At 42.0% G+C, this 68186-nt stretch overlaps 4 protein-coding genes across 11 annotated transcripts in view; 3 read left to right on the forward strand and 1 right to left on the reverse strand.

Annotated features, from left to right (window-relative positions):
• Positions 1-904, reverse strand: part of zgc:158659 (uncharacterized protein LOC791141 homolog) — an 11650-nt gene extending 10746 nt beyond the window's left edge. For 2 of the 5 annotated variants that reach the window (XM_051879207.1, XM_051879202.1), the window contains exon 1: positions 1-2. This exon is cut by the window's left edge and continues 278 nt beyond it. Coding sequence is in view for 1 of the 5 variants with exons in the window: in XM_051879201.1 (XP_051735161.1) it covers positions 613-671 (59 nt within the window). In the remaining 4 variants the exon portion in view is untranslated. Of the gene's footprint in view, positions 3-256; positions 282-612 lie in introns of those variants that run through there. The other 3 variants (XM_051879204.1, XM_051879201.1, XM_051879203.1) reach the window with 3 other exon arrangements.
• A 4333-nt stretch (positions 905-5237) lies between these two features.
• mepceb (methylphosphate capping enzyme b) lies at positions 5238-9429 on the forward strand. Its single transcript, XM_051879237.1, has 5 exons — positions 5238-5737; positions 5960-7424; positions 7660-7878; positions 8007-8130; positions 9010-9429. The coding sequence occupies exons 2-5, from the start codon at positions 5985-5987 to the stop codon at positions 9063-9065; spliced, it is 1839 nt and encodes a 612-aa protein (XP_051735197.1). The 5' UTR covers positions 5238-5737; positions 5960-5984; the 3' UTR covers positions 9066-9429.
• A 2902-nt stretch (positions 9430-12331) lies between these two features.
• dlg4b (discs, large homolog 4b (Drosophila)) lies at positions 12332-39339 on the forward strand. 4 transcript variants are annotated; one of them, XM_051879217.1, is made up of 22 exons: positions 12332-12365; positions 12500-12619; positions 13318-13388; positions 19941-20102; positions 20480-20530; positions 29154-29204; positions 29309-29433; positions 29514-29683; positions 29757-29893; positions 30120-30264; positions 30371-30485; positions 30865-31021; positions 31095-31197; positions 31287-31398; positions 31548-31724; positions 32202-32257; positions 32365-32412; positions 33133-33234; positions 33670-33842; positions 33947-34059; positions 34589-34680; positions 38166-39339. In XM_051879217.1, exons 1-22 carry the CDS (start codon positions 12347-12349, stop codon positions 38270-38272), a joined length of 2406 nt encoding a protein of 801 aa, XP_051735177.1. In that variant the 5' UTR covers positions 12332-12346; the 3' UTR covers positions 38273-39339. The 4 variants fall into 4 exon arrangements, with proteins under 4 accessions (XP_051735177.1, XP_051735178.1, XP_051735179.1 ...); XM_051879218.1 differs by lacking the exons at positions 12332-12365; positions 12500-12619; positions 13318-13388 and adding an exon at positions 14236-14439; XM_051879219.1 differs by lacking the exons at positions 12332-12365; positions 12500-12619; positions 13318-13388; positions 19941-20102; positions 20480-20530 and adding an exon at positions 21376-21438.
• A 3958-nt stretch (positions 39340-43297) lies between these two features.
• Positions 43298-60518, forward strand: ephb4b (eph receptor B4b). Its single transcript, XM_051879213.1, has 17 exons — positions 43298-43911; positions 48617-48687; positions 48786-49073; positions 50235-50622; positions 53239-53394; positions 53487-53816; positions 53911-54035; positions 54649-54808; positions 54891-54990; positions 55880-55941; positions 56553-56666; positions 56832-57079; positions 57156-57371; positions 58234-58383; positions 59189-59382; positions 59655-59813; positions 59957-60518. The coding sequence occupies exons 1-17, from the start codon at positions 43836-43838 to the stop codon at positions 60054-60056; spliced, it is 2937 nt and encodes a 978-aa protein (XP_051735173.1). The 5' UTR covers positions 43298-43835; the 3' UTR covers positions 60057-60518.
• Positions 60519-68186: the final 7668 nt, after the last annotated feature.

The raw sequence follows: 68186 nt of genomic DNA on the forward strand, positions 1-68186 counted from the left end.
TATGAACTGTCGGGCCACATTTTTTTTAAAAAAATGTAATAACTTTCATCTAAATGTACAATTCAAATTAATATATATATATATATATATATATATATATATATATATATATATATGGTGAATTCAGGTTGACTGGGACACTTTTTGTCATTGAGAAGTGTATATATATATATATATATATATATATGAAGTGTGTATATACATATAACTTATATTATATTATATATATATTTGTTATATAATAACAAAAACTAACCTTGCGGTATTATACTCCAGTTGTCCTGCAAAAAAAGTTTTATTTAACTGAATTTGACAGCTTATCAAATGTGTGTGTGTGTGTGTGTGTGTGTGTGTGTGTGTGTGTGTGTGTGTGTGTGTGTCTGTGAGGTGGTCGTTGTGTTGTTGTTGTTGTTTGTCCGTTGTTCAGCAGATGTGATCTAAGAGATTACTGTTTTTCTCTCCATCTATATGAAGATTAAAATCTGTTGACCTCTTTTCCTCTAATCTCTTTCTCTCATTGTCTCCTTCACTAACGGGCTGTTGTGTAATTAACTGAACGCCTCATTAAAGACTCCATGTGTCCATCAGCTGTAGAATAAGTGTGTTACTCACCGGCTGTCTGTGCAGATCATCATCTTCATCATCGTCACACGTCTGTCCGTCAGGATCATGTGAGCTTCACACTCACTCCGACTCCTCTGGATTTTCTCAGGATCTGTGTTTCCCTCCTCGTTCTCTCTCTGCTTGAACAATGCTGACTTCCTCTCGCGCACACACACACCCGTTCACACACTCACACACACCTCAATCTGACAGTAAATGTGCTGAATGTGTGACTGCACCATTTATACAAACTTAAATCCATGTGAAAACTTCACACAAGCACAGATACTTAGTAATATGCTGTCACACACACACACACACACACACACATACACACACACTCACACACTCTCACAGACACACACACTTACACTCTATCATACACAGACACACAGACACACACACACACACACACACTCTCACAGACACACACACTTACACTCTATCATACACACACACACACACACTCTCACAGACACACACACTTACACTCTATCATACACACACACACACACACACACACAGGTTTGGCTTTGTCGGTCTATTGTTCATATTTCCTGTTTTCTAACCCACATATCTGTGAAAATGGGTGTGTGTTTATTTTTATTATTGTGTGTGTCCTGTACTCTCCCTCTCTCTGTCCTAGTGCAACAACAGGAAGCAGCTCTGCTCAGTCACACACACACACACACACACACACACACACACACACACGTCATCTGCATCACTTCATTAAATCAAAACTCTCAGCGCTCACATCAAACACTGTGACTGATGAATGTGTGTGTGTTTCTGATGTTGTGTAATATTCCTTGTGTGTGTGTTTTAGGGTTAGGGTCCTATAAAGAGCACCTGTTCTGCTGTTCTCCATCTTCATCTGTCTTTAGTGTGTAATGTTGCTGTTTAATCATGAAAAAGGCGGGAGTTCTTCTCTATATCAGTGTCAGTGTTTCTGAACTCCTGAAACGCCTCCATCTTGAGTTTTCTTCACAATATTTAAATAATTCATGCGCAGATTAAAGGGGCGGGGCCTGGTTGAGTTAGTTAGTAGTGTGTTGAAACTGGCGGTTATGGTAAGGGGCGGAACATTTCCCAAACACCAATCACAACACACTGCTCCAGCCGACCAATCAGAGCACATTGTGCTTTTCAGAAGGAGGGGCTTCACAGAGACAGGAACTAAACAGAGCGTTACTGACAGACTGGGAAGAGAGGAGCTGCAACAATGGAGAATATGAGGAGAATAATCAACATTCAAGCAGGAGAAACTGTTCTAGTAGAGCCCAAAAACAACATCAAGACTTTGAGAAAGGTGTGTGTGTGTGTTTGCTGAACTCTTCATCTTTGTCTTCATGAACAGTGTTGATTCTCCTCTTCTTCATCTTCATCAGTGGTCTCTACAGGAGCTCATCTGGCCGTTTGCTCTGCTGTGTTGGTCAGAGGGTCAGAGGTCATGAGGTGAGACAACACAGAATGAAAAGGAAGGCAGGACGGCGTGTGTTTCAGGTGGCGTCACTAGAGGGAGTCAGCGCCGGTCTAGTGAGACGAGGTGATTGTTAGACTGTGTTCAGAATGACACTGCTGTGCTGCATACTGATAAAACACTGGATTCGGCCTGGGATCTCGTGTCGTGTATAAGGACCCAATTAATACTGTGAAAAAATAAGATTATAAATGTGTAAAATATTTAGTTTCTATTACATCATTGCATTTTTGTCTACTCACTGTAGTAAGTTAGATGCATTTTCATTTATTTATTTTATCAAATTATTTTTATCAAATGAATTAATTTATTATTTATTTAAATCCAATTTCATTTATTTATTTTAATATTTCTTATTTTAATAAATTTAGTTAGTTACTTAGTTTAACTTACTTTTATTTATTTTTACATCTTTACATCATTTCTCTTATTTTTAATTATTTGAATCAAGTTTTATTTATTTATTTCATTTTATCAAATTTATTTTATTTATTTAAATAATTTTTAAATGTATTTATTTTTAATCAACTGTTTTTATGTAGTTATTTATTTTTGTATTAAAAATTAATTTTATGTATTTATTTTTAACTTGATCAATAATTGAATTCATTATTTTAATTAAAACTTAGTGTTTTATAATCATTTAAAAAAAGTTGCATTTATTAATTTTAATCAGTTTATTTTAATCTAATGTATTAATTTAATATTTATTTTTTATAGAACATTTTTATTATTTATTTGAATCAAATGTATTTTCTCTAAACTGTTCCACGGACCCCAGGATTGGGCCACCATGAGCACTTCAACTCTCCCTCTAGTGGACAGAAGCTCGCCCTACACTACCCCTAACCCTACCCATCACAGGAAACTGTGCACATTTTTACTTTCTCAAAAAAAAAAAAAAAACCTCATTCTGTATGATTTATAAGCCTTTTGAAAAATGGGGACATGGAGTAATGTCCTCATAAGTCACCCTCTCCATGTCATACCCATGTCATTATACACATTTGTGTCCTGATATGTCACAAAAACACGCGCGCACACACACACACAGAGAGAGAGAGAGAGAGAGAGAGAGAGAGAGAGAGAGAGAGAGATCCCTTGTGTGGACTCCTTCACGAAGATCAACTTTATTTTGTAAATATAATGACAGCTGTGTGCCAGAAAGAGCAATGTGGACGGTGGTAAGTAGAATCTTATTATTAATATATGTATTTTACAAACATTTCTAACTGGCATAATGTATTCTTACACATTCAAAGTTTTCTTTAATGCTTTGATAAATCTTAATTATAACATTAAAAAGTAGAAATTATGCACACTAAGTCATAATTATGAGTTTTAAAAAAAAATCGAAATTATGAGATAAAAGTCGAAATTATGACTGTCATAATTCCGACTTTTAAGTCATAATTTCGACTTAATATGTCAGAATTTCGACTTTCATTTAGCACAACTGCTGAAAACAGCAATTAATTTCAGTTTGCTCAGGTCACCGGTATAAAACTATATTATTTAATAGTAAATTAAAAACTACAACACTGCTGAAATAACTCGAAGAGTTGCCACGGAACATTTTACTCGTGAAGTGATCGGGCGATAAATGAGGACTTCATTAAACTCCAACAGAAACCCAAAGAACTGATGTGACTTACTGTTTTTGCGCCCAGTCTAATCTTTAACATTCGTCCATTCGTTTAAACGAGGTTAAACAGGAGAAACGACGAATATTTCTGTTAAAATACTAATACACCAATCTGACGGGAGCGTCAGCGTCTGAGACCGTTAAGAGCTGTCAATCATCCATTCAAGCGCGCTCACGATGCGTCATTTAAAGTCCCCATGAAATCAAAATGAAAAGCTGTTTTGGCTTTTTAGTATGAATATGTTAGCTTTACTGTTATCTATAAGCTATAAATTCGCGTTTAGAAGATATTAGGCTTCAAAACTTACAGTCTCTCCGTCTCCAATATGAATCAGTGATTTTGATGACATCACAGATTTTCTGTCCAATCAAATGCTCTCTAGAATCTAAAGCATCCTGCCCTCTAGATTATAAATGTTCTAAATCCTGTTATTTTACTTGCAAAAAGAGTCCAATGCTGCTTGATATCGCAAACTATTTGTTATCACATTTTACCATATAATGAATAATGCAGATAATTTTATTTACTTGCACATTCTTTTTTTTTTTTCTTTATTAAATTGACTTTACAGTAGAGGAGGGTTAGTGTTAGGTTAGGGTTAGTTATTTTTCATCTTGCATTAAAAGTCAATCATACATCTAATAGGCCTACATCATTTATATTTTTCAACAACAGAGATGTATTTCTTTTTTTGAGATTAAAGAGTCATAAACGATTTTAAGTCAGTGGAAAACAATCTACCATTTGGTACACTTGACATGTATTTTGCTTTGTGAATATATATTTATTATATTGAATATATAGAATTAATATCTATATATACAGAATTTTAATTATATCTCCCATAAACCAGTATCACATTCCATAAACAAGACCATTGTGTCAGTTGGTTATTGTAACATCTTGCAATAAATAAATAAAACATGAATAATGGAACTTGGGTCAAAAATACATTTGTATAAGTAAAACTGAAAAAATCTTTTTCGTGTTTTGTGGGGGGAAAAGTTTTGCAACAGGTTCAGAGGACAGGACTACATTTCCCAGAGTTCACTTCCTCCTGCAGAGAGGGTGTCTTTAAAAACTCGCTGTCACATTAATGTATTACACTGCATAATGTCACTGTCACATAACGCGTGTTTCCACCTTTATTCAGTCATTAGTCGTTGTTGTACGCGCTATTTTCGTGCTGAGGAACTCAGTCAGGGGTTGTTTACACATGTGACGGGTGCCTGTGTCAGTCCTGACCGTTCGACGAAGCAACACGATGGGATTTCCACAAACATAAATTGTAGATAAATATACAAAGTCATTTTTGTCCTCGGCAAGTGATATTTGTTGATATTGATGATATTGATTAGTTTCTGTCGGGTCAGCACAGGCAGTCCGCCGGATACCTATTCAGCAAGGAGGGGCGGTGACCGAGAGCACATGCCTTCATTTTGAGCTACACTATTGGTCGTTTAGGGGGCCTTAGTGTATATCCTACGTTCTGATTGGCGGACGCGGCTGTCCGTCAGTCTTGGTCTGTGGTGGAATATATAAGCGCGTGGATCTGCTGTGCCACAGCGCGAGATGGAGCATCGCGAGCTCGCGCATTCATGAACATTCTCGAAATCAAAGTCTGTTTTTATAATAATCACTATTTTAGGGAGTACTTTTCACATTTACAGTAGCATCTCTAGTGCAGCTGCGTCTGTGCACGGCTCCAGTGAGGGCGGATCTGTCGCTCAACATAGTGTGCCTTTTGCGTTATTTTTATGTGATTTTCACGTTCGTATTTACGAAGGGAGGAGAAACGATCGCGCTTAGTAGTGTGTGTGTGTTAAAGTACGTGTGTGTTTGTGTTAGATAGGGGCGGGAGCTTTTGAGACTCAAGTTTCTGTGGCATTATTCATGAGCAGTGCGGTAGACCCTCCTGGAGGCGGAGTTATTCAAATTAGCAGGGCGTGTTAGTGTCACAAGCACATCAATGTACATCAAACTATACTGAAGGATCACTAGACAAGTAAGTATGCATAATATAATGTGTATATTGTAATGACAAATTCCTAGTAAGTAGAACTTGACTTGTTTCTGCCATGGCCTGTTGCAGCTTTATTCTCACAATCGTGAGTTTATTTCGCAATTGTGAGGTAAAAAGTTGCAATTATCTTCTTAAAGGTATTCATTCTGTGGTGGAAACCAGTTTCCATAGTAACGTGTATTGAACTGTTGTGTTTTTCTGCAGTCGTACCTGCCGTAGAGGCTAATGGATGTGTACCGCGATGTCCGTACAAAGTGAGCTTCCGGCTGCTGGCGGGGCAGGTTTGCACGCTCCGTCGCCGCTGCAGATGTCCGTCACCATCCAGGAGGAGGTGACCGCCAACATGGTGCTAACTGAACTCGCTGCCAATCATGTGACCCCTCAAGATGCCGTCAACAACGAGGGATCCTTCCAGATTAAAAACGGCTTGCAGTCGCGAGCCGAGACGACGACGCAGCCGCACAAACTGAACAAGCGGCGCTACAGCATGAACGTTGGGTTTAAACACCCAAGTCTTGGTAAACGCAGACGCCGCGCCAACTCCGAATGCGACCCAGTGCTGCCCACCAACTTCCAGCTGGGCGGGAACATCTTCGACCCGTTGAATCTCAACAGCCTGTTGGACGAGGAGGTCAGCAAGGCGCTCAACGCCGAGACGCCCAAATCGTCGCCGCTTCCCACCAAGAACCGAGAGCCGGTGGAGATTCTAATCCCCAAAGACATCACAGACCCGCTGAATCTGAGCTGCGGAGACGCAGCTGCGGGCGTGTTGGTGTCGCCCATGAAGAGCAGGCGCAGACACCGCAACCGACATCATCCGGGAGCGATCGTTGACGTTTCAGATAGCGAGAAGTCAAAGGTCATCGAGGGGTCGGCGTCAGGCTCGGTGCTTCCTCTCGCCGAGGCTGCAGACGCCGTCGTGCTCAAGCCTGTGGAGGAGTCGCCGCGTCCGTACGAGCTCAACACGTCAATCAACTGCCGTGACGAAGTGGTTCCGCCCATATTGCCGCGGCGGCGGTCCCATCCCTCCTCGACTAACTCCGGCCAGTCATCCAAACACAGGAAGCGTCGACGAACCACCAGCCATTCCGACCGCCTGTCCATCACGCCGACTCCTCCCATCAAGCGGCCAATCACGACCTTCCACACTCCAGTTGTGGGTGGAGTCAGCGGAGCTCCTCCTCCGGGGGCGGAGAAAACCCCGCAGCAGCGCAAGCCGCAGCGAAGGTTCCAGTACGGAAACTACAGTCGTTATTACGGTTACCGCACACCGTCGCTAACCGCCGACCCGCGCTTGGCCTTCTTTAAACCGGAGTGGTTCCGTGGCAAAACCGTCCTGGACGTGGGCTGTAACACGGGTCACATTACCCTTGCTATCGCCAGACACTGGAGCCCCGAGCGCATCCTGGGCCTGGACATCGACGGAGCGCTGGTGCACGCGGCCCGGCAGAACCTGCGCCACTTCCTGTCAGAGCTGCATGACAGGAAGCAGTCGAACGCAGGTGGGTCGGAGGTCGAAGCGTTGGCACCGCTGATGGGCCTGCAGCTGGACCGGGTTTCAGCGTTACCCAGGTTTCCCATCTCCTTCACGCGGTGCCGTGGACCCATCGCCACGCTTCCCATGATGCATGTCCCGGGCCTGTTCCCCTGCAACGTGTCCTTTCTGAAGGTAACGTGTGTGACTGTCACCTTTAATCTCTGAGTTTGATATTTTTTTCTAGTTTGGTTTTGCAGTGCAAACGTCTTCCTGTATTTTATGAGTGTGTGTGTGTGTGTCAGCCACACCTTGAGAGTCAGGCTCTGACATGCGTTTGTGTGTGTGTTAGAGGATTTAGTGTGTTGTGTGTGTCAGTTCATTCCCAGACTGATCTCACACAGCTGGTTTTTGCGTGTTGTTTGTTCAGGGCAACTATGTTCCGGACAGTGATGCGGCAGTGATGTCACAGCGCGCAGAGTACGACGTCATTCTGTGTCTGAGTTTGACCAAGTGGGTTCATCTGAACTTTGGTGACGCTGGAATCCAGAGACTGTTTCGTCGCATCTACAGACACCTGTTACCTGGAGGAGTGCTGATCCTCGAACCACAGCCCTGGAGCTCCTACAGTCGCCGCAAGAGACTGACGGTAACACACACACACACACGCAAACACACACACTCTCTCTCTCTTTCACACACACACACACACACACACACACACATCTGATGAAAGCTGTAGTGTACTGTGTGTGATCAGTTCTGTTGTGTTTTCAGGACGTGACCTACAGGAACTACAGCAGCATCAGACTGAAGCCTGATAAGTTCAGCTCCTTCCTCACCTCTGAGGTCGGCTTCAGCAGCTACGAGCTGATCGGGACGCCGCGCGCATGTGCTAAAGGTACCATCCATCCATCCATCTATCCACCCATCCATCCATACACATTAATAAACAGGTAAATAACAGTCAAACAGTTCTTCAGTTGGGAATCAGTAATTTCACTCACTTATAAAGCAGTTCAAAAGTTTAAAAAACTCTTAATATTCTATTTCAGTTCACAAGTTTGTGAATCGATTCAGTTCCGACCTCGATTCGATATTGTTTGTATATATATCAGGTTGAGTAAATGTCAGTGTTTCTCAAGGGGAAAAAAATCTCTCTGAACTGAAGCTGTAGACCAGGGGTGTCTAAACTCAGTCCTGGAGGGTCACTGTCCTGCAGAGTTTAGCTCCAACCCCAATTAAACACACCTGAACCAGCTAATCAAGGTCTAATTAGGCATACTAGAAACTTCCAGACAGGTGTGTTGAGGCAAGTTGGAGCTAAACTCTGCAGGACAGCGGCCCTCCAGGACTGAGTTTGGACACACCTGCTGTGGACTATATGTCAGTCACTACATTACTATAACATTACAGGTAAAATATTGTTCTCCAGCTGTTCTATTGACATCTTTCCGCGGTTGAAACACCGATTGATCGATTACATGAGACATGATTCATTTCAGTAAGTTCAGTTCAGTAAAGTTCAGGAAGTTCTGTATCTTTCAACATTGCTTCTGATGTTCATTCGTGTTTATTTGCTGCTGTAACTAGTAGAGGAAGAGATGATCGGTTCATGATCTGACAGCACACATTAAAGACACACAAACACATTTATTGACTGAAATTAGGGATTTAATGGATTGAATTGTTGAAACCAAACAAAATGAGTTTAGTTTGACAGATTCTGATCAGCTGATCGTTAATATGATGTTTTATTCTGCTTTGGTTTCCTTTTCAGGATTTCAGAGGTCAATTTACCTGTTCCATAAAGGCCCGGCCTCCAACAGGAAGTGATTTTTAAGAAGAGCGACAGAATCGTCTTTGGATCTTCTAAATGAAAACCAACACACACGTTTTGGTGTTTGGTAGCGTTGTGCTGAGGTTTGTGTCTTCCTGTGCCCTACAGAGGGAGCGCTGGACTACTTCCTGTTTGCTCTGTTTTGAACTGTTATACATGTCAGAATTGAGACTCTTTGACCTCTGGGTCACATGAGCGTGAGTGTGTCACGTTTGTTGTGTGAATCGATCCTCTGTGACGACACATGACTGCACAGACTCTTCTGAGTGGCGTTTCCTGTAACACGGACACACGCCTGTTCTTCATGGCTTCATATCTGAGCCGCTTCCACATGTGCAAATAAATCTGATGTGTTTCTGATCTCTCGTGTTTGATTGTGCTTGATTTCCTCCGACTGCAGGGTTCCTAACAAGTCTTACAGTTAGTTTGATCAAAATTAAGGTCATAACTCTTAAATGATGTAAGTAAAGTCATAATTATCATTTCAAGAGGTTTTAAATTTAGAGATGGAAAAACGCTATATTAAACTTAAAACAGCTGTGATTTAAAGAGGCCGTCTTGATGTTGTTTTTGGGCTCTTTCCTGCTTGAATGTTGATTATTTTCCTCATATTCTCCATTGTTCAGCTCCTCTCTTCCCAGTCTGTCAGTAACGCTCTGTTTAGTTCCTGTCTCTATGAAGCCCCTCCTTCTGAAAAGCACAATGTGCTCTGATTGGTCAGCTGGAGCAGTGTGTTGTGATTGGTCAAGTGCTTCGAGCGTGTTTGTGAAACGTCCCGCCCTTCTCCATAACTGTAAAACACAAAAGAAGATATTTTGGTAAATGTCTCAGTGTTGTTTTTTTGCCCATACAATGAAAGTCAATGGGGTCCAATGTTGTTTAGTTCCCAACATTCTTCAAAATATCTTCTTTTGTGTTTCACAGAAGATAAAAAGCTTAAATGCCAATAAAGAAGCTTTATTTTTAGGTGTATAATGCTTTATACAGCACAGATCGTTTCAAAGCAGCTTTACAGTAATAACAGAATCAATGATGAAGTCAATTTCAGCTGTAAAACGGCTCTAAAAAGACAATAGTGTCATTATTCAGATCAATTGAGTTCAATAACAAGACCACATCTTGAGATTAAACGCCCTGTTGTTAAAAATAGCTGCATGACGGTCCAAATGAGCCTTTTTATTTCCAAAGATAGAAACTCCAGGACGTCTAAACAACCTATTTGAAGACTTTATAGAGACTGATTACACATTTGATGACACATTTGTACCCAAAACCTGACAAAATCTCCATTTGGGGGCCTCCTCATTTGTAGAAATAGTATAAAATGAATTTTTTGTTGTTACATTCTGTTTTCTGTTGTGGTTAGTCTGTGGTTTAGGGTCAGGTTGAGTATTTATAACTAGCTGTAGGCTATATAAAAACAATTGAAGTCTATGCAATGTCCCCATTTAAACAGACAAGTAAACGTGTGTGTGTGTGTGTGTGTGTGTGTGTGTGTGTGTGTGTGTGTGTGTCACCAGTAGAGGGCAGTAGAGGCGTTTGTCTGTCAGGAAACAGTCTCTCCAGTCTTAAACATTCACATGAGTTATTTTTTGAGATAACATGAAATATCTTTTACTGCGAGTTGAAGAGTGTGTGTGTGTGTGTGTGTGTGGTGACTGTGATTCCTCCATCAGAGCTGATGTGATTGACAGTTTGTGTCACAGTCACAGGCCGTCACCTTCATCTGAACGAGGCCGTGTTTCTTCTGCATTTCTGTCACCTGATGGAGTTTGGGTTCCTTCAGCGTGATCAGTTTAAAACAGTGATATTATTGATTTGACCGCACTGACACTATCAGATGAGAACAAAACTTGAACTGAATTGAATCTAACTGAACTGAATTGAATTTGTTTCATAATTGATGAACTTTGCAACATTGATGCTGTTGTTGAACTGAATTGAATAGAATTTAACTGAATTTATTTCATAATTGAACTTTGCAACAGTGACATTTGAATTTAATTTATTTAGTAATTGATGAACTTTATAACGGTGACTGTTGTTGAACTGATTTGAATCGAATTGAACTGAACTTAATTAATTTCATAATTGATTAATTTTCAACATTGACTGTTTTTTAACTGAATTGAATTGAATTGAGTTTATTTTGTAATTAATTTTATAACAGTAACACTGTTGTTAAACTGAATTGAATTGAACTGAATTAAATTTATTTCATAATTGAACTTTGCAACAGTGACACTTGTTGAACTGAACTGAATTTAATTAATTTTATAATTTATTAATTTTTAACATTGACTGTTTTTGAACTGAATTGAATAGAATAGAATTGAACTGAATTTATTTTGTAATTGATGAACTTTATAACGGTGACTTGTTGAACTGAATTGAATCAAACTGAACTGAATTTAATTTCTTTCACAATTGATTAATTTTTCAGCATTGACACTTGTTGAACTGAATTTAATTGAATTGCACTTCATTTTAATTTATTTCATTATTGAACTTTGGAACAGTGACTGTTGTTGAGCTGAATTGAATAGAATTGAACTGAATTCAATTTATTTCATAATTGAACTTTGGAACAGTGACTGTTGTTGAACTGAATTGAATAGAATTGAACTGAATTTATTTCATAATTGAACTTTGCAAGTAACACTTGTTGAACTGAAATTAATCAAACTGAACTGAATTGAATTTGTTTCATAATTGACTAATTTTTCAACATTGACACTGTTGAACTGAATTGAATAGAAATGAACTGAATTTAATTTATTTCATAATTGATGAACTTTGTAACAGTAACACTGTTGTTGAACTGAACTGAATAGAATTGAACTGAATTTATTTAGTAATTGATGAAATTCACAACAGTGACACTGTTGAATTGAACTGAATTGATCTGAATAATGACTGTTGTCTTTTTAGAGTTGCTTTACAGCAGAAATTGACTTTGTCTCATATTTGATGAAGTTTGCATCACTGATACTGTGAAGCTGCTCTGAAACGATCTGTATTCTATAAAGCGCTGTAGAATTAACGCTGATCAGAGGACGGGTCGAATCGTGTCGTTTCAGCTCCATCATAACAGCGGTGAGTTTGTCTCACACTCGTATTGTCTTGATGAAGCGTGTGGTTGACTGACTCTGATGGCAGGTTGAACTCCATCTCCCAGCAGGCCGCGGGGCAGCGGCTCAAAGCCCTAAAGAGGTTTAAGTTCAGAGGATCAAACGACAGCTGGAGACAGACTCATCAGAGAGAGCCACACGCTGACATGCCTCTCAAACGGGAAGGTGAGACACTTTCAGCTCTGAATGATTCAGGTCTGCTCGTCATGTGTTTGTGTGTGCTGGTGGTGTGTTGTCATGTTCAGGGTCACTGTTACATGTGTGTGTTTAATCTGTGTGTGTGTGTGTGTGTGTGTTAGATACGGAGCGAGCGCTGCAGGCCATGGAAGCCTGTCAATCAGCAGGTGATGAAGGATTCAGGAGTCGCGCGGAAAGACTTTTGACCATCTTTCAGAGTGACCTGTTTCAGGCTCTGCTGGGTGAGTAAAACACACACACACACACACACACACACACACACACACACACACACAGAGCTAATCAGCCGTGAGTGGCAGTGTGAACTCTCTATATTTAGTGTGTAATCTGTCATTGAGAGATTTACATGCGTGACATCATCAGATTAGACAGATCTGGAGGCGTGTCCTGGCAGATGAGCTGCGTGTGATTGGTTCCTGAGGATGAATAGAGCTGTCAATCAGCGTCAGGATTCCCTGCTGGCAGACGAGACACTGTTGATTCACACACACTCCAACACTAACCAAAACAACATGCTGAAATGTGTTGAAACTTGAAAGGGAAGTTGTGCTGGTCTTTTCTCCTCTATTGTGCCGTATATCCGAGTGAAACTCGGAACTCTTGTTCTTCTGGAACAAGAACAAATGTAGGGCGGGGCTTGATTTTGTCTGTGGGGAATTGATTGGATGGTTGTGGTTTGCTATTGGTGGATCTCATGTGAGTGACAGGTTGCCCCGCCCTCGTCATCAGAGAAGAGAAGAGATGCTGCAAGAGGGAGGAGAAGATATTATGATTACCAGGAACATGAATTTAACACAATAATGATGTGCTCCGATAAATCATTTAGAATAAACACTGAAATATTCCATAAAAAAAACAAGAATTGTCCATTTTGTTTTCATGGTGAGTTTAATATCAAGTGTGTGTGTTTCTCCCACAGACATTCAGGAGTTTTATGAGCTGACGGTGTTTGAGAATCAATCCGAAGGTCGAGCGCTCACACCGGGACTGGTGAGTGTGTGTGTGTGTGTGTGTGTGTGTGTGTGTGTGTGAATCACAGCTGAAGATTTGTATTATTATAATGTCAGTAGTATGTAAATGAACTCTTTCTGTGTTGCCTACACTCAGATTTCCTTGATTATTGTGTCAGCAAAAGTCCAATAAATTACGTAAAATGCTTTTGTTAAAACTACTGATCAAACTTCTGCATTTTTGCACTCCCACCCATGGACAGAGGGGTGGAGCCAAAATCAGAAGTGCATTATGGGTGTTGAAGTTTTTGGCAAAAGGAAACACCTCGGCCCTTTCTGTGTTTTTCTAGTCATGTCACACTGATTTAAATTTTTTGTTTGCCTTTCTACTGCACAGACAGTCAAAATCTATAAAAGCCCATCAGTGAATCAGGCCCGTTCACACCAACCGTAACTGAAACAATAACATTAACTATGATGGAAATAATGTTAACTATAACCATAACTAAAATGATAATGTTAACTATAACCATAACTAAAATGATAACCCTAACCTCCATTTGTTCTTGTTCTAGATATACGTCACAATAGTTAAAAAAGACTAGAGCAACTTCCCTTTCATGACGACTTTAAACGTGAATGAAAGTAGAACAGAATGTAGTATTTTCTTGTCTCTGCAGTGTAATCTCACGCTCTGGTTGTTGGACTGCAGATGAAGATCCTTCCGTACTTCTAGTCTTTAGGGTTTCAACTTTGACCCCGCGTGTCAAACAGCCTCTCTCAGTCTCCATGGCAACTGCTCTACAGTTGCCAGAGCAACAACTGATCACTGCCATGGCAACAGTAGTCATCCACCGCCTCTCTCCGTGTTTCCGCTCATGTTTTCACACGCGCGTCGCTCTGTTGTTCGCGTCCCCCCACCCGTCTGTCTCTCCCGTGCGAGCCGTGAGACGGGCGAGAGAGAAAGAGAGAGAGAGTGAGGAGAGGAGGCTCGACAGGCGGAGGGAGAGACAGGGGAGGGTGGGGGGGATTCAGCGCGTCTGTCGCCCTTCAGTCCTGACATGGACTGCCTGTGTATAGTGACCACTAAGGTAAGACCGCTGCAGCCCGCGCGCGTGTGTGTGTGTGTGTGTGTGTGTGCGCGCGCGATGTGTCTAAATACTGCAGCGTTTGCACGCGCCCGTGATCAGCGCCGCTGTCGTCTTGAGCTCTCGTCTCATTTATACAGCTGTGTGTGTGTGTGTGTGTGTGTGTGTGTGTGTGCGGAGTGTCTCATCTCACTTTATATAACACACAGTGTGTGTGTGTGTGTGTGTGAGTTGTGCTGGTCTTCTCTCTGAAGATGTGTGAGCAGTTTAATGTGTGTGTTTAGTATTACTGGTGATTTCCACCTGTGTGTGTGTGTGTGTGTGTGTGTGTGTGTCAGTGTCAGTGTGTGTGTGTGTGTGAGTGTCAGTGTGTGTGAGTGTGTGAGTGAGTGTGTGTGTGTTTGGCCATGCTGCAGTGTTTTAGTATAATTAAGATACTTATTATAGTTTTTATTAATATTGTCTGTCAGTTTTTATTTTTATATTTCCTTTTTTATTTTTTTTAATAAAGTTTTTTATATATCTGTATAGTTTTTATTTTAGTTTGTTATTTTAGTACATTAAAATAAAGAGTATCAGAGTCCACATCACAACTATAAAAGATAACGACACAGACGAATGATATTGTTAGAATCACTTCAGAACAATTTTTTTCCAGCTGATATAAACATTGACAGCCAATCAAAATCCATCCTGCTTTAAAGATCTCGAGCATTTAAAGCATCAGACGACAAAACTGCAGCGCTTAAAATAACCAGAATGATATCCTCGTAGTTATCATAGTTATCGGTATAGTTATCATTATATACTGCAGCGCACTTCAAATAAACAGAACAATATCTTCTGCTGGTGTGGACGCTAATATAGTTATCGTTATAGTTATATTTATTGGTATAGTTATTGCTATAAACTGCAACACGCTTCAAATAAACAGAACAATATTGTCCGCTGGTGTGGACGCTAATATAGTTATTGTTGTAGTTATTATAGTTATCGGTATAGTTATCATAGTTTTCAATATAGTTATCATAGTTATAGTTATCTTTATATACTGCAGCGCACTTCAAATAAATAGAACAATATCTTCTGCTGGTGTGGACGCTAATATAGTTATCATTGTAGTTATCAGTATAGTTTTTGTTATAAACTGCAGCACGCTTCAAATAAACAACGATATTGCCCGCTGGTGTGGACGCTAATATAGTTATCGTTATATTTATTATAGTTATCGGTATAGTTATTGTTATATACTGCAGCACGCTTCAAATAAACAGAACTGGTGTGGACGCTGATATTAATTACTGTAGATCATTATTATTCGTAGAAATCTGCTTTTGCTGTTCTGTTTGGAACATTTTCCAAAACTGAGTCTCCACAAGGACACATGCAGCTTTAGCTTATGCTCATGATGACTTCACATTTGTCAGTGTGTTCTTTATAGAGTGCAGTTGTGTGTTTCATTGGTCTGTGCTGCATGCTTCCCGGTTTCCTGGTTTGATGGTAAATGATCCATCATGACGATCCAGCAGGTGGAGCAGCAGATCTCAGTGTGGTGTTGGGCATCATGTAGTTGGTTGTACAGTGTCTTCATGGGCAAACGCTCCTGAGATCTGGTGTCTGTCTCATCATGGGTCCGTGATCGTGTGGATCTGCTCCAGCAGCCTGACCAGATCTCACAGATACAGAAGCGCGCCGTGTTTGTTTGCCTCTAGTTCCCGGTTTATGCAAGAACTTCCACCAGCTCACCACATTTATTCATTGGCTCTTAGTCTGATAACTGTCCTGGTAGCTCTTTTTTATTAACAGTGATCACCATAAATTAGGCATCACTCAAAAGCTCCATACAATGGAAGTGAATGGGGTCCAATGTTGATTGGTTCGCAACACTCTTCAAAATATCTTCTTTGTGTTTCACAGAAGAAAGTCAGTCAGGTTTGGAAATTATAATTTTTTGGGTGGGCTGTCCCTTTAAGAGAGCTGGCTTTTATGTCGACTGCATCCGAAAGCTGAGAAAGGCTTCCTCTGTAGGCAGCATACAGAGGCCCGTCCGAATCCAATGAGATCCTTCATCTGATCGATGTGTCCTGTGATATCCCACTATCCTGTGCGTCTAAACATCTGTTTGTAGTAATGAAATGTTGGCTTGATTATCAGCAAAGCTCTCTCTGTTTAGCTGTAGATCATTAGACTGTTGCAAAATGTAACTATATTATCGTCCAGCTCTAATCCGATAAATGCAACTATGAGGCATGAAGATATTAAGATATTACAAACATCATGATTTTCTGTAAAGCTGCTTTGAAACTGTATTGCGAAATATATTTCTGTCATGACAGCTCTCAGAGTGTTTGGCATGGTGATAGATATGACAATGTTGATTTATTTGGTCTTGGCAGAATAGATCTGCTACCCTGCTGCTGCTGTTGCTACTGCTGTTATTGCTGCTGCTGCTGCTGCTGCTATTGCTGCTGCTGATTCTGTTGCTGCTGCTGTTATTGCTGCTGCTGATTCTGTTGCTGCTGCTGTTATTGCTGCTGCTGATTCTGTTGCTGCTGCTGCTGCTGTTGCTTATTGCTGCTGCTGATTCTGTAATTGCTGCTGCTGCTGCTATTGCTGCTGCTGATTCTGTTGCTGCTGCTGCTATTGCTGCTGCTGATTCTGTTACTGCTGCTGCTGCTGTTGCTGCTGCTGATTCTGTTGCTGCTGCTGATTCTGTTGCTGCTGCTGATTCTGTTGCTGCTGCTGCTGCTATTGCTGCTGCTGATTCTGTTGCTGCTGCTGCTGATTCTGTTATTGCTGCTGCTGATGTTATTGCTGCTGCTGATTCTGTTATTGCTGCTGCTGCTATTGCTGCTGTTGCTGTTGGTTTTTGCTGCTGCAGAGCAAGTACAGGACTTGCTACTGCCAATACATACACAACACACTGCTGTGAGCATGTAAAACATGCTGCTGCTGTACAAAATAGCATGCATGAATTACCCGTAGCAGATCTATACAGGTGGAGCAGGGGAAGGTGGAGGGTTTCTGAAAGCGCTGCAACTGCTACAGAAAATGCTGACCAAGTATTTGAAGGTTGAGCAGCGAGCTCATTGGCTACTGATACAGCAGGAACCAATCCGCTGTGCCCTATAGAGAATGATGTGATTGTGAGCAGATTGAGTTAAGGATGGCGTCATCTAGAATTTCATGACAGATCTTTGTATTTGTCTTGAGGTAAATGGACTCAGAAGCCTCTGTGTGTGAATGTTTATTTTCAGGATCAGCTGATGAATCGGTCGAGTCATTTTAAAGGTGAATTGAGTATTTCTGCATCATTAGCGTCACTAAATAGAACTGCAAAAATGCTGATTGAAACATGTTTCCTGAACGGTCCATTCACACACTTCATTGGTCAGATAAACAGATAGCCCCGCCCCCAAACTCACGTGATTGGCTGAGTCAGAAGTTGACATGCCACTCAATCAAACAGATGAATCTTGTGAAAGCGTCACAGTGTTTCACTCTTCAGGAACCAAACAAACACAACACTAACTAGGTTTAATGCTGTGGAGTTCAGCTCAAATCCTGCAGTCACACACACACATTCATAAATCTGAAAATCGTCATTTGTTTCTCTTTCATCTTTATTTCTGTGTTGCTGATGATGTCAGTTGCTATGCAACCATGCTATCCGAGCCAGTTTCCATGGCGACCAGACCAGCATCGTGCACTGAATGAGAGAGAGCGAGCGTGGGAAACACACACACACACACACACACACACACACACACTTGAGTGAGTTTATGACGGTTATGAATTTTAGATTCATATTCATGTGATTCTCATGTGTTTCTGCTCTCAGGTATAATATTAGTGGAACAGATTAACAGATTGATGCTGTGTGTGTGTGTTGTGTGTGTGTGTGTGTGTGTTTCACTCATGCACGCTTGTATGTACACAGTATGCATGAGAGCGCAGTGTTGAGGGTCTGATTGGAGTGTCGTCCCACTTTGATGACATCATCATCATCAGCTCTGCAGTGGGCGCTGAGTGGAATACTGAGCAGCTCTGTGTCGCCCCCGTCTGGCCAATCCCACAATCCTCTGTGTGTGTGTGTGTGGTTCATGCCCCTCTACTATTTAGTTTCATATTTCTAAATCATTTTTTTTTTATTACACATTAGTTCATGTTGGCAAATGTTTCAGGTCATTCAGATGTGTATTATTATTATTATTATCTACTATTTTGTTTTTATATTTGATTATATTTTTATATTTACTATTTTTATTGTATATTTTATTCATTATATATCTGTATTCAAGTTATTACATTTTTTTAATTGTTACTGTTTAGAATCGTTACTTTCAAACTTTCAGTTTTTTAAAATCAAGTTTTTAGATTAAAAAAACATGTTAAACCAACATGAATATAAATAAAACACTATTAGATTGCATGTTAAATATTAGGTTTTGTGCCTCCTTATTTCAATACACGTAACATCATAATCCGTATTTCTTCGTGATCTATATTGTTATTGATGAGCTGATGCCTTTATGATTTTGATTCTGAAACTTATTTGTCAGTATTTGAGGTGTTTTTTAAACCACTGATGCAGGAACATGTGATGATGCTTTTACTACACGATTCGCTCCAATTCAAAAAACAGTTTGATTATTTAAATGTAAAGTAATTCACACGCACAATTTTTTTTGTCACTGGAAGCATTTGAGCGGAAGCCTTTAGATCTAACTATAACGATAACTATAATGATAGCTATACTGATAACTTTGATAACTATAATGATAATACTATAATGATAAATATAACAACAACTATAATGATAACTGTAACAATAACTATAACGATAGCTATAATGGTAACTATAACGTTAACTATAATGATAATGATAACGATAACTATGATAGCGATAACTATAACCATAACCATAACTATAATGATAATGATGACTATAACGATAACTATGATAACGAAAACTAACAATAACTGATGATAACGATAACTATAATGATACTGAACACTATAACGATAACTTTAATAACTAAACAATAACTATCACGATAATTGTAATGATAACAATAGCTACAACTATAACGATAACTATAACATTAACTATAATGATAACGATAATTATAATAACTAATGATAACTTTAATGATAATTATAATAAGTGTAACGATAACTATATCAGCGTTTACACTAGCATATAATATCGTTTTGTTTATTATAAGTGCGCTGCAGTTTTGTCGTCTGTTGCTTTAAATGCTCGAGCTCTTTAAAGCAGGATGGATTCTGATTGGTTGTCAATGTTTTTATCGTTCAGCAGCTGGAAAAAATCGTTCTGAAAGTCATTCCAAAAATACCAGTCCTCTGTGTTGTTATTGTTATAGTTGTGGTGTGGACTTCGCTATTCTTTCACATTTAGAAAGATTTTACAAACTGTGGTTATAGTTATCGTTCTCGGTGTGAACGGCCTTAAACGCGTCCATTCTCCTTGGTCTCTGCAGAAGTACCGTTACCATGATGAGGAGACTCCGCCCCTGCAGCACAGTCCCACCCACCTAACCACAGGAAAGTCCGCAGAGATGCTGCACCTCAGTGACGCTGGCCACGCCCCCATCGACGGTGTCCACGGTTACACCCCCCAGATGCATATGTCACCTGCCAAGGTATCAGGGTTCCTCTCTTACAGTCAGAGGCTGAGCTGTGATGTGATTGGTCCACTAGGGCCCTACGAAATTGGTTTTATTTTTTCAGAATTTTTAATTTTTCTGGATTTTTAAATGTATTATCAGCCCTGCTAGCTACTGTCAGGACATTGAACAGATGAAGTGAATAAGCTGTGTGTGCTTGATGTCTGTTAACTTAGTTAACCCATGGTTGAGTGAACATGACCCGTCTCTCTCTCTCTCTCAGACCCGTCTGTCCTCGTGTGTGTCGCGTCTCTCCAGTCAAACGCTCTGAATGATGTTTCACATTTCACAGTCTCAGTTGTGTAACTTCCCGTCCTCTCCTGTAACTAGTCCTGCTGTTGTGTGTGTTGCAGCCAGTGTTGCTCCCCAGTGGCCACGCGCCGTACTACGCCACCTCCACTCTGGTAAGCGTCCTCCAGTCATCTACATCAGTGTGAGTCCCAATGAAGTTTTCATCATTTTCTGTTTTATTTTAAGCCCATTGGTGAATGGGCCATTCCAGGATTCCTATTATGCTATTTTAAAAGCTCCTAATGTTGTTTTGGGATTCTCCTACAACAGGTTCACATTCATCCAAGGTCAAAAAACACTCACAATATCCACTGCAGCATCAGCTCTTTTCTCTTAGTGTCTGAAACGGTTAGATCAAGGATTCGGTCTCTCTAAACCCCGCCTTTCTGAGAGCTGCTCTGCTCTGATTGGTCAGATGGCCCAGTCTGTTGTGATTGGTCTACTCTGCTCTGATTGGTCAGATGACCTAGTATGTTGTGATTGGTCGGAAACCAAACGCTCATTACCATATCTGAATCTCAGCTCTTCCTCAGCACTTGAAACACAGTGATTAGAACAGTAACGATGGTGTCGGTTTTACTGAATCAATCTCAGCTACAACTACAGTGTTGGAGGGCGGGGCAAAGCAGACGCTGTTCGCCAGCAGCCAATGAGCTGACATTATGCAAATTAGTTACAAACCTATGTAGGTTCAGCAGGAAGTGATAGTGGAATTACTGGCTACTCGTTTCAGCAGGTCAGAAACGCTTCTTTCTGTTTGGGTTTGGTTCGCTTATAGCCTGCATTTGGGAACAAAACATTTGCCAACGCTCTTCCCAAACGCACAAGGGCCGCTGCAGCTCCAATCTGATTGGCTGTGATGTAATTTCCTGTGGACACTGCAGAGGGAGAACTAGTCACTGAATTTGATCACATGAAGTCTGCGTCAGGAACAGCTCGTCAGATGTCTGTCAGCACAGGTGTGTTAGTCCAGATGTTTCCACAGGAGTCATGTGACGCAGGGCTGTGGGCGGAGCTCCAGGTGAACAGACAGACAGCTCGTTCTCGCTCTCCCTCTCCTGCACTCACACCAGCACAAATATTGCCATAGTGATGGCAGGGATGTTGGTCTCCATAGCAACAGGACCACTTCACATTTTTTTCCAGCGAGGGAGAGAGAGAGAGTGCGCGGGAGAGAAGGAATGTGTGTGTGTGTGTGTGTGTGTGTGTGTGACGGTCTCGCGGCAGCAGGATGAAGCTCCTCGAGCGCGTCTGTAGCTCATTTCTGTGCGTCTCTCGGCTCGTTTTGCTCTCGTGATTCCGGATGAAGCAGAAGATGAAACGACACTGACACAGCGGGACTGCTGTCACCATCACTTTCATCATCATCTTCACCACCATCATCATCATCATCATCATCTTCATCATCATCTCTCAGTGGTTAGCGGGTGGTGGATTGTCTCTGAAATCTCTCTCTAGGACTCTGATCGATTCGGTTTGTTTCGGAGTCGGTGTGAATGTGTGTGTGATGTAATCGCGCGGTTCTGACGTCATGTTCGTCTCCGTTTGGTACGCAAAGAAGATGGGCCGAAGATTCATCAGCAACGTGCGCAAAGCTAAGAGACACAGACAGAGAATGATGGTGAGACAGTGAACGTGTGTGTGTGTGTGAGAAAGCTGTGAGTGTGTGAGTGTGTGAGTGTGTGAGACAGAGAGACAACTGTGTGTGTGTTTGTGTGTGTGTGTGTGTGTGTGTGTGTGAGAGAGTGTGTATGTGAGTGTGTGTGTTTGTGTGTGTGTGTGACAGTGAGACAGCTGTGTGTGTGTGTGTGAGTGAGTGTGTATGTGAGTGTGTGTGTGTGTGTGAGAGACAGCTGTGAGTGTGTGTGTGTGTGTGTGTGTGTGAGAGAGAGAGACAGCTGTGAGTGTGTGTGTGTGTGTGTGTGTGAGAGAGAGAGAGAGAGACAGATGTGTGTGTGTGAGACAGAGAGACAACTGTGTGTGTGTGTTTGTGTGTGTGTGTGTGTGTGTGTGAGTGTGTATGTGAGTGTGTGTGTTTGTGTGTGTGTGTGTGACAGTGAGACAGCTGTGTGTGTGTGTGTGTGAGTGAGTGTGTATGTGAGTGTGTGTGTGTGTGTGTGTGTGTGTGAGAGACAGCTGTGAGTGTGTGTGTGTGAGAGAGAGACAGTGAGACAGATGTGTGTGTGTGAGACAGAGAGACAACTGTGTGTGAGAGACAGCTGTGTGTGTGTTTGTGTGTGTGTGTGTGTGTGTGTGTGTGTTTGTGTTTGTGTGAGTGTGTGTTACTCCAAGGAATACAGCGGTGACAGAATTCACCATGGCAGTTGTGATGAGGTTACCATGGTAAACATTGTATTTTATGGTCAGACTGTGTTCTTGTTGATAGTTGCCAGATTTCTGCTGAGCGTTGCATCGTCTCCATGGTAACCAGAGTGATGGTGTGATACAGCCTGTGAAGATGTTGTCATGGTGTAATCACTGTGATTTCATGCAGGAGTGTGTGTGTGTGTGTGTGTGTGTGTGTGTATAACATGCTACTGAACTACAGCTAAATTTTAGTTAGACTGATGGCTGATGCTGCTCTGGTACTGGTTAAGCTAGTTATAACTGTAGCCTGTCCAGTGTTAGCTGGTTTAGACTGGTTCTTTCTGCAGGGTTATGGGTTTGGTTAGTTGATAAATAACTTTAACTAAAAATAAAATGAAAATGGAAAATATAAAAATAAAATCTGATCCAAAATATTAATAAAAACTATGAATATAGCTGCAAGCAGCAATTACGGGGCCAAGCACAAAGAGCACGATAAACCATGCCAACACCACTGTGAGCGTCAGACCAGCTGCAACAACAAGCTAGTAACGACTTTTTAAGATGATTTTAGACAAATTGGCTGAAAAATCATAAATACAGTCATTAGAAATGTGATTGAGAGGTTTATCACAGTCGACCAACAGGTGGCGCTGTGACCAAACTGATGTGGTGTGGTCAGAGTGAGGTGACAATGAAACATGCAAAGTTTGGTGTCTACAGGGAAAGCAGTGCAGAGATACAGCCTCAGTCATTTTGGCATCAAGCCTCAACTTTGTTTCGAGTACCTTCAGGGCATGTTGCTGATGACACAGAGTTTCGTAATGGTACACCAGTGCATTCATAAAGTATTGCATTTTATGTCATAATACTGTATTGTAGTTGATGACAATTTCATGTTTTGTTCAATTATAGAGCCACCAAGAGGCACAATCCCACCATTTTTTCATGTGTCCTCAGGGTGAGCCCATACATGTGTCAAATTTGGTGAAAATATCTCATTTCATTTTGGAGTTATAAATACTTATATGTATGAGCACATAAAAAATGACCCTTGGGCAACTTGGATTGGACTTTTTTTTTTTTTGCCACTTACTATCAAAATTTTGCCATTTGGGCACTAGCATTTAGCCAGATTTCTGAATTTCCTACGGTGGTTTTGTCTCGATCAGACTAACGGTTTCGAAGATAATCGCAAAGGTTTTTTAAGTGTTAAGTCACCATGTTGCACAAACCATAAGGCAAAACCTAGCATGTTTGGTCTCGCTGGACTCAGCAAGGATTCAAGAGTCTAAGGACATGACTCCTGTGAAAAAAAGTCAACACACCCAAAGTTATAAACATTTGAACATTTGATTTTACCACTAGGTGGCGCTGGCTTGAAACTTCTCAGGCTCCTCTAGGGCATCGTGCTGATGACCCATACCGAGTTTCGTAACAATACACTAATGTGTTCATAAAATATAGCATTTTACTACAAAATTCAAATTGGTTGACGCCCAAAATGGCTGATATGGGAAATCGTCATGCCATTAAACTCGGCATGACGACCTGAATCTAAAAAGACCAGTTTTATGATTTTTGGACAAACTGTTCATAACTTATTAGCAAAAATAACCATTTTTGTATCTCCGGACCAGTAGATGGCGCTGTGCCGAAACGCAGCATGTAACTTTATGTCATGCTTATGACAACATGTACCAAGTTTGGTCTGTTTGTGAGTTATTCGAAAACAGTTTGGCAAATCGACTTGAAGTACATACATTTTTGTCAGCATGGTCTGAAGAGCTGGTTAAATTTTCGTAAAAAACGGCCTAGTAGTTTTTTCGGAGAATTCAAAATGGCGGTAACATTTTCATGGCGGAAAATGAAGCCAAGGAATCAGAGGAAAAATTGGAATTTTGAATTTTGTTTCTAGCCCTTATGGTTCAATAGTTATTAACATAAACATGAGTGCAAGTTTGGACAGCTGGTGGCGCTAGAGGGATTGAGTTAGAGACTCTAAATTTGCTATGGATACAGTTCAAACTGTATTCCAAATTTCATAAGTTTCCCGCAAGCGGTTCTATGAAACTGCCGTAGACTTCCAGAGCGGAAACGGAAGAAGAAGAAGAAGAACGGCAATGATTACAATAGGTGCCTATAATATATCAATGATACTAAAATAACACTGACCATGACATCATAACTGCATGTAAAGATGCATCTTAGCAACAAAAGAAAATACACTGTCTGGATATTTATATCTGGATGTTTATTAATAAAGACGCAGCCTAATTCTGGACTCATGAATATTAAACAGATGCAAATGCCACTTAAGTGTGTGTGTGTGTGTGTGTGTGTGTGTGTGTGTGTGTGTGTGTGTGTGTGTGTGTGTGTAATCTTTTGCTGTGAGTGCCTGACACTGTTACCATGGAAATGTTATTTGCTAAGGAAACTGAATTTTCCCAGAGGACTCAACAGATGTTGCCATGCTCTGTCCTGTCTGTCTATCCTGGCTGTTTCTCAGTGTCCATCCTGTCTTTCTCTCAGTGTCCATCCTGACTATCTCTCAGTGTCCATCCCGTCTGTTTCTCAGTGTCCATCCTGTCTGTTTCTCAGTGTCCATCTAGTCTTTCTCTCAGTGTCCATCCTGTCTTTCTCTCAGTGTCCATCCTGGCTGTCTCTCAGTGTCCATCCTGTCTTTCTTTCAGTGTCCATCCTGTCTTTCTCTCAGTGTCCATCCTGACTGTCTCTCAGTGTCCATCCCGTCTTTCTCTCAGTGTCCATCCTGTCTTTCTTTCAGTGTCCATGCTGTCTTTCTCTCAGTGTCCATCCTGTCTGTTTCTCAGTGTCCATCCTGTCTTTCTCTCAGTGTCCATCCTGTCTTTCTCTCAGTGTCCATCATGTCTGTTTCTCAGTGTCCATGCTGTCTTTCTCTCAGTGTCCATCCTGTCTGTCTCTCAGTGTCCATCCTGTCTGTCTCTCAGTGTCTATCCTGTCTGTCTCTCAGTGTCCATCATGTCTGTTTCTCAGTGTCCATGCTGTCTTTCTCTCAGTGTCTATCCTGTCTGTCTCTCAGTGTCCATCCTGTCTGTTTCTCAGTGTCCATCCTGTCTTTCTCTCAGTGTCCATCCTGTCTTTCTCTCAGTGTCTATCCTGTCTGTCTCTCAGTGTCCATCCTGTCTGTTTCTCAGTGTCCATCCTGTCTTTCTCTCAGTGTCCATCCTGTCTTTCTCTCAGTGTCCATCCTGTCTGTCTCTCAGTGTCCATCCTGTCTGTCTCTCAGTGTCTATCCTGTCTGTCTCTCAGTGTCCATCATGTCTGTTTCTCAGTGTCCATGCTGTCTTTCTCTCAGTGTCTATCCTGTCTGTCTCTCAGTGTCCATCCTGTCTGTCTCTCAGTGTCTATCCTGTCTGTTTCTCAGTGTCCATCCTGTCTTTCTCTCAGTGTCCATCATGTCTGTTTCTCAGTGTCCATGCTGTCTTTCTCTCAGTGTCCATCCTGTCTGTCTCTCAGTGTCCATCCTGTCTGTCTCTCAGTGTCCATCCTGTCTTTCTCTCAGTGTCCATCATGTCTGTTTCTCAGTGTCCATGCTGTCTTTCTCTCAGTGTCCATCCTGTCTTTCTTTCAGTGTCCATCCTGTCTTTCTTTCAGTGTCTATCCTGTCTGTCTCTCAGTGTCCATCCTGTCTGTCTCTCAGTGTCTATCCTGTCTGTTTCTCAGTGTCCATCCTGTCTTTCTCTCAGTGTCCATCATGTCTGTTTCTCAGTGTCCATGCTGTCTTTCTCTCAGTGTCCATCCTGTCTGTCTCTCAGTGTCCATCCTGTCTGTCTCTCAGTGTCCATCCTGTCTTTCTCTCAGTGTCCATCATGTCTGTTTCTCAGTGTCCATGCTGTCTTTCTCTCAGTGTCCATCCTGTCTTTCTTTCAGTGTCCATCCTGTCTTTCTTTCAGTGTCCATCATGTCTGTTTCTCAGTGTCCATCCCGTCTTTCTCTCAGTGTCCATCCTGTCTTTCTTTCAGTGTCCATCCTGTCTTTCTTTCAGTGTCCATCCTGTCTGTTTCTCAGTGTCCATCCTGTCTTTCTCTCAGTGTCCATCCTGTCTTTCTCTCAGTGTCCATCATGTCTGTTTCTCAGTGTCCATGCTGTCTTTCTCTCAGTGTCCATCCTGTCTGTCTCTCAGTGTCCATCCTGTCTGTCTCTCAGTGTCTATCCTGTCTGTCTCTCAGTGTCCATCATGTCTGTTTCTCAGTGTCCATGCTGTCTTTCTCTCAGTGTCTATCCTGTCTGTCTCTCAGTGTCCATCCTGTCTGTCTCTCAGTGTCTATCCTGTCTGTTTCTCAGTGTCCATCCTGTCTTTCTCTCAGTGTCCATCATGTCTGTTTCTCAGTGTCCATGCTGTCTTTCTCTCAGTGTCCATCCTGTCTGTTTCTCAGTGTCCATGCTGTCTTTCTCTCAGTGTCCATCCTGTCTGTTTCTCAGTGTCCATCCTGTCTTTCTCTCAGTGTCCATCCTGTCTTTCTCTCAGTGTCCATCCTGTCTTTCTCTCAGTGTCCATCATGTCTGTTTCTCAGTGTCCATGCTGTCTTTCTCTCAGTGTCCATCCTGTCTGTCTCTCAGTGTCCATCCTGTCTGTCTCTCAGTGTCTATCCTGTCTGTCTCTCAGTGTCCATCATGTCTGTTTCTCAGTGTCCATGCTGTCTGTCTCTCAGTGTCTATCCTGTCTTTCTCTCAGTGTCCATCCTGTCTTTCTCTCAGTGTCCATCATGTCTGTTTCTCAGTGTCCATGCTGTCTTTCTCTCAGTGTCCATCCTGTCTGTCTCTCAGTGTCCATCCTGTCTGTCTCTCAGTGTCTATCCTGTCTTTCTCTCAGTGTCCATCCTGTCTTTCTCTCAGTGTCCATCATGTCTGTTTCTCAGTGTCCATGCTGTCTTTCTCTCAGTGTCCATCCTGTCTGTCTCTCAGTGTCCATCCTGTCTGTCTCTCAGTGTCTATCCTGTCTGTCTCTCAGTGTCCATCATGTCTGTTTCTCAGTGTCCATGCTGTCTTTCTCTCAGTGTCCATCCTGTCTGTCTCTCAGTGTCCATCCTGTCTGTCTCTCAGTGTCTATCCTGTCTGTCTCTCAGTGTCCATCATGTCTGTTTCTCAGTGTCCATCATGTCTGTTTCTCAGTGTCCATCATGTCTGTTTCTCAGTGTCTATCCTGTCTGTCTCTCAGTGTCCATCATGTCTGTCTCTGTGTCCATCCTGTCGGTCTCTCAGTGTCCATCATGTCTGTCTCTCAGTGTCCATCATGTCTGTCTCTCAGTGTCCATCATGTCTGTTTCTCAGTGTCCATCCTGGCTGTCTCTCAGTGTCCATCATGTCTGTCTCTGTGTCCATCCTGTCGGTCTCTCAGTGTCCATCATGTCTGTCTCTCAGTGTCCATCCTGTCTGTCTCTCAGTGTCCATCCTGTCTGTCTCTCTGTGTCTATCCTGTTTATCCTATCTGTCTCTCTGTCCTGTCTGTCTCTTTGTGTCTGCTCTGTCTTTCTCTCTCTGTCCATCCTGTCTGTCTGTCTCTCTCTGTCTCTGCCCTGTCTGTCTCTCTCTCTCTGTCCTGTCTGTCTCTCTCTCTGTCCTGTCTGTCTCTCTCTGTCTCTGTCCTGTCTGTCTCTCTCTGTCTCTGTCCTGTCTGTCTCTCTGTGTGATGCTGCAGTCTCTGCAGTGCTGTAACAGCAGAACTCATCAAATTACTTTAATTAAAGTTCTTCAGCTCCGTTACTGAAACAGTCAGGATGTTAATTATCCGCTCGTCTCTCTCAGGTTGTTTAGGAGAGCAGTTGTGAGTCTGTAACGTGGTTTGATGATGTTGTTGATGTGTGTGTGTGTGTGTGTGTGTGTGTGTGAGCGGCTGATTCCTGAAAAACTCAAGTCAGCTTTATTTCTACAGTGCTTTATAGAGTACAGATCGTTTCAAAACAGCTTCACGGTAACAAACATATGAGACAAACAAAATTTTTAAGCTGTAAAGCGACTCTAAAAAGATAATAGTGTCATTATTCAGATCAAGTCACTTGCTCCGATTACTCCGAATGCTCCGAAATTAATAAGTTGTTTCCTCTCTTGGCAGCTGATGTTTTATATAGAGACACTTTCACTGTCCAATCAATCATCATGATCGGATCAAGCCCCGCCCCTTCCAGTTTTTCACTTCACATCAGTTTCAGGCTGATGAAAGTCTTTATGGTCATTCAGTTTAGCGTTTGTGATGAAGGACTCGTGGTTTCTGCTCGTACGTCTGTGAGCGTCACTGAGACTCATCTGAGATTTGAGTCCATCAGAGATCACGTGCTGGTGATGTCACCATGTTGATTATAACATCAGGACAGACATTAAAAGATACTGATGAATGATGTTTTCTCAGTACAGATGATTGAATGTCTCTCTTGTCTCTCTCTGTCTCAGATGAACGGGATGGACGGAGACGTTGAATATGAGGAGATCACACTGGAGAGGGTTTGAGACATATCTTGTTTTCAGCTCTTTGATCATATCAAATCACTTCTGCATGAACATCATTGTGTGTGTGTGTGTGTGTGTGTGTGTATGTGTGTGTTTAGGGTAACTCTGGTCTGGGCTTCAGTATAGCCGGTGGGACTGATAACCCTCACATAGGAGACGATCCCAGTATCTTCATCACTAAGATCATACCAGGCGGAGCCGCAGCACAGGACTGCCGGCTGAGGTAAAACACACACACACACAGTCAGTCGCTGTAATGGAATGGGGTGAAGGGTCATTGACAGGATTTCCCGTGTCTTTCAGGGTGAACGACAGTATTCTCTTTGTGAATGACGTGGATGTGCGTGAAGTCACTCACAGTTTCGCGGTGGAGGCGCTGAAGGAGGCGGGGCCGATCGTCCGGCTCTACGTGCTGCGACACAAACCGTCCGCGGAGAGAATCACAGAGCTGAAACTCATCAAGGGTCCTAAAGGTGCGTGAGGGGCAGCAGGTGGGCGGAGCTGATGTATTCAGCTCATCTGATTGGCTGCGCTCCTGTGCCACAGGTCTGGGCTTCAGCATTGCGGGCGGCGTCGGGAACCAGCACGTCCCGGGAGACAACAGCATCTACGTCACCAAGATCATCGAAGGCGGAGCAGCGCATAAAGACGGACGGCTGCAGATTGGGGACAAAATTCTCGCTGTGAGTTTGAGCACGTGAGCAACAGACAAATAAGATTGATTTTCTGACCCCACTGGCAGATATTTGTTCTTGTTTTAAGCACAAACTCACTTCATTTTGATACATTTCTACATTTTGCTTCTCCAGTAAATGTATCTTGATTTAATAATGTATAGATATTTGTGCTGGAAAACAAGACAAAGTCTGTTCAATGTAGTGTTGTGTGTGTGTGTGTGTGTGTGTTCAGGTGAATAACATGTATCTAGAGGACGTGATGCATGAAGACGCTGTAGCGGCGCTGAAAAACACAGGGGAGGTTGTTTATCTGAGAGTAGCCAAAACTCTTCATCTTCATCATCAAGACGCCTACAACCCTCCTGACATCACCAGCTGTGAGCGCACACACTCATACACACACATACACACACATATACATATACACAAAAACACACACACACTCCCACTCTCACACACTCTGACGTCTGTGTGTTTCTGCAGCCTATCCTCCTCATATGGACATGTCTGATTACCCACAAGCCCTCAGTCCCTCGTCTCCACGCCGTTACTCGCCTATCCCTAAAGGCCTGCTGCTGGGAGACGAGGACATTCCCAGGTGACCACACTCATGTTTATGCAGATATGCAAATGAGCACATATAGACACCTTCTATTGTTTCTATAGACCTTATGCTCCAGAGAAACAAGCACACAGCCATCTTTAGAGTTTTGTGTTTGAACTTCAGCGGCATCACTGCCGAAGAGTAATTAACTGGTGACGTGGATTTACTGTAGAATTAACAAAAGTTATCATGAGTATTGTAATGTTTGAAGCGGATGTCATAACAGATATCAGTAGACTGAGAAGATAACGAGCTGTTTATTCATAAATCCTTAAGATCTTACCTTCATGCTGTGGAAATACAAAATGGAAGACTGAAAAGGGGCGGGGCTACATAATCAGCTCACGTTGACTCGTATGTTGTTGTCCATCAGGGAGCCGCGGCGTGTGGTCATTCTCAGAGGCTCCACCGGATTGGGCTTCAATATCGTGGGCGGTGAGGATGGTGAGGGGATCTTCATCTCCTTCATCTTAGCGGGAGGAGCAGCTGATCTGAGTGGAGAGCTGAAGAAAGGAGATCAGATCCTGAGTGTACGTCTGATCCACACACACGTCTGCTGAGTCACGCTGTTCGACTGTCACTCACTCAGTGTTTCTATTGCAGGTGAACGGCGTGGATCTGCGTCACGCGACACACGAGCAGGCGGCAGCGGCGCTGAAGAACGCAGGACAGACGGTCACCATCATCACGCAGTACAGGCCCGAGGGTGAGACGCAGCACATGCTAGAATAATGAAAACAGCTGGACTGACAAATCAGAGCCCAGCAAGCCTGACACGTGTGTGTGTGTGTTTAGAGTACAGCCGGTTCGAAGCGAAGATTCATGACCTGCGTGAGCAGCTGATGAACAGCAGTTTAGTTTCTGCAGCGGCGTCATTACGGAGCGGAAAGAGAAGCTTCTTCATCAGGTACTGAATAAAGAAACAAACTCAAAACAAACTTTTTATTCCCTCAAAATCTTAATTTAAAGGGAAAGTAAAATTATTTTTCTGACTCAACTGGCAGATACTGTATTTGTTCTTGTTTTAAACATAAACTGTCTTTCCTATGTCTTCAGGGCTCTGTTTGACTACGATAAAACGGCAGACTGTGGCTTCCTGTCGCAGGCTGTGAGCTTCAGGTTTGGGGATATTCTGCAAGTGTTTGACTGCAGTGATGAGGAATGGTGGCAGGCCGGAAAACTGTCTCCACACGGAGAACTGGAGGAGACCGGATACATACCCAGCAAGAGGAGGTGTGTGTGCATCATCATCAGTACATTAAAAGTGTCTCAGGGTGTGTTCATGTCATGTCCGAAAAATAGTATGTACGAGCTGAACGCCCATGAACGCTACCATAAAGTCAGAATTAGAAACAGTGAGAACAGTTTTAGAAAAGGTACATCGCCATCATCCTCCGATCAAAGTCATTTGAACACACCTGACATCATAATTACGGCTTCCCAAATCATAAATATGAAAATTCCAGGGGGAATTAAACGCATCCTCAAAGACTTGCTCAGATAAACAGATAGTCCCGCCCCAAACTCACGTGATTGGCTGAATCAGAACCAATCAATCAAACAGATGAATGTTGTGAAAGTGTCACAGTGTTTCTGCTTCAAGAATCAGACTACCAGTGACTCTGAACATCTGAACATCACACACAGCAGCTGATCAGGAGTGTGTGTGTGTGTGTGTGTGTGTGTGTGTGTGTGTGTGTGTTCCTGTAGGGTGGAGAGGAAGGAATGGTCCCGTCTGAAGACTCGTGGCAGAGAAGCCGTCAGCGGTGAGTGAGTGAGTGTTTCACACTGATCTGTGGCTCATAGTAGCTCATGTGACTCTGACATCCTGTGTGTGTGTGTGTGTGTGTGTGTGTGTGTGTGTGTGTTTCAGGACGCAGCGATTACATCGTGAGCTATGAGACGGTGATTCAGACTGAAGGTGAGTCTTAGAGTTCGAAAGATAAAACGCTCTGATACTATTAATTACATTAAGATTTGCAAACATTTTTTGTATTACAAGTTTTTAAATATGCAAATATATAATTAAATATGCACTAGTTTGCTTAAATTTCCAGAACAATAATGTGAACATTGGGTAAAGCCTCGTTCTTGATTGGTTTTGGTGACATATTAAAGTTAAAGGTTTTTACAGAGGATTTCTCTTTTTATCACTCCATGAATCAGAAAATACTGTCAGCAGACAGAAATCAAATACATTTTCACCATGTTTTTAGGAGTAAAATGTTTTATAAATCCGGCAAATGATATATGAACAAACCTTCAGAATATAGATATGAATAAAATTGTAAAGTTTGGTGTGTGTTAAGCTGCTGAATTGGAGATTTCTGACTCAAGATTGAAATTTACAGATACAAAGAGATAAAGTGTACTAAAATAAACACTTAAATGTGTATTTTGGATGTTTTCTGTCCACTAGTCTGAGAGAGGACATGTTATGGGAGCAAAATAGACTAATATCTCAAAATTGACCACTGGATGAAAAATTATGCTTTTGCCTGTAGCGTCTGGCCTTAATAGAGCTTTTATTTTGGTGTAAAACTGCAGGGAGTACTGTGGTGTTATTGTAGAATTCATTAAAAATGTTACCAGTCATATGGTGAATAACACTGTGACTGTGATGTCATTTCCTGTCCTGCAGTGCACTACGCACGTCCAGTCATTATCCTCGGGCCGAGCAAAGATCGCGTCAATGACGATCTCCTCTCCGAGTTCCCGGACAAGTTTGGCTCCTGTGTCCCGCGTAAGATGCCCAATTCAGTTCAATTTAATTCAGTTCAATAACAGTGTAATGTTGCAAAGTTCATCAGTTATGAAACAAATTCAATTAACTTCAGTTTGATTCAATTCAGTTTGATTCCATTCAATTCAATAATATTGTTGATGTTGCAAAAATCATCAATTTTTAAACAAATTTAATTCAGTTAAATTTGATTCAATTCAGTTCAATAAGAGTGTCAATGTTGCAAAGTTTATCAATTATGAAACAAATTCAATTCAGTTAAATTCCATTCACTTCGGTTCAATAAAGTTCTAGTAATAGACAGTTTCAGACCTCATCCAGAATGCTAAGCTAAATCCACATATTATGATAAAAAGTCTTATAAATGACTCAGTGTTTGATCTGATTATATTCTGAGCACAAAGACTCGTTAGTGACACTTCCTGTGTTTGACAGACACGACGCGGCCGAAGCGCGAGTACGAGATGGACGGGCGTGACTACCACTTTGTGTCGTCACGGGAACAGATGGAGAAAGACATTCAGAGTCACCGATTCATCGAGGCCGGACAGTACAACAGCCACCTGTACGGAACCAGTGTCCAGAGCGTCAGACAGGTGGCTGAACAGGTGAGAGACAGACAGACAGACAGACAGACAGACGCATGAACAGACAGACAGATGGATGAGGGGAGACTTATGAGCCGTGTGTGTGTGTGTGTGTGTGTTTTCAGCAAGGGAAACACTGTATCTTGGATGTTTCGGCGAATGCAGTGAGGAGGTTACAAGCCGCACAACTTCACCCCATCGCCATCTTTATAAGACCCTCGTCCCTGCAGAACATACTGTGAGTCTCTGTGTGTGTGTGTGTGTGTGTGTGTGTGCAAAAGTGTGTGTGAGAGTGTGTGAGTGTGTGTGTATGTGTCTTAAACCCTGATATGCATCATTTTAATCATGTTATTCACATCTGGTAATAGTAATTATGTTCGTCATGACAAACACTCTCAAATCGTGGCCAATCAGGAGAGCGAGCGAGTCTCTGCACTGCTGTCTCTCACACTCGTTACATACTGGATGAGTGTATAATCAAATGAATCCAGATGAAACCATTTTAATGTTATTAAAAACACATGCTCAGCGACTGATACAGTCTTTGTCATGAATACTGTACACGTGTTTGTTCACAGTTTGAATGTTCTTGTTTAGGTTATTTTCCACATATGAGGCAAATTATTAATTGTCACTTTCATTATGGCTATTAAAGTGATGCACAGTGATATTCAGACTCAAATTAAACACTGATATAAAGCACATGATCATTAGCTGAGATCATTAGTGTCACTGTCACAATGTAATCAGCTGTTGCTTGATTCCAGAGACATTAACAAGCGTCTGACGGAGGAACAGGCCCGAAGAGCTTTAGACAGAGCCGTCAAACTGGAGCAGGACTTCATCGAGTGTTTCTCAGGTGAAACTTCATCATCATCATCATCATCATCATCCATATGTAAATGTGCTCTGATATGATTTAGTCCATCAAGTTAAACTAAACTAAATTGAGAAATATTGCCTTGGCAAATAGCTGAAATAAAATAAGTTCCTTATCTGTCAGTCACTTTTGTTGTGTTGAATGACAACATTAGGGGTCATACTTGGGAGAATTCAGAAAAGGCCATTGAGAATTGGTGAGTGGAATTTGCTTTTGCCACTCCCCATCATGTCTTCCATAAACAAGCTCATTCCAATCTTCACCTCTAAAAGAACTGTTCTAGCTGGAAAGAGTGATATAGTGTTTTACAGCGGTCTCTCTCCTAAAAGAGCGAGCGCAGATAAGTGCTGAGAGTTTCCCCTTGGCGCTTCTGCTAAAAGAGCAGTTTCCCTAAAAGAGCTTGCACAAACAGCGAGAGTCTTTTTAAATATGCCTTTCCATTTGTGTATTCCTGGGCGCGGTCAATATCTCTCAACCACGATCTCTGCCTCACGTGTCTGGGCCGCTTGCGTGAATGGCTCGTGTTGGCACTGTTGTGGTCGCATCTGTCTTTCCTCAGCCGCTACCTGCAGTGGAGCTAGTGTTCAGAGTGACACGAGGGCCACAGCAAGAGTGTTTCCACCGGGTGAATCCCCACGGACCTCTCACACGTTATGTCCAGTGGAGCTCCCAGGTGACTTCAACGTTGCGTTGGTGCCCCCTCGGCACAGACACACTGGCACACAGCTGACCCCGGGGTCTGCACAAGTATGCGTTTCCCCCAGTGAGCCTGCCTGCACAGATGTTGTGCAAGGTCACAGAGGACGAAAAGCAAGTCTGTTTTGGCTCAACCGGACTTGGTTCTCGAATGCTCCTAACGACAGCCCCTCCCCGGCTTTCTCAGGGACAGAGCACAATTTGGAAACCGCGCCCAGACCTCTGAAACCTCCACATCTGGCCCCTGGACAGGACACGGAAGACTTGAATGGTCTGTCACCAGCGCTGATAGACATCATCACTCAAGCTAGAGCTCCATCTATAAGGCGGGCATATGCTTTGAAGTGGAGTGTTTGCTAATTGGTGTGCTTCCTGTGGAGAAGAACCAGAGATGCGCAGTCGGGTTGGTGCTTTCCTTCCTGCAGGAGAGGTTGAAGGGTAGGCTGTTCCCTTCAACCCTAAAAGTGTATGTGGCCTGCCATAGCAGCACATCATGATGCAGTGGATGGAAAATCATTAGGGAAGCACGACTTGTTTATCAGGTTCCTTAGAGGTTCCAGGAGGTTGAATCCTCCTAGGCCATGCCTTATTCCCTCATGAGACCTCTTACTGGGCCTACAGTAGCCACTGGAGTCAGTAGAGCAAAGTGCCCTCTCTATGAAGATGGTGCTCTAGACTGCACTCACTTCCATCAAGAGGGTTGGGGACCTGCAGGCATTCTCTGTCAGCGAAATGTGCCTTGTTTGGTCCGCATTCTCAAATAATCCTGAAACCCCGACCGGGCTATGTGCCTAAAGTCCCCTCTACCCCTTTCAGGGATCTAGTGGTGAACTTGCAAGTGCTGCCTCGAGACAAGGCAGACCCAGCCTTATCATTGCTGTGTTCAATACACACTTTGAGCATTCATCTGGAGGGTGCGGAGGCCTTCAGGAGGTCTGAGCAGCTCTTTGTCTGTTTTGGAGGACAGCAGAAGGGGAAGGCTTTCTCCAAACAGAGGTTGGCCCACTGGATAGTGGATGCTATAGCCTTGGCTTCATCAGGCACAGGGGAACATGCCGTGCCCCTTTGGAGTCCCAGCACACTCCACCAGGAGTGTTTCATCCTCCTGGGCATTAGCCAATGGTGCCTCTCTAACAGACATCTGCAGAGCGGCGGTCTGGGCGACACCTTTGCGAGATATTACAATGTCCAGGTTGAGCCAGTTTTGTCCCATGTGTTGTCAGGTACCGTTTGCACAGTGCCTTTCCCCTCCACGAGGCGATAACATGCGCTTTTTGTCCAAGTGAGTTCCCAGACCAGAGAATCCTGGATGTACCTTGACCTTAGCACCCTTCGGCAGTCCAATTTGTCAGAGGAATGTCAGGCCCAGTACTCGTGTGTGCATGCCCCTGCCGGGTCAGCCCGTGTACTGGAGCTAGGTGCTCCATATGTAGAGATTCCCTGTTGGTAAACCTGTGTCTTTCCCTAGGCAGAGCTCCGTCTCTGCTACCAGTCACTGCGTTTGTAGTAGTTCCCCTCTTTTAGGTTGGACTTCTTTCCACATGTGGTACTTCCCGGGTGGTAAGTCCATGTGATGTATTCTCCACATAATAATCTCCCCTTCGGGTAGGATGTGGTCTTCGTAGTGTTCTTTCTCCCATCTGGGAGGAAGAGCGCTTCCGCTCTGGTCTGTGTTAGCTGTTGATATTTCCTTAAAAAAAAAAATCAAAGAATAGAAAAGGTCAAGGAAATCCGACTGAAGTGATCTACTCCCACTGTACGTTTAAGCTGGAGGCTGCTGCCTTTAGCCTCCTTGTTAGAGCGCCTGACACCTACGCCGGAGACCACGGTTCATGTCCCGCTCAGAGCGGGTCGAGTATAACCGGTTACATTTGGTGCCTTGATCCAGATGGGATTGAGGTTTAGGGGGAGTGAGTGTAACTGTCGTAGGCCAGTAAGAGCTGTGCATGTAAACCTCACTCCCCTGATCTCAAGAGGTGCTCTAGCGACTGACGCTAGAGGCTGTTGTCTTTAGCCTCCTTGTTAGGGCGCCTGACTCCCACATCGGAGACCACGGTTCGCGTCCCGCTCAGAGCAGGTCGAGTAGAACCAGTTACTTGAGTACTGTCCCTAGTGGTACGAAGGACTATACGGCTTGTTTGAGGCATTGGGTAGGTTAGGATGTTGCAAGTGCATTTGTAATTTGGCAAGCAGAGTATTGGCGAAATCTGCATCTCCTGAACCTCTTAACGGTTTAGGCTGTGGCATTTTCCTTAGGGACCCCATTTGACACAACATCAAAATAACTGACAGAAAGGGAATGTCTTGTTACTAGTGTAACCTTTGTTCTCTAATGAAGGGAAGGAGACGTTGTGTCCATCCTGCCACATCACTGAACCATCCGTTGAATGGCCAAAAAAGCCAAAGTTCAATAACAGAGTTAATGCTGCAAAGTTCAATTGTGAAACATTCGGTTTCAACTCTAAAGCAGCTCTACAGAAGACAATAGAGTCAGTATTCAGCTGAATTCAGTTCATGATCAAGAAGGTCAAGCTTCAATTACTGAATCAAAACATCACAGAAATGATTAACGTCCAAACGGACTGTTTCTGTACTCGTCTGATGAGTTCAAAAAATGGCTTTTTTGAATCCTCAGAGGTAATTGAGGCTCCCAAGTACGACCCCTAGTGCCTTCATTCGACACAACGTCTCCTTCCCTCCATCAAGTAACAAATGTCTTTTTCATGGCTGTAGTTTTAGTGAACTATAATAACCCTGTGTTTGTGCAGCGATCGTGGAGGGCGACAGCTTCGAGGAGATCTACCACCGCGTGAAGTCCGTGATCGAGGAACAGTCCGGGCCGTACATCTGGATCCCGGCGCGAGAGAGACTGTAAAACACACGTGTGTGAAGGTCAGTTCACAGCGTCCGGCGTGTCGAAGCTCCCGTCACCAGATGATCTTCAGATTCACGCCAGCAGCTCATTGACATGTAAATATGCATCAGATAATATTTCAGTCACGCTGGTTTCTATGGAGTGGGCGGGACGCTTACCTCATCGCCATGGCAACGGTTCATCGTCGGGTCGGACGGCTGAAACAGCGACAGAGCGAAAACACGTGTGTGAACTAGCCTTAATGTGTGTGTGTGTGTGTGTGTGTGTGTGAGCCGCTGCTACCGATGATGATGATGAAGAAGATGAAGGTGTTTATGTGGGTGGTTTCCATGGCGATTGTGAGCTCAGTGAGTGTAACACAATGTCTGAGGCAATATAGACATGAGACATGAGCACTGAGCACTTTACTAACACACACACACACACACACACACTGAACACTGAATGCGTGTGTGTCTCATTGTGAAGTGTCTCTATAGGGCTACTGTTTACATATAATACACACTTTAAACTGCACAGGGAGAGAAACACGTGTGTGTGAGTGTGTGTGTGTGTGTGTGTGTGTGTGTGTGTGTGAGAGAGATTCAGAGCATTAGATTAGATTCATTCAGTCACAGAGAGGCTGCAGTGATTTGTAAATCATTTAATGATTATTATGTGTGTGTGTTGATGAGTATTATTATTATTAATATTATTAATATTCTACAGCTGTACATACAGATTCAGATTATCTGAACCAATGGGGCTTTAAACACATGAACACTGCACTTCTCTGAGCCAAAACTACCCACAATCCATACAAACATCACGCTGTAAGCTACAGCGACCCATAATGCACTGCGCTCAGTCTACAACATTCAACCAAAGTGTTTTCTGCTTTAGTTTGTGTGATTACGACGTTTGAGTTCGGTTTCTCATTTCAGACTCATTTTCACAAACTTATAGACGCATTTAAACTGGCGACAGCCGCTCTGTATAATGTGAAATAAATGGATTAATAAATATATTTCCTGTTGTAAACTAGCTAAAATCCTGAGATGACGATTCATTAAACTGTTTTAATAATTCCTCAGGCTCTCGTGTGTTTCTGTGTGTTTACGGGTGAAACTGAGGCCAGTTCAGTAACTGTGATGTTTTAATAAATAATAATAATAAATTGTTCACACTTGTTCCTAATGTATGAAGTATGAGTGAGTTCAGAGAGCACCGGTCAACTGAGGGTTGTCAAGGCTGGATCGGCACACCAGAGGGTTTTTCCCATCATTCCCTGTGATGTGGACAGTCCTCAGGCCGGAGCAACATGAAGACGTGATGCTGAGACAGAATCTGATCTTGCAGTTGAGTGAAACATGCTTTTTGGGTTTTTTCAGTTGGGCTACTGAATTTTGACAGTAAGTGCTGAATATACAGACATTCAGAACTAAATAATACTATACTTGCAGTACATTCAGTGTACAATATATTCATTTATATGATTTCGAGCCGGTTGTTTGATTTTGCCAGAAGAGTCCGTGGTTTTGTGAATGAAAATTTGATTTTGTGTTTAATGTTGTGAAGAAATGTGTCTTAACTATTGTGAACAACTGTAATGAGTAAGAAACTGTATCCCACAATGCAGTGCACTCATCTTCACCTTCCATGTCCAGCGAGATTTGACATGAGTGTGTGTGTGTGTGTGTGTGTGAGTGTGTGTTTGTGAGTGTGTGTGTTTGTGAGAGAGTGTTTGTTTTGTGTGTGTATGTTTTTGAGTGTGTGAGAGTGTGTGTGTGTGTGTTTGTGTCTATTTGTGAGTGTGGGTGTGTGTGTGTGTGTTTTGTGTCTGTGAGAATGTTTTGTGTATTTTTGTGTTTAGAGAGTGTGTTTTGTGTGTGTGTGTGTGTGTGTGTGTGTGTGTGAGAGAGAGAGAGAGAGAGAGGAGAATGTGCAGCTAGCAGGGGTCAGTTGAATCTGATTGTCATAATATTTACAACCACTAGAGGTCAGAATAACACAACACACACACACACACACACACACACACACACACACACACACACTCCTACTCATCATCATCATGGTCTGTGTGTGTCTGTTGTGTGTTCAGAACAGTGTAACAATTATCTGAATGTTCTGGAATTGTACACAAAGTTTTAATTTATTGTATGTATGTGAGTTAAGACACACACACACTCACACACGTTAGATTGCTCGAATCTGAAGTAATGTGAACTTCTTTATGAAGTGTGTGTCTGTGTTTGTGTGAATATCAGCAGGACAGACAGACAGGGAGAGAGACAGAGGTCAGAAGTTGAGAAGAGACCATCATTCATATGACACGACACACACACACACACACAGACAATAAACACATTGAGTGTGTGTGTGTGTGTGTGTGGGTCGTCTGTCAGTGGTGTTGTGTGGGTGAGTGACACTAATGACCTGTGATGAGCACACAGCACATCTCACACACACACACACACACACACACGTCATGATGTGAACTGAGAGATGAAGCAGATCTAGCGCTGTGATGTGCACTAACTAGCACACTAGTTCTGAGCATCATGTGATCAGTGATGTCATGAGAGAGGCATTCGGCCTGCTGTCAGACGGATCATCCAGCATCTTCACTGGAGCCAGACAGGAAGTGGAGCGCTGCCACTGCTTCCTGCGTTATGATGTCATGGGGGCCGCTGGAGCGGGTGTGGTGCTCACAGGCATCTCCGTGGCGACCCCTGGGGGCCCCTATTGTCCCCGTCTGTGTCTTTGTTGAGGGTCGATGTGTGTCACTGCTCTCAGATATACGAGCCTCTCGAGTGTCTGTGTGTGATGGAAATATTCCACAGAAACTCACTAATGAAGACGAGTACAGAAACAGTCCGTTTGGACGTTAATCATTTCTGTGATGTTTTGATTCAGTAACTGAAGCTTGACCTTCTTGATCATGAACTGAATTGAGCTGAATACTGACTCTATTGTCTTCTGTAGAGCTGCTTTAGAGCTGAAACCGAATGTTTCACAATTGAACTTTGCAGCATTAACTCTGTTATTGAACTGAATTGAATCAAATTGAAATGAATTGATTTTGTTTCATAACTGATTAATTTTGCAACATTGACACTATAATTGAACTGAACTGAATTGACTTTATCTCATATTTGATGAAGTTTTCATCACTGATTCTGTTGTTTTTCTGTTTATGACTCTGAAGCTGCTTTGACACGATCTGTGCTCTATAAAGCGCTGTAGAAATGAATCTGACTGGACTTGTTCAGTGATCTGAATGTGTTTTCGGTGAAACAGAAGCTCTGAAGGCAGCAGCAGATGTTGTGATGTTTCACAGCTCTCATTACTGACACTTCAACACCGTCAGGAAGATCTCGTTCAATCATGATTCTGACCGGCTCCTGCTCAAACACGCTTGAAGAGAAAGATTCTTTAATGCCATCCGTAGATCCGTAAAGAACCTTTAACATCTGTTGAAACTTGTTATTCTACAAAACAGTCTTTACAGTGTCTTTACAGAAGACGGTTCTTGAAGGGTTAGGGTTAACACTCTTAAATCCAGATACATTAAAATAATGATAAAAATGAATCACGACTTTTGAAGGACGTAAAGTCTGATCTGAGATCAGCCGAGTGTGTCTGATAACAGACGGTTTGCTCACAGTAACACAATCTGATGGTCAAATCAAGAGAGTCATTTAGTTTCACACACACACACACACACACACACACTGTCTGTGAAACAGGGAGTGACTGCAGTAACACTTCACACAATACAACATTACACACCTGTGAAACTCACTTTACACACAAACACATTAAAGACAGACAGCTAATTCACACTCTCTGTCTCTGATGAGTTTCTCTCTATATCTATATATACTGTAAATCAAATCAAATCATAACATCATGAACTTCACATGTGTGCTTATTTACAAACAAAATTAAAACACACAATAAAAAATGTGTGTGTGTGTGTGTGTTTTCTTGTTAATGTAAATTTCTCGAACCCCCTGTTACAGTAACTATGGTATTTTGGCATAAACTACAGTTACCATGGTAATTCTTTTGTAATGGTGTGTGCTCATCATATTTCTCACAGCAGCCAGTGTGTGTGTGTGTGTGTGTCTGTGTTTCTCGTGTTACCGTCACCTCCGGTACTGTCTCTCATCTCACCGGTGAGCGCGAGCTTTAATGGAGCTTTAACGCGCGCGAACAATAGCACATGGAGCGTGAAAAAGCTCGCGGGAGCGCGTGAGGCGATTCACACCCTGATCACAGCGTGAGAAACACTGAAACACTGTCATAAACCGCATCAAACCACAGAGAGATAAAGTCTTTCGAGTCAAACACTCAATTCATGACGTTTTATAACATTTAAAATGGAAGACCATTTCCGCCACATAAGAAAAAAATGTTTGAATCATAAGTATGAAATAAAGGTCGAAATTATAACATAAAAGTCGAAATTATGACACAGTAAGTCATAATAAAAAGATAAAATGTCGAAATTATGACTTTCTGTGTCATAATAATTACTTTTTTATGTCATAATTATCGATTCAGACACACGTGACACCCAAACCCGCGAAATGAACGAATAAATAAATAGATGAAAGAATAAATAAATAGTTAAATAATTAACTAAAAGAATAAATACATAAACAATCGTTAAAAGGAATTTACATAAATTAATGCAGTTAATTTATACAAAAATTAATAATACAATTAATAATACAAAAATAAATACAGAAAATAATGAATTAAGGGAAGTTATACAAAAAAAAAAGAATTAAATTTAATTAAAATGAATTCAATTTATTCCTTTATTCTTCTATTGTTACATTTATTTATTAAAACTTCTGCCGGTTTGGGCCTCCATCTATACAAACAAAAATCTGATGAGATCAGCCTAATTAAATAAAAAAATGGAATACTGGCCAGATATTACTGTCAATCTACATAAAAGCGCGCTCATGTTTCATCTCTACAGACAGCCGGACGGACCAATGAGATGCCGGTTCTCTGCCTGGTGGTGGGCGGGATCTGCTGCAGTCCTCAGCCTCGCGATCAACCACCTCTGCGTCTCGCGCTCAGTCCTGAGGGAAAGTTCGCGTCGAGCGAAACTCAGAGTTTCTTGGGATAGTTGTTTAAATGTTTTTGTCGATGGGACTTTTCGGTTCAAACGCAGCGATGAGTGGAGTATAAACGACTTTAAACGGATGCACTTCTGGGATTAGGGAATTTTTTCTTCATCGCAGGATAGGGGACGCGCACTCACACGGACGCGCATAACGCAGGATTGTGTTTCAGTAGGATTTGAGCAGAATCTGAATTTATGACCTGGATCTGATTCAGTTTGGATTTAAGATTTTATCCTAATATGTGTGAAATGTACTCTGAAGTGGACAGAAATTAGTTTAGTTAAGTTACTTGCCGAAAGTTATTCATGAGCTGCTTAACTTTTTAAAGATTTATATATAGAAGTTTTGAGGACCGATTTCAATCGGATTGATCAAATTCGAGAGACTAAAGTGATTTTTGTGATCTGAATCTAATGAGCTGACAGGAGTTTGAGATGGATCATGTTTTCAGGATTGTTTCTCTCTTCTGGTTCTGGTTCGTGTGGACTGGACTCATCACAGCAGAGGAAGGTACGATGATAATCGATTATTATCTGTTATTATTAAATGTGTATTCAGTATTCTTTTAATATGGGAGCAGTTTCAAGAAAACAAATACAATTCTGTCTAAGTAAAACGACCAGTTGCTTAAACTAGTCTTAAAAGTTAATCTAATCTAATTTTTTCTTCAAGAATGTTCATAACTTTTTTGAAGTCAGATTAAAAAAAGTAGATTGGTCTTATTTAAATTAAAAAAGTAAGAATGATTACCTCTTGACTAATTTCTAGTTGGTCAAACTAGTTCTTAAGACACAATCTTAACAAGTTTATGCAACTATGGAGCTTATAACATGACAATATTATTTGAATTTGAATTGTGCAAATTTGATTTATAGACAAATTTAACAAAATTGAATAATATGTGGCATTTTACATAGTTGAACATTAGCAGTTCATTGAATGTTAGTTAATGCATTAACTATTGTTAACAAATGAGATCTAAAATGTTACTGAATTATAATCTCTCATTGACAATCTGGCTTTTTTTGAAGATTCAGTTCACTTTTACGGCAACTGGTGAATTTTTTTGGTGTTTAATTTTGGGATGAGAATCATTTTGGATTATAGTGAATTACGTTGATTTCATGAAGACCTTATAAAGGCTCTTCAGTGGTAAACAACCTCCATTTCTGTCTCTTCTTAAAACTTCTATACTGGCATCGATGGTACCATGAAGAACATCCGTCTTTCTAATCTTTTCCGTCATCATTTGCTCGCCCTCATGTCGTTCCAAACCTGTATGAGTTTCTTTCTTCTGCTAAACACAAAAGAAGATATTTTGAAGAATGTCTGAAACCAAACAGTTGATGGACCCCATTGACTTTGGAGTTTGTAAAAAAAATACTATGGAAGTCAATGGGGACCAACAACTGTTTGGCTTCAGACATTCTTCAAAATATCTTCTTTTGTGTTTAGCAGAAGAAAGAAACTCATACAGGTTTGGAACAACTTAAGGGTGAGTAAATGATGACAAAATGTTCATTTTTGGGTAAACTATCCCTTTTTAAAGGTTCTAGATGTTTCAGGTTCTTCAGAGGCGTTTCTCAGTTCTTCTTGTGAAGTTTTTGGACGTCGACCATCACAGTCTCTCATGATGATTAACCCAGTGTGAACGTTCTCCGAGTGTGTGTGTGTGTGTGTGTGTGTGTGTGTGATGAGTGTGTCAGGGATTCGTTCCACATTTCATGGCGCTCCAGGATTCCTGGATTCCCGCAGGGGAAATCAGTTCCGGAATCATCCAATAACAGAGCAGAAACACCATCAGTGTCCGATCCAATCACACACACACACACACACACACATACAGTGAATTATAATGACTACAGACTAAACATTATTGACTATATTTCTTCTACCTTTTAGCTCCAGATCTTGTTCTTGAAGTAAACACACATCAGTACTGTATTTATTAATGTCCGCACACATTCTTTATGCACAATGGACATTGTGTTTTTAAATCAGCCTGCGTTCGGAGCGTGTTTCTCCTCCGGTCATTACGACTGTAAGGACTTTCATTTGTCCTCCTGTAAGATCAACAATATCTGACACTGTCCAAATAATGTGGACGCGTCCAGCAGAGAGACGGCGTTAAATCACGGAGAGCGATGTCCCGCTCCGGCTCAGATTTACGCGATTCTTTGAGGTTTTTTACACGTCTGTGCGACAGGAAGAGGCCATAAAACAGACGAAAGTCAAAGGAATAATTGGAAGTCAGGAGGTTTGTGTGGAAAACTCATCTCATGAGCTCATGCCCGGCACTATCAGCGAGTGTTTTCCGCGCTGCTGAAGTTAACCAGCTGTTAGTTAATCTGGTGGGACGGTCACTCGCTCAAGCCCATTGTTGAGGAACAATAGAGCGGCTGAAGAAGCTTACGGCTCTCAGGAACAACAGCTCTCCTCATCAAAGGGCCGAGAGAGCTTCAATATGCTGAACTGAAGAGACTGAGTCTAAACACGCTAAATCTCTCTGTGTTTCAGCGCAGCTGCGCTCTCACAGATGCAAACAGCCCGACATTTGGCTTTCAAATATGCGGACGATGGGTTCTTCTGCTCTTTTGACTCCGTCAGGGTTGTTAGGGTTGACTAAAACTAACACCATAAATACTTGAAGTTAAATAAACATGAACTGAAATTAAATAGGAAATAACTTGTTTTATTTCATTTTCATTTAGTTTAACTGTACTAAGATAACTAAAACTGAAGTAAAAGTTAATAAAACTATATAGAGATTTAAAAAATAGGTAAAAAAGACAAAATTGTGAAAACGTTAAAATTGAAACAAATATTTAATAAAAATAAAAATATCAAAAACAACATTTGTCATTTTCATGTAGTTTAACTTGATGTACTAAGATAAATAAAACTGAAATAAAAGTTAATAAAACTATGAAAAAGACAAAATTGAAAAAGTTAAAATTAAAATGAAAAAAAGGTAAAAAAAAAAGTAAAAAAATTGGTAAAAAAGACAATTACAAAAACATTAAAATTAAAACAAAATATTAAAACAATTCAAAATGTTATCAGAAACATTCTCATTTTCATTTAGTTTAACTTGATGTACTAAAATAACTAAAACTGAAGTAAAAATGAATAAAAACTAGACAAAAAATGACAAACAACAAAATTACTGAAACTTTAAAATAAAAAAAAAACTTGTGTGTGTGTGTGTGTGTGAGGTGGTCTCAATGTCCATAAATCCTATTAAACTGATTCTTCTCAGCGGTGAGAGATAAAGCGGGATTATCATGGGCTGTGACCTCTGACCCCTCCATCTTTCTCTCTTTAAGGGCTTTTCTTCAATCTTCTCAACTTAGACTCGGTTTAAGTGGATTAAAACTTAAAGAACCCATTTCTGTTCACATTCACACTCACAGTCTGCTTCTGATCCGCTTCAGATCTCATTCACACTCTTCACTTGAGTGATATTGAATATTAATAGCTGAATATTGTTGTAGTTATATCGAAATAAAATTCGATATAAAAATAATTAAATATAAACACACAGTGCGTACATACATTTGCTGTCAGCCTGTCATAATAAAAGCACGATGGTTTAACATTTGAAAATGAAGAAATTAAGATTTTACAGTTATATTATAAAATAAAATATTTTTTTCAAAAATACTTGATTTCTTATATTGTAAAATTGTAACTGTTGCACAATAAAATATTATATTCACAATAAAATTACTATTATTAGTAGTAATAGTAGTAGTATGTTTATTTTGCACTCACTCCACTCGATCACTTCTTTCCAAACAGAGTCATTAGGGCTGTGTAAAAATATCAGTTTCTCGATTTTAATTCATTCTCATTTATATGAACTGATATTGATTCTTAAATCCATCAGTGTAGACAGCAGCACTGATTATAATGACTTCTGTTTGCTTTGGTCGTGTCTGGTGTAACAGCTGCGTGTGTGTGTGTGTGTGTGTGTGTGTGTATGAATGGATGCTTGTAGCTGCTAGAGTGTTTGTTTTGGAGAGCGTGTCAAGCTCGTTACTGTAATTAAACCGAGAGCCTCTAGAACACAGCCTAATTAACCCGTCCTCAGCCAATCACATGCTCCATTACCTCTTATCCAATCAGCTGCCAGATGGGAGGAGCTGGAGAGCCAGTCATATTTGAATTGATGAGTGATGAAATGATGACAGACTTCCTGTGTCCTCGCGAACCAAATAGCTTAAAAACATACTTTTAAAATTCAAAAAATGCTAAAAGTTTTATAGGTTTAGAGTAAGGGGATAGAAATGTGAAAGTGTGTGTGTGTGTGTGTGTGAGATCTGCTGGATCTTCCTCAAGTTCTCTCTTTCATTCTGTCAGTCTCACTCTGTAATTAGCGATGAGTTGATTAGAGGTGTGTGTGTGTGTGTGTGTGTGTGTGTGCGCGTGCGTGCGTGCGTGCGTGTGTGTGTGTGTCCAGTGTGAGCTGTAATTTTGCTGTTCCGCTCCACGGACACTCAGGAATGAGCAGGATTTCTGCCAGCCCTCCTGCGTGTGTGTGTGTGTGTGTGTGCGCGTGCGTGCGTGTGTGTGTGTGCGTGTGTGTGCATGTGTGTAATAAATGAAAATGTCACTCGATCACTTTTTTGGCTCTGAACTGCCTCCTGGGTATCATTGTGTTTTCACTGGAAACAATAGAAGAGAGAGACGGACAGACAGACAGAATGCTGGGACATTTCCCGCTCCTCCCGTGTTCTTCCTATTCTTTGTGTAAAGCGACTGCCGTCGTTAAACTCGCTGCCGTTTGACGTGTCGTTTTTAATCATGACAGATGAAATGGAAAGAGGTTCAGATGTTAAACTGGGCGTTGATCGCTAGCGCTCTGTTTGCACAGCATTAGCCTTCCTCGAGCAGACGCCTGTGCGCTGATTTACAGTAAAAACTCGTCATAAACACATCATACTGCATTAAATATGCCTGAAATCACATTTACCGTAACTATGAGTTTCCGGCTTGTAATTACAAGTTGGAAACGACTTGGATTTAATTTAATGTCAAAACAACTAAAACAGCTGAAGGCAGTGAGTTCTGAACCTCTGATCATGATTATGATGTTGGGTAATGTGAGCGTTTAGTCATCAGCAGTAAAACATCACACAAGTTTGTTCATAGAAATGAATCATTTCTCATCAGATGATGTTCTTCTGTATAACAGTCTCTCTCTGTCTCTCAGAGGTGCTGATGAACACAAAACTACAAACATCTGATCTGAGATGGACCATCCACCCCAACAGTGACCCTGAGGTGACACACTCACACACACACACACACACACACACAAACTCAGAATATTCCAGGTTAAAGTATAAGCTGATTTTAATGCTGAATGTGCGTCATCCTAGTCCCAGTGGGATGAGGTGACCGGATTGGATGAAGAGGGGAACAGCGTCCGCACCTTTCAGATTTGTCTGATGGACAGTCCCGTGAGCCACTGGCTGCGGACGAGGTTTATTCCGCGGCGCAGCGCGTCTCAGGTGTACGTGGAGATCCGCTTCACCGTGATGGAATGTTCTGCCATGCCATCCAGCTACCGCACCTGCAAAGAGACCTTTAACCTTTACTACTACCAGAGCGATGAGGACACGGCCACGAGCACACACCCCGCCTGGATGGAGAACCCCTACAGCAAGGTACACACACACACACACACACACACACAAGGGTTGTCAAAAGTACCAGTACTTCGGTACCAAAATTTTAAAAATGTGACAATACCAGCATTTCCCACTAGCATTTTGAGTGCTGTTGAGTAGATTCTGACTAACTTGAGTTCACGCCCTTCAACAAGTACGTCTGTGATTGGCTACAGTGATCAGTGCTTCAAAAGCAGCACAGGAGCGTTTGACAGCAGACGTCTATCAGCGGATCCATCTATTTACATCATGTTTTTGAAGCCTTGATCATTGTAGCCAATCACAGATCTGTTGAGGGCGTGAACTCAGTGGCCAATCAGAGGTGTTTAAGTTAGTCAGAAACCGATCAACAGCATTTTAAAAATTAAAATAAAAATTTTAAACACACAAAATTTAAAAAAATAAAACACTCACACGCTAGTGCTGAGACACAGCTAACAAAAAGATGTTCTAAGAATATTTTGCTAACATTTTATGAAAACGTTATTTCTGAATGTTCTCTGAACATTAAAAAAATTGTCTGTTTTAAAAGCGTTTTTTCTTGGTTATATGAGCGTTAAGGAAACATTCCATTCTTCAAACATTATGGGAACGTTACTTTTGAATGTTCTCTGAAACAAGTAGTAACATTTAAAAAACACTAAACAAACGTTTCAGAAAAAAATACTCCATGAGCGATGTACAAATAACATTTTGAGAACATTATTTAAGACCAGATAACTCCACAACTTTGAGAGAACCTTGCCAGAACGTTCCCTGTTAGCTGGGATGAACTAGATTTTTTACTGACAATACTTTTATTTATAATTAAATTTTTACTGACTTTAACATAGTTAATGAATGTAGTTGACTACAGTTTCTCAGTGCTGAGGTCACTCTTCTCACAGTTATCATCATTGTAATGCATTCAGTGATGACATGTTTCAATTTACACAAACTCTTCTGACACAAACATCATCAAAACTCTATCAACTTACAGGCCAATTTGCAAGTTTACATACTTTAGTTCAAACCTAACATTATACAAAACTAACTAAATAATAAACTAAATTGCTACATTTCTACAGTAATACCATATTGAAACACCTTATGCGTAATGTGAAATGTTTAAAAACACAACGATATTGTATCGGAAATATTGTAAATATTGTGCTGCAGGTGGACACCGTGGCGGCCGACTTCCTGTTGCGCCGTGGCGGAGAGAGGAAGTCCAACGTGAAGACGGTGCGCGTGGGTCCGCTGTCGAAGAGAGGCTTCTATCTGGCCTTCCAGACTCAGGGCGCGTGTATGGCACTGCTGTCCGTAAGGGTGTTCTTCAAGAAGTGTCCCGCCGTCACACGGGCCTTCTCCTCCTTCCCTGAGACGCTCCCTCATTCTCTGGTGCAGCAGGCGGAGGGCGTGTGCGTGGAGAACTCCGCCCCCATGGGTCAGAACGTGGCTCCGCCCACCATGTTCTGCGGGGAGGACGGCCAGTGGGTGGGGCCTCCGTCGTCAACGTGCGCATGTAAACCGGGATACGAGCCTGTGGACTCGGATCGCTGCAGGGGTGAGTGATGCAACGGCTACAGGAAATGACATCAGACATTCAGTCTGAGCTTGCGCTGTTTTAGGTGTTAATTGTGCGTGTCACATTCTAAATGAGCCGTCTGTCTGTCACCCTCGTCTGTCTGTCCGCCAGTTTCTGTCCTCCTGAGGAAAGCGTCTCTCTCTCTGTGAACTCAATGCAAAGCAGCTGTGTTTATACTGAACGCTGTGTGTGTGTGAGTTGATGTTTCTAATAGAGCTTGATGAAATGCTCTTTTAATGAGTAGGAATTGGTCTGTTGGGTGTGGCTGAGGATTATGGGTAATGTGATCTGTCTCTCTCCTGCGTTCCTCTTTCTTCATCTCCCTGGAGGAACATGTTTGTCTGCTGTTGTTTTACTTGAATGTAATTAGACTGACTACAGATGGATGATAATCGCTCTGACCGTTATTTCCTCATCTTCATACATCTTTAAAGGGATTGTTGATTATGATTTCACTTTTTTGTGTAATGTTGCTGTTTGAGCGTAAACAACATCTGCAAAGTTACGACGCTCAAAGTTCAATGCAAAGGAGATAGTTTCTTTTACAGAAATCACGTTTTAAACGGCTGGTAGGGACTACAACGAGCTTTATCCCGGGTTGGTGACATCACTAACCCTAAAATTAACATAAACCCCGCCCCCGAGAACACTAAACAAAGGGGGCGGGGCCATGTTGGGCTGCTTTAGAGAAGAGGAAGAGTTGTTGTAGTAGAGTGTTGTTGACATGCCGTCATTTTACGCCGGACTGCTTCACAAACGAGGGTCAATTCAACACAAAAGATTAACATGACGGCACATGCTAGTGGATGAGTTGAATCAACTCCACAGCAACTACATAAATTTATCCACTAACCATTCAGAAACGTCCAGTTTCATTCTAAAATAATAATAATAATAATAATAATTCCTTACATTTATATAGTGCTTTTCTGGGTACACAAAGCACTTTACATATGGAAGGGGGAATCTCCTCAACCACCACCAATGTGCAGCATCCACCTGGATGATGCGACGGCAGCCATATTGTGCCAGAACGCCCACCACCCACCAGCTGATTGGTGGAGAGGAGACAGTGATGAAGCCAATCAGTATATGGGGATGATTCGGAAGCCATGATGGACAGAGGCCAATGGGCAAATGTGGCCAGGATGTCGGGGTTACACCCCTACTCTTTTTGAAGGACATCCTGGGATTTTTAACGACCCCACAGAGTCAGGACGCCGGTTTAACGTCTCATCCGAAGGACAAAAGTTGTAACTTCTTCCTGAGTCTCTCCATCAGTGTCGACTCCGGTTTGAACAATGTAAGGCTGAACACCGTTACTGACAATCCTCATTTTGTCTGCGTGAGATTCTCCAGCTTTGTTGTTGTTGAGCGACCGAAGCGCGAGCTGTTAAAGCTCCGCCCTCTTCTGGAAAGGGGGCCGGGAGCAGCAGCTCATTTGCATTTAAAGGGACACACACAAAAACGGCGTGTTTTTGCTCACACCCAAATAGGGGCAAATTTGACAAGCTATAATAAATGATCTGTGGGGTATTTTGAGCTGAAACTTCAGACACATTCTGGAGACACCAGAGACTCATATTACATCTTGTGAAAAGGGCATAATAGGTGCCCTTTAAAGAGAGATGATACTATGCCTGTTCACAAAGTCTTGATTGTGATTTTGTGCTCTACTAGAACAGTTTCTCCTGCTTGAATGTTGATTATTTTCCTCATATTCTCCATTGTTCAGCTCCTCTCTTCCCAGTCTGTCAGTAACGCTCTGTTTAGTTCCTGTCTCTATGAAGCCCCTCCTTCTGGAAAGCACAGTGTGCTCTGATTGGTCGGCTGGAGCAGTGTGTTGTGATTGGTGTTTGGGAAATGTCCCGCCCCTTACCATGACCGCCAGTTTCAACACACTACTAACTAACTCAACCAGGCCCCGCCCCTTTATTCTGTGCATGAATTATTTAAATATTGTGAAGAAAACTCAAGATGGAGGCGTTTCAGGAGTTCAGAAACACTGACACTGATATAGAGAAGAACTCCCGCCTTTTTCATGATTAAACAGCAACATTACACACTAAAGACAGATCCTCTTTGACACATTGTTTGTTTATGAATCATTTATGAATGATTTATTTGTTTTGTATCTTTGAGGATGTCCACAGAAGAGCTTTTGTCACATTTAACTCTCGAACTTTAACCACACACACACACACACACACACACACACACACACACACAGACTGCAGCAGGTGGCTGAATTTGTTTGCACTAATTACGCTTTGTATCTGCCTTCTCTTTGTGTGTGTGTGTGTGTGTGTGTGTGTGTGTGTGTGTGTGTCACACGCCCCATCTGACTCTATTATTTCAGTACAACAGGCGGGTCATTGAGGGCCTGAGACCAGATTAAGTGTTTAACCAACACCAGCCCCCACAACTACACACACATGCTTGTGCACACACACACACACACACACACACTCTCACACACACAAAAGGTTTCTTATGGTTTTAGTTTTAGTTAACTATAATAACCCTGATCCATTGATTGTTCAGTGTGTGTTGTATATGTCCTCTCATGTCTGTCGTGTGTGTGTTCATTCGTAGCGTGTGGATCAGGCCAGTATAAAGCGTCTGTTGGCGGGAGTTTGTGTCGAGTGTGTCCAGACAACAGTAACACACACTCCGCTGGATCCAGTGTGTGTCTGTGTCGTTCAGGATTCTACCGTGCCACCAGTGACTACCCTGATTCAGCCTGCACCAGTGAGACACACACACACACACACACACACACACACACAGTGTCAGCCATTCTCATAGACCGCATGTATGTGACCTCTGACCTCTTCCCTCAGAACCGCCGTCGGCTCCGCGTGGCATCATCTATCAGATCAATGACACCGTGGTCACTCTGGAGTGGTCGGAGCCTCTGGACCGCGGTGGGCGCTCCGATCTCAGCTACAGCGTGGAGTGCGTGCGCTGCCGAGGCTCCGAGTGCGTTCTGTGTGCAGACAGCGTCACCTACAGGCCGGGGCAGGTGGGCGTGACCGCGAGGCGCGTCATCATCCGCGGGCTCCTCCCACACACCACCTACACCTTCACAGTTCTGTCCCAGAACGGAGTGAGCGCTGTCAGTCACACAATCCCCGCCTCCAGCTCTGTCAACATCACCACCAGCAGAGACGGTCAGTGCTGTAGATAACAAACTCTGTCCACAGACACACTATATAACCATAACGAACGATATCACAGACATTAACAGTGTGAATGTGTGTGTAGTGGCTGTTCCAGTGTCCGGTGTCAGGAGGACGAAAGCGTCCGAGAGCAGCGTCTCTCTCAGCTGGACGGTTCCTGCGCAGACGCATCACAACATTCAGGAGTATCAGCTGCGCTACAGTCTGAAGGTGAGACGGACGAGCTGCGCGTGTTTCACCTCTACCTCACCTTACGTCAGGAGTTACTGTTTTAGTTATCGTTATAGTTACTGTTATTATTATAGTTAACATTATCGTTATAGTAATTCTTATAGTTATCGTTAGTTATAACAATATTTATCGTTATTGTTATAGATGCTGTCATAGTTATCGTTACTTATCATTATAGTTACTGTTAAAATTATTATTATAGTTAACATTATCATTATAGTTATCGTTAGTTATAACAATATTTATCGTTATTGTTATAGATGCTGTCATAGTTATCGTTACTTATCGTTATAGTTACTGTTAGTTATTATTAAAGTTACATTATTGTTATAGTAATTGTTATAGTTATCGTTATCGTTAGTTATCACTATACTTATTGTTATAGATACTGTCATAGTCATTGTTATTTATCGTTATAGTTACTGTTATAGATTTCAATAGTTATTGTTATAGTTATCATAGTTATCGTTATGACTATTGTTATGGGTATCGTTATAAATATAGTTATCGTTATCAGTAGCTATTGTTACAGTTATATATACAGTGCTGTGTGTGTGTTCCACCTGTACCTGACCTTTGACCTGTGCTGTAGGGTCAGGAAGATGGATGGCAGTACATCAGCAGTAAAAGTAACTCGGTGGTTCTGAACGATCTGGCTCGTGCGTCACAGTACCAGGTGCAGGTCCGAGCGAGAACCGCGGCGGGATACGGTCACTTCAGCCCGGCCGCCACGATCAGCACGCTTCCTGATGGTACGCACACACACACACACTCACACCCGCACACACACCCACACACACACCTTATCAACAGCTAACAGTGTGTCTCTATCAGATGAAGAATCTCCGTCGCGGATGATGCTCACCGGTGTGCTGGTTGCTATAGGACTGCTCGTTCTCATTGCTGTGGTGATTGTTGCCGTGTTCTGCTTCAGGTGAGATATGTGAGGATGTGATTGGTGCTTGAATGAGGAGGCGGGGTTTTGACAGCTATCATGCATATATCCAACTTTACCTGCATACATATACTCACACACACACACACCTCAGACACACACACTCGCATAAATAAACCTGGAGATGATCTGGTTCATGATGTGTGTGTGTGTGTGTGTGTGTGTGTGTGTGTGTGTGTGTGTGTGTGTGTGTGTGTGTGAAGGGAACAGGATGTGTCCACCCAGTGCTGTCTCCATACAGACTCTTACTGGAACAATGAATCTGACCCCAGGAGCGCACACACACACACTCTCTCTCTCTCTCTCTCTCTCTCTCTCTCTCTCACTCACACACACACACACACACACACACTCTCTCTCTCTTACACACACACACACACATATGTTTATATGTAAATGAGAACATATCATCTATTAAAACATCACTGCATTAAATCACATGTGACATGAAGAATCCTGTACTTATTATAATTAAAATTAAATAATTAAATCAATATGATTTACTTTATTGGTGAATAATGACTTTCAGCCCCAAACAGGCAGATTTATGTCCCTTCAACAGACAGATGACATCACAGCTGCTGAACAACACAAACACTATCAAACTACACGCGCACACACACACAAACACTCTCACACACACTCGTAAAGAGACGAACAGCTGCAGGGTCTCTCACACAACAGGCAGAAACTCATAAGAGTCATGCGAGAGGAATTCTGTCACACACACACACACAAACACACACACACACACACACACACACCTCTGGTAATCTTATCACATATAAACAAAGAACAAGAAGATCACGCTGGTCTCACAGTGGAATCCGTCTCTCTAAACGTGTGTGTGTGTGTGTGTGTTCCTCAGGCGCTCCAACCGGACCAGGGATCCAGACCCGGATAAGAGCGGCCAGTTCCTGATGGGTCAGGGTGAGTTTGACCAGATCGTCTGTGTTACATGTGAGAGTGATGAAGATCGTGATGTCACACAAACAGGTCCAGACCAGCGGGAACATGTGATGTGGACGTCAGTTGTTCACTGTTGCATTAATGCCACGGGCGGATTAAGAGTCTTTGACGCCACTAATCTAACAAAATAAAATGTGCTTTACATTAACTGTGTTTTTATTATTTTTACTAATCCCAAAAACTGATAACATGAAGTCAGTGTTTGATCAAGCAGGAACAAACACACTTTTTACAGTGTGACTGACTTAATATAAATATAAGTTTGTGTAAGATCTGAACACATTCTAATATTAGTGTTCTATACAGTTTGTATTAATTTAGTTATTGTAGTAAATCAAGTTAAACGAAAAATTTTAAACTAAGTGAAAAATGAGCTGAAATAAGTTTTTATTTTTATATTTATTTTATTTTCTGTTTTCATTGTATTTAGTTTTAGTAATTCTGTGTATTATTTTAAGTTTTTTAATATTTTACCTTATTTCAGTTTACATTTATTTAATTAACAAACATGTATTTTTATGGTTTTAGTTTAATAACCCTGTCTTGTGTGTGTGTGTGTGTGTTTCTCACAGGGATTAAAGTCTACATCGATCCGTTCACGTACGAGGATCCGAACGAGGCCGTGAGGGAGTTCGCCAAAGAGATCGACGTGTCGTTTGTCAAAATCGAGGAAGTTATTGGTGCCGGTGAGAACCGTGTGTGTGTGATTGTTGTGCGCAGGTGTGGCGCGAGGCTCGTGTTTCCAGCGTGAACAGCAGTAACACAGAACACACACCTGATGAAAGCGCAGCTCATGTTTCGTCTTTGTGTGTGTGTGAATCTGATATTCTTCATATGCCATGTGCGTGCAGGTGAGTTCGGCGAGGTGTGTCGCGGCCGGCTCAAGGTTCCCGGGAAGAAAGAGAACTATGTGGCCATTAAGACGCTGAAGGGCGGCTACACGGATAAGCAAAGGCGGGACTTCCTGTCTGAGGCGTCAATCATGGGTCAGTTCCAGCATCCCAACATCATTCACCTGGAGGGAGTGATCACAGCTTCCTGTCCCGTGATGATTCTGACCGAGTACATGGAGAACGGCGCGCTGGACTCCTTCCTGCGGGTCAGTACCTGTCTGTGGGTCTGAAGTGGTCAGGTGTGTCTCTCTGTCTCACGTGTCTCTCTCTCTCTGTCTGCAGCTGAATGACGGTCAGTTCACGCCCATCCAGCTGGTGGGGATGTTGCGTGGGATCGCGTCCGGTATGAAGTACCTGTCGGAGATGAGTTACGTTCACCGTGACCTGGCGGCGCGGAACATCCTGGTCAACAGTAACCTGGTGTGTAAGGTGTCAGACTTCGGCCTGTCCCGGTTCCTGACGGAGAACTCGTCCGACCCCACGTACACCAGCTCACTGGTGAGAATCTGCTGCGTTCAGATGTTCTGTGTTCGTCACACTGAAACACACATATGAGCCAAACACTTTAAAACACGCTTCAGCCTGATTGACTGGTTTTGTGGCGGTAATTTCCAGATTTTTACTGAAAATTTACTTTTTTAATAATTAGGATATCACTTTTTTTTAGATTTTTTGTGATTAAAAATGACTGATTTTGTAGTGGTCATTTCCTGAATTTTGTGGAGAATTTGTGATGTTTATTTTATAATTAGGATGTTTCTTTTTTGTGTTTTTTTTTTTTTTTTTTTTTTGCGATCAAAATGACTGATTTATTGGCTGTGATTTCCAGAATTTTGCAAAAAGTATTCAGTGTTTTTTATAGTAAGGATATCACTTTTTGTGATCAAAATATCTGATTTTGTGGCAGTAATTTCCAGAACTTTTGCAGCAAATTTCCTTTGTTTTTGTTTTTTTATTATTAAGATAAAATTTTTTGTGATACTTGCAATCACAATGACTTAATTCACTGAATTTTCGTCAATACTCCACACTACGGAAGAGTATTAGGGCCAAGCAATAATATAAAAATAAAAGCATCTCAAGATTAAAGCCATTACAATGCCAAATTAAACTTGTTAAATTTCGAGAAAAAAAAAAATGAAATGTGGAGAGAAACTCATTCGATCATGTTCATTGACATGACAGAGTTGGATCACTTACCGTGGCTTAATGAATTAACTGTGTCTTACGATGATTTTGCGACTAAATAGTAAATGATCAGGATCTGAAACAAGCTCCATGTGTTTGATTTAGAGTTGTGTTTGTTGAAGCTCTTGAGGGACTGTGATGATGGTTTAGTGTCGCTCTCTGTGTTCGTCAGGGCGGGAAGATTCCCATCCGCTGGACGGCTCCTGAAGCCATCGCCTTCCGCAAGTTCACGTCCGCGTCTGACGTCTGGAGCTACGGCATCGTCATGTGGGAGGTCATGTCCTTCGGAGAGAGACCGTACTGGGACATGAGCAACCAGGACGTGAGTCGCTCACCGTACATTCACACGTTTACACATACATTCGCTTTCATCTCGCTTTTTGACGTTTATGATGTCGCTTGACACATTTTTAAAGATATTGATGTTGTAATCTATAATAATTCAACGGATTTCGCAAGTTTTTGTTTTCGAAATTCTTTTCCGTTAAAACTGACTGATTTAGTGGCGGTATTGCAATGTTTTTTCTTTTATAATTAGGATTCCACTTTTTGGTGGGGTTTTTTTTTGGGCAATCAAAATGACTTATTTTGATGCGATAATTTCCAGAATTTTGCTAATTTTTTTTTGTTTATTTCGTAATTAGGATATGATTTTTTTGTAATTTTTTTCTGCTCAAAATGACTGATTTTTGAGTAGTAATTTCCAGAAATTTTGCGGAAAATGAACTGTTTTTTATAATTAGGATACCACTTTTTTTTTTTTGTGATTTTTGCAATCAGAATGACCGGTAATTTGAAGAATTTTGCAGAAAATGTGCACTGTTTTTTGTGATGATAATAAAACATTATTTTGTGATAATAATTAAAATATTGAAATAGCGTCAGAAGGAGCTGTTTATTGTCTTTCTTTAAGCATTATTATCATAATATCAGCAAATCTAATCTGAGCGGAGCTGTGATGTGTGAGTGTTGATATATCAGTGAATAAAGCAGTTTTCAGTGAATATTGAGTGTTAAACTGGTTTCAGCCGATTAATTAAACAGTCTGAGACACGTGATTATTGTGAGGTTTGTGTGTGTTTGTTTTATCTGGACATTATTAAATGATGAATCTGTTTGATGATCAGGTGATTAACGCCATCGAGCAGGACTACCGCCTCCCTCCTCCCCCAGAATGCCCTGCGTCTCTGCACCAGCTCATGCTGGACTGCTGGCAGAAGGAGCGATCGTCCCGTCCGCGCTTCTGCGCCATTGTCTCCGCGCTGGACAGACTGATCCGAAACCCGGCCTCGCTCAAAATCACCGGACGCATCCCGGACGGGTCAGTACATCCACACAAACACACGTGTGTATGAGTGTGTGTGACAGGAAGTGTTTGGGTGGGAAGCTGAAATGGAAGTTAATCACCTTCACTGCTGCATCCTGCACTTTCCATTCTGATCCATCCGTACACACAAACATGTTCCTGAATGTTCCTGAAATTCAAGTGCAGAACATGTGACCTGTGATTTATTCCTGTGATCAGCATCATTACTCCATTCTTCAGTGTCACATGATCCATCATTCTAACACACACACTGGTGTGTCTCTCAGGCCGTCTCACCCTCTGCTGGACCAGCGTCCTCCTCCTCCTCTGTCTCACTGCAGTTCTGTGGGCGACTGGCTCCGGGCCATCAAGATGGAGCGATACGAGGACGGCTTCCTGCAGGCCGGATTCACCTCCATCGAGCTCATCTCACACATCTGCACTGAGTGAGTCACACACACACACACACACACACACACGTGTGAAAAAAAAGTTACACAACAAAATTACTAAAACTTTAAAATGACTATAAAATATAGAGTAATTATCTATCAGTGATATTAAAACAGGCGACGTGTTGTTTGTTCAGGGATCTCCTGCGGATCGGCGTGACTTTAGCGGGACACCAGAAGAAGATTCTGTCCAGCGTCCAAACGCTCCAAATCCACAGCGGGTCCCTGCGATACTGACGCTTCCCAGCATCCCCTGCTTCTGCCTCTAGCTCTTATGGATCAGTCCGTCCACGACCAGTCGACCAATCACTGTGGAGTGTCACAGAACCAGCCAATCAGAGGGAGTTTTTATTCTTGTCGTTTGATTCGGACTGATGGATTCCTCTCAGGTCATGAAGAGAGACAGACGAGCGTTACGTCACAGACTTCTACAGGAAACACGGGACATTGGAATATGACGTGTTACTGTTGCCGTGCATTATGGGAGTTTAATCGGATCTTCACATTGAAGGTTCATTATAATTATTATTTTTATTATTATAATGTGAGATTATTTTGTAATTATTTTGTACGTATCAGAACTGCACAAATAATGAACGAATGTTTGTTTAGCCAAAGTACTGTGGGAGCTGTCAATCAAACTAAGTGTAATCTGTGTGACCAATCACATTAAAGATTCACGCTGACCCCTCCCACCCAGAGCCGCTCAAGTGTGTTTTGTTGGTTTTATTTACATTCAGCATTATTACAGGCTCACTCTTGTGTGTGTGTGCGTGTGTGTGTGTGTGTGTGTGTGTGTGTGTGTGTGTGTGTGTGTGTGTTGAGTGAGGCGTCAGTCCGTCTCTGTTTGTTCACGCTATTAAATTCCTCATCATTTGATAAGATACACAAACACTCACACACGAGTTTGTGTTATTCAGGATAATCACCTTGTGAAAGGTGTGTGTGTGTGTGTGTGTGTGTGTGTGTGTGAACAGATCTGATAAGTGACGTGTGTGTCTTCTAGAGAACTGAATCGCAGTTACAGAGATGTTCAAGTCCTGAAGTAGTAGAAGTAAAATAGTGAAAAATGTAGGGCGGGGCTTTGTTCTGTGCATCGGTTATGGATTGGATGTTGAGATGTGGGCGTGGCATCTAAAAATGGAGCCGGATTCCACCAATGCATTTTGGTCTTTATGCACACAATGATAGTCTTTTACATTGTAATCCTTTTATTTTAGTATTTGTCATGTTTGTGTGCTGCTGCGCGTCCCTGTGTGTGTAAGAAGCTTGAGTTAGGTCATTCACCGGCAGGAGCAGTCCAGGTAAAGATCCGTGAAAGTGATTTTGTGCCTCTTTGGGATGAAACCACAAGACGCCGTTCACTCGCTGAACAAGCTTCTGAAGCCGTGAGTTTAGGTATATTGGTGCAGAGCCAGTAGTTGTTCTGTAGGAAAACGTCAGTGCCTTGAATTTGATGTGAGAGGCTTTTGGCAGCCAGTGTGAGTTTATAAAGTGTGCTCTCTTCAGCTCATTAAAGACTCTCGCTGCGGCATTCTGGATCAGTTGTAGAGGTTTGACAGTACATGCTGGAAGACCTGCCAAGAGAGCAAGAGCTTGGACGAGGAGTTGTGTAGCATGCTCCGGTAGGAAAGGCCTGATCTTCCTGATGTTGTATAAGGAAAATCTGCAGGACCGAGCAGTTCTAGCAATGTGATCTGTGAAGCTTAACTGATCATCAATCAAAAGTCCAAGTTTCCTGGATGGAGTTTTAGTGGATGAACCTAGCTGAATGGAGTTGTGATGAAGTGTTGGGTTGGCTGAGACCACGAGCAGATCTGTCTTCGCTAGGTTGAGTTGAAGGTGGTGGTCCTTCATCCAGCAAGAAATGTCTGGTGAGCTGAGATGTGAACAGCTACCGTCAGATCATCTGGCTGGAGTGAGAGGTAGAGTTGTGTGTCATCAGCACAGCAGTGATGGGAAAAACCATGTTTCTGAATGACAGATCCCAGTGATGACATGTAGATGGAGAAGAGAAGCGGTCCCAGCACCGAGCCCTGAGGCACTCCAGTAGCAAGATGATGCGACTTAGACACCTCACCCTTCCAAGACACCCTGAAGAACCTACCTGAGAGGAAGTTCCTGAGATGCCCTTCATCTTGAGGGTTGACAGGAGGATCTGGTGGTTAATGGTGTCAAAAGCAGCAGACAGATCCAGCAAAATGTACTGATCTAAACATTTTTATTTTACTCAAACCATCCTAGGTGTATACGACTTTCTTCTTTCTGATGATCACAATCGGAGAAATATTAATAAATCATCCGAGCTTTATAATGGCAGTGAACGGGATCAATGAGTATGAGCTGAAGAAAGTGTCTCCATCCATCATAAACGTACTCCACACGGCTCCGGTGTTTGTGTAAAAAAAAAAATCCATATTTAACAAGTTATGAAGTAAATTTTCTAGCTTCCGCCAGATCACCTTCTGCATTCAACATACGAAGAAAGTGTAAACTGGTGTTGGGTCAGTTAAAGGGTTAGTTCACCCAAAAATGAAAATTCTGTCATTTATTACTCACCCTCATGTCGTTCCACACTCGTAAGATCTTCGTTCATCTTCAGAACACAAATTAAGATATTATTGTTGAAATCCGATGGCTCAGTGAGGCCTGCATAGCCAGCAATGACATTTCCTCTCTCAAGATCCATTAATGTACTAAAAACATATTTAAATCAGTTCATGTGAGTACAGTGGTTCAATATTAATATTATAAAGTGACGAGAATATTTTTGGTGCGCCAAAAAAACAAAATAACGACTTATATAGTGATGGCCGATTTCAAAACACTGCTTCATGAAGCTTCGGAGCGTTATGAATCTTTTGTGTCGAATCATGATTGCTGGCTATGCAGGCCTCACTGAGCCATCGGATTTCAACAATAATATCTTAATTTGTGTTCCGAAGATGAACGAAGGTCTTACGGGTGTGGAACGACATGAAGGTGAGTAATAAATGACAGAATTTTCATTTTTGGGTGAACTAACCCTTTAAGCTGTTTCCGTAAGTTGAATAGGGATGGTGTATGAAGTAGCAAAAGCTTTTTGAACGGGGAGAGTTTTACACTTTCTTCGTGAGTTGAATACGGAAGGCAGTCTGGTGGAAGCTAGATATTTTACTTCATAACTTGTTAAATATGAATATTTTGCATATGCATCGCTTTGCTTCAGAAGTCCTTTATTAACCCCCCGGAGCAACACAACAACACAAACAGAGTAACCAGATTATCAACAATCATTCCAATCATCACCATACAGATCTGAAACACTGGCGGTTCTGTGTGATTTATGATACTTGGTTTCAGTGAATGACAGCCTCACAAACAGCATCATGTTTGATTGACAGCCGTATTTACAGCAGCAGACGGAAGCGGATCCAGTGACGTCAGTGTGAACTGGAAACTGAAGTCAGTTCTCTTCTGTAACCGGTGACAGATGGGAAACTGAGACTGAATGGACGTTTCAATCCCTCGTTAAATAATTCTTAATTCTAAATAAGAATGAAGAGGGATATAAATACACCAGAGCGAACATAAAACATCCCATCATGCTGCGAGATACGCTTACAGTCCGTCTGTAGTGTTTATGTTCTCGGATTATTTTTTAATATCAGTCGGATGTTTCTAACTCCTCAGGTTTATGTTACAGAGTGAGAAAGAAACAAAGACGAGGTTTGATTATTGTACAGTGTTTGAATTTATGAGGGATTTTACTGTGTGTTTGTGTGTTTTGGAGACTCACGTCTCGTTCTGTGATGATGATGAAGATTTATTTGATCTGAGAAACAAATTTTTTCATTTAAAGACACATGAATATTGTGTGTGTGTGTGTGTTTCAGAATGTTCAGCGAACATTTAAAAGTAACGTTCCCATAACGTTCACATAACCAAGAAAAAACTTTTAAACATTTAAACAACTGGACATTTTGAACCTCAACGTTTTCATAACTTAATGGGAACATTAACAAGTCGTTCTTAGAACATATTTTTGTCAGCTGGACTGAAGTGATGCTTATTTGACAGAACAGTAAAAGTTTTTAAACTCACGCAGCTTAAACATTACAATAGATAAGAGTCTCCAGAAGAAACTGATATTTACTTCATGCCGTTTAATCCATATACAGTCCATAAACGTGTGTGTGTGTGTGTGTGTGTGTGTGAATGTAAACGGATGAGCGTATGGAAAGATCGGAGAGACAGACAGGAGAGAGACGGACACATGGAGGTTTGCAGTGGTAATTGAAAACTGCTGCTGAAACCACAAAGTCGTGTTTGACAAGAAGAGAGACTGTTTGAACCATGACTCTGTGTGTGTGTGTGTGTGTGTGTGTGTGTGTGTGTGTGTGTAAGATTCCATTCTCCTCACTCCCTACTTGACCTCTGACCTCGACTGCCTGTGAACCCCTTCAGTTTCACACCCCTCAGTGTGTGTGTGTGTGTGTGTGTGTGTGTGTTTCTGGAGCGTGTCAGAATCAATCACACATAGTTCTCTTAAACAGATCTGACAGAGTCACGCAAAGCAGCAAACACACACACACACTCTCGCTCACACACACGCTGTTGTTGGTCAGTTAACCTCACATTCATTGGTTAACAGCTGTCAGGGTCGGGTTAGTTAACCCTAGAGGTCGTGACCTTTGACGTCACCGCAGCAGACAGTGTGGAAGAATCTCTGACACTCATAACTCACTATAAACAGATGGTAAAATGGTCATCTAGTGCGCCACCTGCTGGATGAGAGCAGCGCTGTCACCAACAACACTGTATTTGAGCAGATAATTCACGCTCTGAGCACTAGCATGGCAGAAGTTTTTATTACAGATATTTAGTGTATAATGAAATTGTATGAATGACGCTGTCAGTAAAATAACGTGTTGAGTGATGATCAAAGCTTCGCTGTGCTATTTAAACATTGTGAATAACCGATCACCATCTCAGCTCTATTCTGAACTGAATTAAACTCTGAAAAGTTTAAAACATACTGGGAATGTCATGAAAACCTTTATTTCGTTTACATATTTAATTCACATTTATGTAACAAAAAAAGGCAATCATAAATAAAATTTTAATATAGTTGTAAAATAAATTTAATTTACTTCATTTAATTTAGTCCCAAGAACGATGCAAAGTGTGTTTATTATATATATAGAATTTTGTTCGTAGATACTAGTATTATTTAAAAACACACCAAATTAATTTTACAGTGAAGCAGATATTGATATTGAGGGTTTTGTAAATATTTTGAATTAGTTTTATTTTTATATTTTCCGTTCCTTTCCGTTCAACCTTAACATTCATAATTTTAGTTAAGGTTTTATTCATTTTAGTCAGTTAACGGTAATAAACCCTGCTTGTGAAGGAGAAATATGAGATATTATCAGTCTCGTGTGATTTTGTCTGTATATCCTGCATGTTTTGTCTGTCTGTCTTCAGCCACGTTCACCTGTAAAATCTGTTTTCCTGTTTTTTCACCCTTTCTTTCCTGTGTTTTTTCTCTCTTTCCTTCCCTGTGGAATGTCTCTTATACACACACACACACACACACACACACACCTGTGTTCTCAGGTAATGAAGGTGCCTGTCACTCAGCCTGTGATTGGCTGAGAGATAAACTCACCAAGGGTCATGTGACTTCCTGCTGCTGTTCCCATAATGACATCAATTAAGAACAGATCCGGCTCACGGGACACCTGATACACACACACACACACACACACACACACACACACACACACATGAATGAATGAACACAGATGCAGTTCAGTGTGTTTTATAATGCCTGTCAGATATTATATTCATATTTTCAATGTTTTAGTCTTTGTAGTTGTATGTTGATGTGCAAGTTGTGAAGTGTGTGAAGCGTGCACACACACACACACACACACACACACACACACACACACAGTCGGCAGGAAGCTCTTCTGGATTTATGATCTGCGTGTGATTGACAGGAGGATCATGGGTGTGTAATTATATTGATGTCTGTTACATGTCACAGTGACGTGTGTGTGTGTGTTCATTCATTACGGTTATTAGTGTCATTTAAGTGAATTATTTGATTTGAGCTCTAACACACACTCTTCTCAGCTTTCTAACTTTTTTAACACATTGTATGTGACTGTGTATGCATGTGTGTGTGTGTGCGTGTGTGTGTGTGTGACCTCTGACCTCTGACTCTCTCAAAGCCCTTCCAGATCCGTGCAGACGGTAGCGAGAGAGCAGACGGATCCGATTAAACCAGGTGAAGGTTTGAGGAGAAACTCACTAATGCACACCAGATACACTGAAACTGTGTGTGTGTGTGTGTGTGTGTGTGTGTGATTATCAGCAGGAGTGTGTGTGGTTTCCTGTCTCCACGGTGACGGCCGCCCATCACATCTGCAGCCAATCCAGCGGCTCCAAAACGGGAAACTCTGGAACAATGCAGTGTGTGTGAGTGTGAGTGTGCGTGTGTGAGTGTGAGTGTGCATGTGTGTGTGTGTGTGAGTGTGCATGTGTGTGTGTGTGTGAGTGTGTGTGAGTGTGTGTGTGAGTGTGAGTGTGAGTGTGTGTGTGTGTGTGTGTGTGTGTGTGGAGGGACTGTTTATACTGCTAGTCTATAAAAGATGCTGCTTACATTTGAGGGGAAAGTCCAACCACATTTGAGCTGTTCAGTAAACACACATCATGTGACATCAGCACACACACACACACACACACTGAGTGTTGGCAGAAGTTAAAACATATGGGTTTTGAGAATCATCACATATATATTTATGTATTCTCTCCAAACACGTGTTTTGTGTCTTTGCTCTTAATGACTGCTCCTCATCTGCTTCTCATTCGCTCTCATGTTGTTTCTCATTAGTTTGAGTGTTTGGTAAAAGTTCTTTAAAATGTCATACTGGTCACATCACAATTCATGAAAGCGTTTGAATTTAAGCTTATTTATTGTGTGTAAATTAAAAATAAGATGAAAAAAGTTTGGAAAACCCAAATATGATAATAGTAGTAATAAATTAATATCAAAAGAGTCTTTTCTTTCCTTTTGTGACGTTTGACCTTTGACCGCAGCAGGGAGGGGCTTGAGTTCATGCATCCTGTGGGGCGTCACGGCAGCAGTTTTCACTTCCTGCTGCTCACTTCCTGTCTCTACAAAGACACATACACACACACACACACACACACACACACACTGTGCTGAACACTCACCAGATCCATCAGGAACGTTTGTCTCTTCTTATCTCTCTGCCTCATTAAACACACACACGTCTGGCTTCAAGTCTTTAAGGTCACATTCCAATCAGAGTTATTTTAGTATCATTGTAATACTATTATAGTATATAATATTACTATTATAGTTTTATTAATATTTTGAATTACTTTTTGTTTTCATTTTAATTTTAGTTAACTTTTCAGTAATTTTGAATTAGTTTTTTTTTTAAATATGTCTATCTATTTCCCCTTCAGAGTGGAAATGGATGCTGTGTCATGGCGTTGACGCAATGGGAACGCTCCTGCGTGAGCCAGTGTCTGAAGCATGTGTCTAACAACACCCCATTCTGATAGGCCGAATGTATGGATGTGGCGACATAGCATAGCGCATCACACACCAGAAATGCGCGTCATCTTTGTCTTCAGAAGCCACATGATTGTTGAGCGCGTCTTACAAAAATTGTGATTGCGTTGGAAAGTGAAATCCTTATGTAACTCCTCACCCCACTCTGTCCGGGCCTTGAACCCGGGTCTCCAGCATGGGAGGCAGGTGCGCTAACAAGAAGGCTGAAGAGTGCAGCCTCTAATGTCAGTCCCTAGCATGCTAGTTTAGTCCCTGAGGGGGCTGACTGTGCACATTTAATACACTTTAATATGCGCAAGCTCTGATCCTGCTCTGCTATCTTCCGGAGGGATGAGAGTCGAGCTCTTGCACCTCGTGGCTCGGGTCTCACTGTTGTCGAGGCAGCGTGGCGACTCCAGTCATGGGGATCGCAGGTTGAGATGGCCGAGGTGGAGTTCTCGATCTCAAAAAATTGCTAAGTGAATTCTTCGAACCAGAACAAGGAGCTCATGCCGTCTGCATCTGACTCTGAGGGGCGAAGGCAGGTGCAGTTTCCTCAACCTGCCACATTTGAGGAGCTGCTCGAGATTGTATCTTGTGCAGTAAAGATCGATTGGCCCTTCGTTCAAAGCTTGATGACTGCTTCTTCACTTCAGCTAGAGTGCAACCTCCCCGCCGCCATCTCCCTTTCATCCCTGACCTCCACACTGAGGTGTTGAGGGTGTGGAAGAACACATACTCCCTTCATGTGCATACCCAGGCTACCTCAGCATATTCTAAGGTGGTCGGGATGT

This window comes from Ctenopharyngodon idella, chromosome 22 (genome assembly GCF_019924925.1).
Source record: "Ctenopharyngodon idella isolate HZGC_01 chromosome 22, HZGC01, whole genome shotgun sequence".
Taxonomy (NCBI): Eukaryota; Metazoa; Chordata; class Actinopteri; order Cypriniformes; family Xenocyprididae; genus Ctenopharyngodon; species Ctenopharyngodon idella.

What these genes read in the sequence shown, in the direction of transcription:
- mepceb (XM_051879237.1), top strand. Translation starts at nt 5,985, where the DNA reads ATGTGTACCGCGATGTCCGTACAAAGTGAGCTTCCGGCTGCTGGCGGG. An exon ending in GCAACGTGTCCTTTCTGAAG is followed by an intron (nt 7,425 to 7,659) that starts GTAACGTGTGTG and finishes TTGTTTGTTCAG; the next exon opens with GGCAACTATGTTCCGGACAG. An exon ending in GTCGCCGCAAGAGACTGACG is followed by an intron (nt 7,879 to 8,006) that starts GTAACACACACA and finishes TTGTGTTTTCAG; the next exon opens with GACGTGACCTACAGGAACTA.
- dlg4b (XM_051879217.1), top strand. An exon ending in TGCATATGTCACCTGCCAAG is followed by an intron (nt 20,103 to 20,479) that starts GTATCAGGGTTC and finishes TGTGTGTTGCAG; the next exon opens with CCAGTGTTGCTCCCCAGTGG. An exon ending in TCGTCCCTGCAGAACATACT is followed by an intron (nt 34,060 to 34,588) that starts GTGAGTCTCTGT and finishes GCTTGATTCCAG; the next exon opens with AGACATTAACAAGCGTCTGA.
- ephb4b (XM_051879213.1), top strand. Translation starts at nt 43,836, where the DNA reads ATGGATCATGTTTTCAGGATTGTTTCTCTCTTCTGGTTCTGGTTCGTG. An exon ending in TGGAGAACCCCTACAGCAAG is followed by an intron (nt 49,074 to 50,234) that starts GTACACACACAC and finishes ATTGTGCTGCAG; the next exon opens with GTGGACACCGTGGCGGCCGA. An exon ending in GATCAGCACGCTTCCTGATG is followed by an intron (nt 54,809 to 54,890) that starts GTACGCACACAC and finishes TGTCTCTATCAG; the next exon opens with ATGAAGAATCTCCGTCGCGG.